Here is a 71,062-nt window from a genome sequence, read left to right on the forward strand (position 1 = left end):
AGAAATACAAATTAAAACCCATATGTGATATCACTACACAGCTATTAGAATGTCTATTTTTTAAAGCAACAATACCAGATGCTGGCAAAAATGGCTGAGCAACATGCGTTCCTGATAGAGATGCAAAATAAAACAGCCATTTTTGAAAACAGGTTGGCAATTTCTTATAAAGCACACACTTGCCTTATGATCTAGCAATCCCATTCCTTGGTATTTACTTCAGAGAAATAAAAAACTGTATTCATACAAATATCTCCATGCAAATGTTTATATCATGTTTACTCACAATCTCCCAAAACAGGAAACAATTTAAATGGCCTCCAAAAAAGTGAATGGATAAACAAACTGGTACACGTGCATATGGGACTTGCCTGGTGGCTCAGTGGTAAGGAATTTGCCTGCCAATGCAGGAGATGTGGGTTTGATCCCTGGGTCAGGCATGGAGAAGGAAATAACAACCCACTCCAGTATTCTTCCCTGGAAAATCCCATGAACAGAGGACCCTGGTGGGCTCTATATACTCCATTGGATCGCACAGAGTCAGACAACAACATGTGCATATGCACATAATGTAATATTACTCATCAATACAAAGTTATGGACTAGTACTAATACATGCAATTTCAAATGTATTTTGCTAAGTGCAAAAATTCAGACTCAAAAGGCTACATACATATTGTATGATTCCATTAACATGACACTCTGGAAAGGGAAAAACTTTAGGGAAAGAAAACATATCAGAGTGGTTGCCAGGGACTGGGTGTGAGAGGCAGAGGTTATGGTTATACAACTGTAACCATTTGTCAAAATTCATAGAAAGAACCATACACTAAAAAGAGCAAATTGTATTTTATGTAAAGTACATTCAAAAATAAAAACAATCCAAAGAAAGACAAGAATCCAATTCTGCACTCTATGATGGCCTCATAATCAACACAGTGATAAAGCACAAAGTTTATTCCTTCAAAGTGATCTAATGAATACAACCCATAGGAGACTCAAGTATGGGATGCGGTTTTACCAAAACCATAGCAAGCCAACTAGGAATTGAAATTCTACTCAAACTTGGGTGGGACCAGGGCCAGTAATGTATTCTTCGGCAATTTAACTGCTTGCGATTAACTCTTTTCTAGTGGCCTGTAATACCAGTTCTCATTTTGCATGTCCAATCAGCACCTGCTGTCAGCAGCAAACTGACTTTGGGGACAGTGCTCAGTCAAGCTTGGCTCCCCAGAGTTCACTTTTCTGAACAGTGTTTTCCCCGAATTCTACATTTTCCCTGTGCCCACGCTCAGTCTCTTCTCTGAGCTCTGAAACTGAGGAGCAGCTTCTCTTCCACCAGGTCTTATGTGACTTCCTTTGCCTTTCTGATTCATGACATCTTTCACCATGGCTGTGCAAGCAGGAGGAGCCCATTGTGACCTGGCAGGGTGGGAAAGTGGGAGTTCTCAGACCTCCTGTGGGATTTCCTCCTCCTACTCTCCCCTCCCATGTGCCCATTGCTAGAACTCCTATGGCACCATGAACACAATAGATTTCCATCCTGTCCCATCCTGTCCATTTAACACCGCTCCCATCTTTTACAATGTGTGCTTCCCCACCTTCTATTAAAGGAATAGTCCAAATTCTCTATTCACCAGCTCAGATACCTCAGCCTCAAGTCAAGATGTTGAAACATTCGAAGAGGAAGAAAGCAAAAGAAAAGGAAACAAACTATTCTTTTCCCAAGACGGCAGCCTTAGAGAGGAACTGTTCAATAACAACTATGTGGGTTTATCTACAACAACCACCACCTCCTTCCTCCCAATGTCAGTTGCATACCACTCCAGCAGGACCATCTTCTCCCTTAAATAAAGTCATGTCTGAAGTAAAATAAAGTGCTTTGTTTTAAAAGGTTATATTTATCTTAACCATTTAGATAAATTGGCTGAAAGCCATTTCAGTTCAGTATACTTAGCACAGATTATCATGTAAATACTGAAACTTAGGGATCAATTGCTCAAGTCTATTAAAAGTCCAAACATTGTCTGATCTACTTGCCCAAAATTCATGCATACACTCATGGTCTTTGAAGAAAAATGTCAGAAACTTTTTTTTTTGTACTATTAGCCAATGGAAGCTTTATGTCTTATTCAGATGTACATATTTGGGCAGGGGGTGGAGGGTCACATTTCATGAAGAAAATCATTTCTGAATTCTTGTCCTCTGACCATCGATTAAAAACAAAAGAATTCACTCACATAAATCACAGAGCTCAAAGATTCCAACTGCCTTTAAAGAACCCTTTCAAAGAAGAAATTCTAACAAACTTCTAACAAAATTTCTTTTTAACTTGAAGCTCATTTCCTCCTTAGCCACTTTTGCAGGGAAAGTCAATAAAAGCAAAAAATTTAAAGCTCTATTGGTATTACTATTATCCCTTCCTATATTTAAAACTTCAGATATTGACTTAAATCCCCTTGTTTCATAATCTCTGTACTTTGCACCATTTTTGCAAGAGTTTGCTCCATGAAAGTTAAAGCTTTATCATCTCTGCTGTCACCACTTTCTACTTCTAAAAGCCTGGTCACTATCAAACCCTGCCTGAAAATTCAGCTTAACTGTTCATTTGTTAGGGTCTCAAGGTGGTCCTCAAGACATCCTTCATTTCATACAGGAATTGGGGCATCCAACTGAGATACTTGTTCAGGCCTCTGCCTGAACATCAAGCTTTCCTCCCCTTCAGGGTTCCAACTCTCTTTTTGCTGTTAATAGAAATAAAATCAACCAAAACAAACAAACAAAAATAGAGGGCAGCAATGTAATTTACTATCCTGTTCCCAGAACAGGAGAGCATTCGAATTATTTGGTAAACAGCACTAATGGTTACCACAGTACAGGAGCTGATGCAGCCTAAATTGCCCTGGCTTTTCCCTGGCCTCTATGTTCCATGTGTGGGCACAGTTTACAGTGGCATTGTCCATGCAGGCAGGGTTCCCCGATCAGGAAAGTAGCTGGCTAGTTTCTCCACCACTGCCCTTCTAGTCTCAAACTCACATCACCTTCTGGACAACTTGTATAATGTGCTTTCCTTTAAGGAAATGTTGATAAACAATGAGCTCTGTGGGTCTTGACTGGGGTTTGGGACCTTTCAGGAGCACAGTCAGTGCCCTGGTGTCCCTGCCCAATACTTCATCCTCCAGCTTTCTGGTGTCCTGGACAGCCTATCTCCCCTTGGTGACTCTTCCCATCACCCACTCGGGAGTTTGGTGACCTCCTTCAATCTATAGATTCTGGTCACCCTCTCATTTCTTTACTGTGGACTCTCATCCACCTGTTCCTTTATCTCCTCCCAGAACTTCTGTTAATTTGCACATTAAATCTCCTAAATCTCTCCTCCAACTCTGTCCTTCTTTTCTCTCATGATTTCCATCACTCTCTATTTTTGTGTGTTTTGAGTTGATGTTCCAGGCCACAAATTTGGATCTCAACAGGGACTGTTCTCTCCCCGTGATGTAGTTGGGAAATCAACTCACAGAGCTTCAGACTTCTTTTTAATTTACTCTTGAGTCGCCTCAAATGCTCTAGTTATTTTCTATTTGAGTTGTCCCGTGTCCTTCCAGCAGGTTGCTGACTGGGATGCATCCTTATGGATCTTCCTCTCTGGCTGCTAGGCTCCTGGGATGGTAGTTATTTTATTGTTGTTGTCCCCTCTTTGAGGCTGAGTTCTGGATTTTAGAGAGCATAAAGTTGAATCAGTCCTCCGGGTGAAGGCAGGTGAAAAAGACTCAGTCCCCAGGTCAAGAATTTGGAAGCAGACAGATTTCCAGTGCCCTGCAAGCAGCCACTGAAGTCTGCCTTTGGCTCGAATCACCAGCTTCTCCCAGGATGGAGAGTGTCCTCCGCCTCAGACCATGGTTCTTGCATGCTGGTCTACAAGCATTTCTACAGCCCATGGAGAAGAAAGTCCCATACCAATTCTCTCCACTGGAGCTTCCACAGAGTCCAAAGCTTCATTTGCACCCAATAGCTGGAGGTCTCAGTGTCTGTTTGCCTCAAGAGAAGCAGAGAGACATATGATCCAGTAATCCCACTGCTGGGCATATACTGAGAGAAAAGCATAATCTGAAAAGATACATGCACCTCAATGTTCAGTGCAGTGATGTTTGTAATATCCAAGACATGGAAGCAACCTAAATGTTCATAGACAGAGGAATGGATAAAGAAGGTATGGTACATATATACAATGGAATACTGCTCAGCCATTAAAAAGAATGAAAAAGAAAAAAAATGAAATAATGCCATTTACAACAACACGGATGGACCTAGAGCTTATTTTGCTAAGTAAAGTAAGTCAGACAGAGAAAGATAGATATCATATAATATCACTTATATGTGGAATATTAAGAATAATACAAATGAACTTATTTACAAAACAGAAACAGACTCACAGATTTAGAAAACAAACTGATGGTCACTGAAGGGGAAAAGGGGCCGGGGAGGGATAAATTAGGTATTTGGGATTAACATACACACACTACTACACATAAAAGAGATAATCAACAAGGACCAGTAACCGTACAGCAAGGGTAACTCTAAAAACAGTCTGTAATTATCTACATGAGAAAAGAAACTGAAAAAGAATGGATATATCAATATGCATATGTATAACTGAATCACTTTGCTATACACCTGAAATTAACACAATGTTATAAATCAACTATGTGTGTGTATTAGTTGTGTCCAACTCTTTGCAACCCCATGGAATGTAGCCTGTCAGGCTCCTCTGTCCATGAAATTCTCCAGGCAAGAATACTGAAGTGGGTTGCCATTCCCTTCTCTGGGGGATTTCCCAACCCAGGGATTGAACTCAGGTCTCCCACATTGTAAGTGGATTCTTTACTGACTGAGCCACCAGGGAAGCCCATAAATCAACTATACTCCAATATAAAATAAAAATTAAATTTAAAAAAGAGAAGTAGAGAGATTGGAATTAGGACCTATATGTCCAAAGGCTCTCTCTCCACTCCCAGGACTTTGTAACTCCACTAATATTAGGGAATATATTATTTTAAGCTGCAAATTGGCATTACATTAAAAAACTCTGCCCAATTTTCTGCTAGGTTTATTGCAAGCACTACAGAAATTCATGATAAAGAAGCCCCTGATTTTACAAACTACAAGATTTGTAACATTTTTGGTTTTCTTCACAGTCTTATCACAAGACCTGTCAGTGATCAGATTTACACCAGCCCCAAACCCTGGTGCTGAAGAATTAATTTCTCCTGAATAATCAGTTGGTCAGTTTCCATGAATAATAACAGTGTGCTTAACATGTAGCTTGTTATTTTCTTTCTTACAAGGCAAGATCACCATTTATTGGGGAAAGTAACATTTTTCAAGGACACATCTTTCAAGCCAAAGTGATTTTCATTTCCTTTTTCATCATATTGTATTTGGTCAGCATCCCTAAGTCAGATTTCACACACTAAAAGAACCCAGCAAATAGCAATCAGTTCTACAGTGTTGTTATTCTATAGTGAGGCATTACAAAATGCATTCTCACATAAACTGTGATTCTCAGGTCACATCAACCAAGGTGTCAAAAGAGAGTCCAAATGTCAGTTGTATATTAGTGTGACTCTGATCATGCTCCTGTACAATTCTGAGAAAATCTTGGCCTCTTCAGCTTCTCAAAAATACTTCTGGTGAGTCCCTGACTGTGCCTCATGTGATCTCTTAGAACTAGCCTTCTTGGCTCCTGAGGCATTTTATATTTCTTTCTCCTGTATTTAGATCTCCTATCACTAAAACTATGCTACCACAGCTAACTGGAAACATGACTGCTAATACCTCTGGCCTCCCATTAGGTCACTGATGCTCGGGGCCATTGCTAAAGGTCCTGTGACCATCAAACTGAAGATGGAACGCCCATCACTGCTAACAAAGCCAGAGTTATGTCCATCACTTGAAAAAATCACGGGCTCAATGTAGCTGATACCTTCCATCCTCAGTAGTTCAGCTTTAAGAGCTCTTCTACTGCTTCACTTTTTTTTTTTGGTGATATCTTTTTTTTTTTTTTTGCATTTATTATGTTTTTATTGGAGGCTTTTATTAGGGGCTTCCCTGGTGGCTCAGATGGTAAAGAATCTGCCTGTAAAGCAGGAGACCCACATTCAATCTCTGGGTAGGGAAGATCCCCTGGAGAATGAAATGGCAACCCACTCCAGTATTCTTGCCTGGAGAATCCAATGGACAGAGAAGCCTGGCAGATTATAGTCCATGGGTTTACAAAGAGCTGGACATGACTGAGGGACTAATATTTTCACTTTTTACTTTCTTATTGGAGTATAATTGCTTTACAATGTTGTATTAGTTTCTGATGTACAACAACGTGAATCAGTTATAAGGGTGCATATATCCCCTCCCTCCTAACATCAACCTACCCCTGTAGGTCATCACAGAGCACCAAGCTGAGCTCCCTGTGCTATATAGCAGCTTTCCACTAGCTATCTATTTTACACACTGCAGTGTATATATGTCAATGCTACTCTCTCAATTTGTTCCACCCTCTCCTTCCGTCTGTGTGTCCACATGTCCATTCTCTATGTCTGCGTCTCTATTCCTGATCTGCAAATAGGTTCATCAGTACCATTTTTCTAAATTCCATACTATATCTTATATCTAGAATTCTGGCATGATGCTAGGGTTTCTAGAACCAGGAAACAATCTGAATGACTAATACCACACTAACAATCAGTCCTGTCCCATGGTGGCCTCAGTCCTTGGACAACATCTGCCTGATCTCTCTACTCCAAATCTAAGTTTTTCCTATCAGGCTTTGCATCTCTCATGAAAAACAGACTAATGGTGACCTTTCTCCCATGTTTTCTGGACATGCATCAATTCTAGCTGTGAAAAATACCTTAGGCTCATTCCAGTACATCTGGATCCCACTCATTCTAACTACAGTGGCTACTAAGGAAGTGTAAATACTTCATTTGTCATGTAACAACTTTTTCCTCCAGCATTCCCTTAATTTTTCAATGCATTTTTAATATTGAGATAATTTTCAATTCACAAAACAGTTACAAAGGTAATCTAGAGTTCCCATACATCCAGTTTCCCCTAAGGTTAACACATCACATCACCTTGAATTTGTCACAACTATAAGAAGCCAATTTCTGCATGTTACTATTAACTAAACTACCAACTTTATTCTGATTTCACTAGCTTTCCCACTACCTTCCTTTTTCTCTCCCAGGAGCCAATCCAGAATACCACATTGCGTTTTGTCAGCATATCTTTTTAATCTCCTTTTGTCTGTTAACAACCCTCAGTCTTCACTTGTACCCTGAATTTTTAAATAGTTGAAATATTTTCATGTCAGTTCGACAAGAAGAGTCTGAGCCCAGCTCTGTCTAGATACAAAAGGGTATGGAAAATATTTCTTCTTGTTAATTCTGAAAAGGCAGGTTTGTCATTAAAGAGAGGAGCGAGAAAGCTCTAGAGTGTTGCTTTATAATATAACAATCCCAGATTCTATTTCTGACGTTGGACTTTCCTCTACTCCTTCAAAATAGGCAACCTTTTCATGGAGGCCGAGAACAAAAATCTCCACACTTTTTACCCACATCGTCTACTCTGTCAACTAGCTTGCAACTGTGAGCCACGGTTACCCCAGCTATTACTGTTCTACAGCCCACACTGAGGATGCAGGGTGTGGCACTCGCGGCTAGCTGCATACCCACACCACTCACAATTTTCTCTTCCAAAAGAAGGCCAGTTTTGTTTAGCACAGTAATGTGTCTGGCTAAAAAATGTCAAGCTACAGGCTTCCTTTCAGCTCTGCATGGCCAGGTAACATCATGCTGGGCAATGGGATGGAGGCAGAGGTCTACAAGGGCTTCTGAGAAAGTTATTATTTTTCTGATTTGAAAACTAGGGAGTGGGGAAACGAGCAGCTGGCATATGCCTTGTGCATTCTATTCTTCCCTCTTCTTCCTGCATAGAATGTAAGCTCAAGACCTGGAGGAGAAGCAGTCAACCTGCAAGCATGGCAACATCAAGGACAGTGAGTGTGAAGCAGAAGGAGCTCCCATAGCCACTCCACCCAACCTGTCTCCAGACTTTTTATTACATGTGATAATGAAATAAAAATAAAATCTTTTAGTTAGGTCAATATTTGTTAGGTTTAAGTGATAGATAATCAAATGTCATCATACTGATAAACAAAGTTACACTTGCAACATGCACTGACCCAGTACTGCAGTACAGTAATGGTCAGTAACAGCTGTAAATCTTCTCTGAGAAATGAAGAGGATGAGAAAAATGCCAGGAGAGTGGAGACAGACAATATTCCCCATTTCAAAAAGGACACACAGACCTCCAAACTCAGTCAATTCCCAGCAGAACTCTAAATGTGATTGTAACTCAACAAATTCACACTTCTGAAGGACTTTGCTTACTGCCTTTCAGATGAAAGTTCACTTAACTTTGGCAAGTTATCAAGTTCCAATGAATGATCAAACCAAGGTCCATCATAGCTTAGAAATACGTCTCTGTCCTGATATAAGAGCCATTCTTGGAGTACTCCGTTGATGTCAGGAGAACAAGCCATCAGGTGTGCTGCTCTGCAGGGCAAGGCAGAGTTTTTAAGTCTGTGGCTGGTAATGGCAAAGCAAGCAGAGGATACACCCACAACCCAGTCCTAACACAGTTGATACAGCCCTTATTGTTTGTAGACACTGGTTAAGCTCTTCACATAGATTATCTCCTTTGATGCTCACAATGCCCCCTCTGAGCTGCATTCTATTTATTATCCCCATTTTACAGATAAGGGCTTCCCTGGTAGCTCAGCTGGTCAAGAATCCACCTGCAATGCAGGAGACTCCCGTTTGATTCGTGGGTCGGGAAGATCCCCTGGAGAAGGAATAGGCTATCCACTCCAGTATTCTGGCCTGGAGAATTCCATGGACTGTATAGTCCATAGGATCACAAAGAGTCGGATATGACTGAGCAACTTTCACTTTCACTACAAATAAGGAAACTGAACACAGATTAAATAACTTGCCCAAGAAGACTGGCAAATTCAGAAAACTCTAGCAATCCATGCTTAGACTAGTTCCCTCTGTGCAGTACTGGGATACTGCTACAAGCCCCACCTCCATGAAAACTGCCTTTTTCTCATGCTTGGTCACTGGTACTCTGAACTTCACAGAATCAATATTCCCTCCACATCTCATGTAACATATGTAGATAACAAATGGCAGTCAAAGCTCTGCTGCTGCTGCTGCTGCTAAGTCACTTCAGTCGTGTCCGACTCTGTGCAACCCCATAGATGGCAGCCCACCAGGCTCCTCCGTCCCTGGGATTCTCCAGGCAAGAACACTGGAGTGGGTTGCCAGTTCCTTCTCCAATGCATGAAGGTGAAAAGTGAAAGTGAAGTCGCTCAGTCCTGTCCGACTCTGAGCGACCCCATGGACTGCAGCCTACCGGGCTCCTCCGCCCATGGGATTTTCCAGGCAAGAGTACTGGAGTGGGGTGCCATTGCCTTCTCTGAGTCAAAGCTCTAGCCCTCATTATTTCAACATTAAGATTAATCTTTCCTTTCATTCTTTGAATAGGGTAGGTGTCAGCATCACTTGTTCATTGTAACAAAACTTACTGCTGCTTTTCCTCATGTTTATCTATTAGACTGATTTCTTGGTTTTGCACCCCAGATTCCAGCTCCATCAGTTAGGTGCTCCATCAGTTAGAAGTGCATATGGCTGCAGGTTATAGAAAAGCTATATAGGGAAAGCTTAATCAAGTAGGGGTTTATTTTTCTCATATAATAAGTCTGGTGGTAGGTGGTTGCTGGTGACAGTCCAGTGATACCACTGTGATTTTCTTGGCTCCCCTCTCATGGTTTTCCTAGCTTTCGGCACCTCATCCACTGCCAAGGCAGGCATTACAGAAGAAGAGGCAACATCAGCCAAATTTGTCCCCTTTTCTCAAAAAAAGCAAAAGCTTCCCCAGAAACTTCCCAGTAACTTATGTTTACATCTTCAGTTCAGTTGCTCAGTCATGTCCAACTCTTTGGAATCCCATGGACTGTAGCACTCCAGGCCTCCCTGTCCATCACCAACTCCCAGAGCTTGCTCCAACTCCTGTCCATATTTACATCTTAATTGCAAAGAAATATGTCACGTGGCCATTCTAGCTGGGGAGTAGGGGGTGGAAATGTGCATATTTAGATTTTGCAGCCTCTAGGGTAGAGGCAAGCAGGAGAGAATGAGGCTGGGAATGGAAGACGAGTTAGCCAACCCAGTGTCTGCCATAAGATCACATGCTTATTTGTTCTTAAAGGATAAAGAGAAAATAATGTGATTATCTCTTTATGAAGTAGCTACTGAACTGACCTTGAGCATTAATACTTCCACCTGTGCAGGCTTATTGGTGATGTTTGGACTATGAAAATGAATCCGGACACTCAAACCCCAAGTACAAAAGAAATTCCAACACAAATGTTTAATATCAAGCTCTGAAGTGTAGAGCTTAGAAATTGAAGTGTAGAGTAAGAGCTTAGAAATTGCCATTCCAAGCCTTAAAACAAGAAAGACATTGAGGCAACAGAAAAGCAATGACTTTTCTTAGACCTAGAGAACTGACATTACCAGGCAAATGGCTTGTCCCAAATGTGGAGAGACAGGTGAATACAGATAATCACAACAAAGCTCAGGTTACCTGAGGCAGAAGCCACTGGAGCCAATTATTGGTAGGAATACTTAAATGCTAGCTTTGATGAATTGCTTGAGGCTGAGTGGGACTAGCTTGAGAGTTGAAAACTCCTGGGGGAATCAATCTTGGGCTAAGTCCTATATTTTCATGGCTTTTGCCTCTGGGAACCAGCCTGCCCTCCCCCCACCCCCCCAACCCCCTCCAACCCCCCCCCATCCTGCCCCCACTCCAGGTTCTCAGAGTGAAGTTCAGAGAAAAATTCCCTCCATTTTCCTGCTGGAGGTTGTAAAACACAATCATTTTAAAATACACACAGTGTTCTCTGTAACAAATGCCTGCTCTCTAAAGGAAATTACCTTACTCAAGCGCTTCCGAACCTGGGGGAGGGGCTATTAGCCATTGCCAGTCCCCTCTAACCTTTCTGTATCACCTAAAGGGAGGGAAAACAAAACAAAACAAAACAAAACCAAGACGGGCTTTTGAAGATCATAGCCCAGGGACTCAGGCCCACTAAAAATTTGGGAGTTAATCATAAGATGACAGAATGCATCCCCTCCCTAACACATTACCACCACATCAATAGGGCTCCAGTATAATAGTTGATTAGAACTAAAAGAGCTGAGAAACAAACTATGTAAGGAGGAGTTCTTAGGGAAACTCAAAGATAACAAAGGAATCAACCAAGTTTACTAGAAGAAACTGAAACAGCTGCTGCTGCTGCTAAGTCACTTCAGTGGTGTCCAACTCTGTGCGACCCCATAGACGGCAGCCCACCAGGCTCCCCTGTCCCTGGGATTCTCCAGGCAAGAATACTGGAGTGGGTTGCCAGTTCCTTCTCCAATGCATGAAGGTGAAAAATGAAAGTGAAGTCGCTCAGTCCTGTCGGACTCTGAGCGACCCCATGGACTGCAGCCTACAGGGCTCCTCCGTCCATGGGATTTTCCAGGCAAGAGTACTGGAGTGGGGGTGCCATCGCCTTCTCCGGAAACAGCTGCAGCAAACATTAAACACAGCTCAGCCCCTAGTCAGATTAACATAAGACCTCAGGTTCACATGGAACATTCACCAAGAATGGCCCATAACACATACCATAACGAATCTGAAATAGTAGAAATCACACTGGGTCTTCTCTCAGACCACGGTGAAGTTAATGAAGGAGGAAATGAAGTTTCTAACAATGTTTGTAACAAGTTTCTAACAAGGTTTCTAACAAGTTTCTAACAATGAAGTTAGAAATCAATGACAGAAAAATAACTGGGAAATCCCCAAATATTTGGAGATTAAACAACACACTTCTAAATAACACATGGGTAAAAGAAGTTTCAAGAGAAACTTTTAAATATTTTGAACTAATGAAAAAAATACAACTTATCAGAATGTATGGGATATAGCAAAAGCAGTGGTTAAAGGGAGATTCATATATTAGCAATGAACAATTGAAATTTGAAATTAAAAACACAGTATCACATCAGCATGAAAAAAAATGAGATACTAAGGCATAAATCTTACAAAATATGTACAGTATCTATGAGGAACACTACAAAACCTTGATGAAAGAAATCAAAGAAGATCTAAATGCAGAGACATTCCACATTCATGGATAGGAAGATTCATTACTGATAAATTGTCACTTCTTCCCAACTTGTTCTATAGATTCAAGTGTGATCTCAATCAAAATACAGCCAAGTTATTTTGTGGATATTGACAAACTGATTCTAAAGTTTATATGGAAAGGCAAAAGACTCAGAATAGCAAACTATATTGAAGGACAAAGTTGGAGGACTGACTTTAAAACTTACTTTAAATCAACAGTAAAAACTAAGACAACATTGTAAAGCAACTATACACCAATAAAAAAATAATTTTAAAAAAGCAACAGTAATCAAGACAGTGGTATTAATGAAAGAATAAATACAACAGTGAACTGAACAGAGACCAGAATTAGACGGATACAAATATAGTCAAATGATCTTTTACAAAGGAGCAAAGGCAATCAATGAAAAACAAGTCTTTTTTAAAAAAATGGTGCTAAAATCATTAGACATCCATATGCAACAAATAAGTCTAGCCACAGACCTTATATCTTTCAGAAAAAGTAACACAAATGGATCACAGACCTAAATGCAAAACACAAAACTATAAACTTCTAGAAGGTGACAAAGGAGAAGATCTAGGTGAACTTAGGTTCATTGATGACTTTTGGGGTACAATGCCAAAAGCATAATCCATAAAAGAAAGAATTGATTAAGTTGGAGTTTTCAGTGAAAAACCTCTACTCTGTGAAAGACAAGTGAAAGAAAAGACAAGCCATAACTGGGGAAAATATTTGGAAAACATGATCTGATAAAGAGCTGGTATCTAAAATATGCAAAGGACTATTAATATTCACCAATAAGAAAACAACCCAATTTAAAAATGAGCAAAAGATCTGAGCTCTGGGACAACCCAGAGGGATAGGGTGGGAAGGCAGGTGGGAGGGGGCTTCAGGATAGGGGGGACACATGTATACCTGTGGCTGATTCATGTTGATGTATGGCAAAACCCATCACAATATCGTAAAATAATTATCCTCCAATTAAAATTAATTAATTAAAAAATAAAAATGAGCAAAAGATCTGAATAGAGCCCTTCTCAAAGAAGATATACATATAACAACAAGCGTACAAAAAGATGCTCAACATCGTAAGTCATTGTGAATGCCGCTCAGTCGTGTCTGACTCTTTGTGACCTGAATTCTCCAGGCCAGAATACTGGAGTGGGTAGCCTTTCCGTTCTCCAGGGGATCTTCCCAACCCAGGGATTGAACCCAGGTCTCCCGCATTGCAGGGCAGATTCTTTACCAGCTGAGCCACAGGGGAAGCCCAAAAATACTGGAATGGGTAGCCTATCTCTTCTCCAGGGGATCTTCCTTACCCAGGAATCGAACCAGGGTCTCAGGCATTGCAGGCAGATTCTTTACCAACTGAGCTATCAGGGAAGCCCCTATTAGGGAATTCCAAATTAAAACAAAATAAGATTCCACTGCACAGCCCTTAAAATGGCTAAAATCCAGAACACTGACAGCACTAAAAGTTAGGCTGGGCTGGTGAGGATGTGGAGCAACAGGAATACTCATTCATTGCTGGTGGGAATGCAAAATGGTATAGCCAATTAGGAAGACAGTTTGGTGGTTTCTCCAAAACTAAACATCCTCTTACCATAGGATCCAGCAATCACACTCCTAGGTACTGCAGTTACCCATATGAGTTGAACACATATCCACACAAAAATGCACACATGGATGCTTATAGCAGCTCTACTCCTGTCAAAACTTGGAAGCAATCAAGATGTCTTTCAATAGGCGAATGGATAAATAAGCTGCGATACATACAGACAACAGAATATCATTCAACCCTAACAAGAAATGAGCTATCAAATCATGTAAAGACATGGAGGGATCTTAAATGCTATCGCCAAGTGAAAGAAGCCAATGTGGAAAAGCTCCGAACTGTATGATTCCCACTCTATGACATACTGGAAATGGCAAGTGTATGGAGACAGCAGAAAGTTCAGTGGTTGCCTAGAGTAGGGGGTTGAGCTGATGAATACATAGGTGAAGCACAGGTAATTTTTAGGATGGTGGAACTATTCTCTATGATACTATAACGGGGGATACATGACATCATTCATTTGTCAAAACCCATACACTATACAACCAATGTACACGTGTGTGTTAGTCTCTCAGTTGTGTCTGGCTCTTTGCGACCCCACGGACTGCAGCCCGCCAGGCTTCTCTGTCCATGTGATTCTCCAGGCAAGAATACTGGAGTGGACTGCCTTTCCCTTCTCCAGAGGATCTTCCCAACCCAGGGATCACAGCCTGGTCTCCTGCATCGCAGGCAGATTCTTTACTGTTTGAGCTACAGGGAAGTCCATTTAAACTAATGTATGGACTTCAGGTAATAAGATGAATCAATTTTGGCTCATTGGTGATAACAAATGTACCACAGAAATGCAATATGTGAATAACAGAGGAAACTGGGAGGGAGGTATCAGGGAAGCAATATGGGAACTCTATCTGCTCAATGTTTCTGTAAATCTTAAACTGTTCTAAAACATAAGGACTATGATTTAATTTTTTTCCTAATGTCTAGTTCAAAGAAGATGTCAAAGTGAAGTGAATGAAGATGAATGTGTCAAAGAATGTGTCATGAAAAAAGTGAGGCTTTAGTTGGGTCCAAGAGAGTACACATGATTTCAAGAATTAGAAAGGGCAAAGGGTATCTCAGTTGGGATTGAGGCAGGAAAAACATTCAAAGGGCTCAAATTTCAAAGCAGCAGGAAATAACACAGAATAAATCAATGCAAAGACAACAGGTAACAATTTAATGGAAGCTAGGGGCCAAGGCAAGCCTAGAGGTGCTGAAGCATCATTCTCATATTGGGTAAATATAAGTACGGTAGCAGATTTGACCCAAGCTACATCCTCAACATGGATTCACTCATTTCATAAATATTTAGTAGGTACGTGCTATGTTCCAAATGCTGTGGTAGGCACTGGGAACCAGCAGTAAATAAAAAAAAAAAAAATCTGTTCTCACTGAGCGTACATTTTAGTGATAGAAGACAGAACTTACCTGATGTTTTCAAGAGACAGCAAAGAAGCCAGTATGGCTGGAATGGAGATAAAGGAGATAAAAGGTGAGAGACAGAGGAGATAAGTGAGGCCAGTGACTGAAGGGCACTGAGGCCAGAATGAACAAGGACTTTGGCCTTACACTGAGGCATTTAGGGTGCAATTGGAAGGTTTTGAATAACAGAGTGACTTGATTGACACCTGAATAGGGTCAATGTCTGTGCTGAGAACAAACAGAGGCTAAGAGTGACTGCAGGGAGACCAGGGAAATTGTTAAAATAATCCGGGTAAAAGAGGAAAAGGATTTGAACCATGGTTTTAGCAGCACAAGAGGTGAGGTGTGGACTCGGAAAAGATTTGCTGATGGATTCAATGCGTGAGAGAAAGAGAGGGTCAGAATGACTGTTTTAGGTCTGAGCAATCACCTGGAAGAAGGGGTTGCTAGTGACAGGGAGAAAGAATATGGGAGTAACAAGTTCATGAGTGGGACTGAGCCCGTGTCTGAATTCAGCTGAGCTGTCTTGAATGTGGGCATTTCAAGGACCTAGAGATAAGAGCAAGGCTGAGACTGAGAGTTAACTGGGAAAGACCAAGTCATAGTACATAGAGGTAGTGAGGATAGGCATGAATTCATTCATCCAAGATTTCCTAAAATCAACCACTCTGAATGTGCCAGGGACGTAAAGATACCTAAGACATCTCTCCTGCCCATAAGGCACTCACAGTCCAACAAAGAGAACAGAAATGTAAACAAGTGATGATAGTACATTAAGCATCCTAGGTGAGGTATTCAACATCAGCTGAGTCCCTTCTATATGCTGAATTGTGCAGTGAGAAACAGGAAGCATGTACAAAGTCTTTAAGAGCACAAAAGTGGTTCTTGCAAAGGTTTGTAAAGACACACACAAGGATTTTCACCACAGAGTGACATAAAAGAGTTGGCAGTATCCTAGACGCCCATCACTAGGGAAATTGCAGTAATGTGGATATAGCTCAAAAATGTAGCATTGAGTGAAAACAGTGGGAAAGAGATTTACAGTCCAGGACCATCTTCATAAGTGTAAAAGGCATACACGAAACCCCATGTCTTAAATGATCAAGAATCCATACCAAACATATTGCAGTTTGTATCTAGAAGAAGAATGGGAGTGGGTATTGAGAAAGACAAGGACAAATAATTTAATCAAAGTAAAACAATATAAATAAGAAAAGGGCCTTGCAGGGACTGATGATGACAACGTGCTGAGAATAGTGGAGCAGAGTAAACTCTCTGCACCTGAGATACAAATAACGAGCTAATGGGAATCCAGCCGATAACCCTAATGAGAAGATTTCTGGGGACCAAGAAGCACTGGGACATATGAAGGCATGAAAGTGCATCAGAGCTTCATGGAACAGCACCAGGTTTAGTGTTGGTTGCAGTGGTTATGAAGAGCTGATAATATTTGAATGCCTGGAGTAAACTGAACAACATCCTACACGTGGAAGTTATAATCATCCATATCAATCTGTCCCCCTTTATTATATTGGGGTTAAGGCTGATGCTCTGCTCTGCTTCCATCCAGTCAACAGTGATAGTCTCTTTTAGCTGCACTGGAATCTTCGCATCTTGTGACGACTCCAGAAACCCGAGTTCAACAAATCACTCCTGTTTATGTGGCCTCAAGGAATGTGGCCTTGATCTGAGGCTTTCATGCTGGAGCTCAACCAGAGGCAAGGCGGCTGCTCTGGCCAGGAGTGGGCTGGGAAGGGAACTGGAGGCCCAAGGATGCCTCGCATTCTGGGGCATCTGCCTGGGGCAGTTCAACCGCCTCCATCAACTCAGTGCTGCCAGTTAACTCTCACTGGTCACATTCCAGGTGGAGTCGTTTCCCAGCTGTGACCACCCTCCCCCACCCCACACTGGGTCCTGCACCACTATCATAGGTGTACCCATCCTTCAGAGTCCTTATCACAGCTGCCACTCCAGATTTTCTTTTCTGATAATTTATGATCATCTAGGTTCCTCTAGGTTCCAAGTTCAGCGAAGGTGGTCTTTTCTTTACTTTTCACTTTTTTTTTTCTTTCACCAATGTTTCACTAGCACTCAGCAAGCCGTCTGGCACATAGTTGTTGTTTAGTCACTAAGCCGTGTCTGACTCTTTGAGACCCCATGGACTGCAGCCTGCCAGGCTCCCCTATCTGTGGGATTTCCCAGGCAAGAATACTGGAGCAGGTTGCCATTTCCTTCTCCACTGGCATACGGTAGAGGCTCAATAAACTTCTCAGCGGAATACAAGCCTTCGAAAGGAAACCGAGGTCGAGGTGAATACAAGCATGGTGCAGAAGCAAAATTGTGAAAAATTTAGGGTTTGTTTTACTGTGAGGGGTAAGCGGGGAGAGCTGCAAAGAGGTGCACTGGCCCCTGTAGACAAGTCACCTCCAGTGCAAGGCGGGCATGCGGTAGGCGTGAAACAGTAGGGAAATTAACTGTAGAGAAATCAACGAGTGTTGAGCGCATTTTTTAAAACCTGTGTCAAAACGGTATGAAATAGAATAGAGGGAAGGGGAGCACGTGCGTCAGGGTTGGGTCTGAGCAAAGACATTTCCAGAGGTCCTGACACAATCCACTGCCCCTCCTAGCACACGGGGCGGCCCAAAATCTCCTGGGGAGGGGAGAGCATTACTCTCACTTTCTAAGGGTCACACAAGCCCGGTCACCGCTGTTGCCACTGTTACCAGTTTAAAGTCTTCGTCAATCTATTGTTTCACCTCTATTCTTGTCTCCCACTCCACCTCCAGCTCCATTAGGCTCTGCCCCACTTAAAAACACAAAACAAAAACCACCTCCGACCCAAGCCAGTCCAGATCTGGAGAAATGAACACTCTTGTTCGCTACGGGAGGCCCTTTCACACGCCCTTGGCTTGACCCCCAGCCCTCACTAACGGAACGGGCGCTCAGGACCCTGCCAGGCCACGCCAAAAGGCGCGACCTCGGCCAGCGGTGCGACCTGTCGCCGGCCTTCCCGCCGGCCGCCGAGCCCGCGCACGCCGAGCCCGCGCACCTCACGTTGCGCTCGGCCCCCCTGGCCCATCCAGAGCAGCGCGCACGCGCGCGCTCCTGGGCCCGCCAGGGGAAAGAGGGCGGGGCCGAGGGGCCGAACCCGCGGGGGGAGGGGCGGCGTCGGTCACATGACGCGGTTTCACTGTTTACACGCGGAGCGGCCGGATCCTTCGGCCTCAGTCAGGCGCTCGGCTCCGTTTCGGTTTCACTTCCGGTGAGGGGCTGCTTCGGAGCGGGCGGCGAGCCGAAGGCGAGCGCAGGCGGCAGCGGTGACTGCGTCGCCGCTGCCGGGGGGCGTGCGGTAGCGCGGCGGCGGCGGCTGGGCCTTGAGCGCCTGCAGCCCACCTCTCGAGGGCGGGCTTCCGAAGCGAGCAGGGCGGACGAGAAGATGGAGGATCTGGTGGTGGAAGTGCGGGGCTCCAATGGCGCTTTCTACAAGGTACTTGACTCCAGGGCAGGCCCCATCTTCGCCCTGCTTTCCCTCCCTTTTCTTCTTAGCCTCGGCCGGAGGCAGGCCTGGAACCTTCTTCGCGAGCGCCGCGCCCGGGGCCCGGGGCGCACTCGGCGGGATGTTCTTGGGGAGGGAGGGAAGGACCGGACTTCGGGCCTTTGGGAAACCCCTCGAGCCCCATTGCCTCTCCAGTGTGAGGCCCCAGCGTCTGTCGGAATGAGAAGCGAGCAAGGAAAAGAGGGTGCCCTTTTGGGAGCCGAGCCCCAGCAGGGAGCGCTGGGGGTGGGCGAGGGCCGACGGCAGGTAAGAGATCCGGGCGGGAAGCACCAGTATCCGCGCGAAGTGACGGTGAAGGCTTATTTCTGTTTTCTTAAATATCCTCTTCCAGTGGGATCCGGGCCTGACGTGTGGGTAGTTGCCGAGGAGCGGGGGGCGCTTCCGTCAAGCCGCCTTCTGCCTTGCAAGGAGGGTTTGCGTTCTCCTTTGCCTTCTCTTTTCCGGTCCAGCATTGGGACTTCGGAGAGCTCCACTGTTCTGGGCAAGCGGTGTGAAGAAAGAGTAGTAAGAAGCTGTAGTTGGTACCAAATCACAATGGCAACTGATTATTAGTGACTTCTCTTTGTGGATTTCAAAAGAGATTTTAGATTCAAAAGTTTCAGAAGGACCCTTACATATCCGAGTAATGGATTGAAGAATTTGCTAATCTTGAATGTTTGCGGCCCCCTCCCCCCCCGCCCCGTTATAAATATTCTGGAATACAGATGCTTCAGCGTCTAAAAACATTGGCAACTCTGCTACTTAAGAAAAAAAAATTAACCCTCCAAAGGCCTGGATATATGCCATGAAACTTTAGGAAATGTACTAAGCATGTATCATTCCTATGGAATTTTTTTTTAAGCGAGTGGAAATGATTGTTTTGTGCTTCAAACGCTTGATTTATCTTCTCTGAACGTGTAATGTTGCAGCTAACTACATTGTTGCGGTTTTAAATAGGCATGCATGGCTTTGGTTTTGCTACGGGCTTTTTAAAAGTTACAACATTTCAAATCTCACTAATATATTACACTTTCAAAAAGAGGATTAATAATATTTTCATATGTCAGGTAATGCCTCTGTTGGTTCATACTTGTTGTAGATCTAGCAATCTAAGTCCTCGTATCCTCTTGAATGTCTCTCTGTAACTTCGGTGGGTGATGTCCCACCTTACTACAGTATTTTGGCAACAGAAGGTGCATATGGAAGAAAGTGGAAATTAAATATTGCCATTGTCCAAGCGCCATTCTTAAATCTACATAGAAAAACATAAACGTTTCAAACTAGGAATAGGCAAGTAAACACTGACTTGACTATATATGTGTTTACCTATTTCATGGAGAAATTTGGAGAGCATTATATTTCATAAGTGAGTAAAGTATGTAAACTCTTCCATGCTTTTAGCAAAATGATAAAATCTTTTGCTGTAAAAGGAGGAAAAATTTAACCCAGGATTTTTGTTCCTAAATCTCACCAATATAGAATTCATCCAGTTAACTGCAGTTTCTGATTGCATTTATTTCAGTGATCCATAATTATTGCTGGTTAGTTTGTGTAGAACCCTTCTGTTTCCTGCTGCTGCTGCTAAGTCGCTTCTGTCGTGTCTGACTCTGTGCGACCCCATAGACGGCAGCTCACCAGGCTCCACAGTCCCTGGGATTCCTAGGTTGGTAGTTTTGCTCACCAGATTTGGAACGCTAAATATAATAAATATGAATAGGGGCTAAAGGTGGAGCGATAGTCTAATAGATCTGTGATATTAGATCAGATATCACTCTTACTGTCTTTCAGTGGAGTTTGCTTGCTATAGAGGGCAAGCACATCCTAGTCTTGAAGGATTTATTGTTCTCTTCCAGCAGCCTATGATTTGCTTTGTAATTTTACTTGCAAACTGATTGGAATATAAGAAACTCCCTCTATCTCTCCTCTTTATCACCCCCTTTTTTGTTTTTTAACAGAAGTTGCTTAATATGAAGGCGAATAGAAAGAATGTGTTGTCTGTTAGTTCCTTGAGGGGAAATGTTAAATGGTGAACAAACACATGCAGAAAAATTGCTGAGATGCTTATTTAATTAAGGTTTTGTTTTTAAGAAAACCTCAAATGGTCTGTGTTGATAGAAAAATAGTTTCTAGAATGAAAAAGGTTTAAATTCTTATCGGACTCAATACTGATTTGAGTTATAAAAGTAAAGCAAAAGTAAATCAAGTTAGTTGTCCAGTGGGATGGACAGAAAAGATGGGAAATAAAGACAAAAAATGAACTATTATGGAGAAATGTTAACATTTACGAAAAATTAGAAACCTAGGTTCACCGGATTGAAAAGGCTTAAGGAACTAAACAACTCGAACAACTTCAGTATAATTGCATTCAGACTTTGATTTGCCTACCAGAACCACCATACTGGAAGGTGCAGTTCTCTGTCTTCAGAGTACATGGTGCACATTTGCAGTATAAACTGGATAGAATGTATGCTGGTAACAGGTAGGTTTATTCCTCTAAAAAATTAACTTAAACTTCAGATTCAGAATTAACAGAACCATGAAATCTAAACCGAAGATCATAACAGCTCATTTCTGTTTTTCCCTCTGGTCTTTATTCTTAAAAACTTGAAAGTTAAATTTAGTAACTGTCAGAGCCACTATTTTTATGCTTAGGTATTTCTTTGACTTTGGAAAAGTCATGAGTACACCATATAGAGCCTAGGTTACTTAAGACATGAGAACACTTGAATTATACCTCACAAAATTTTTTACAAAACATCTCCTAAACAAAGAATGTTGAAAAAGGTCTTTATCATCAGGGCATCTGCCTAAAAATGTATGATCAAGAGGAAATTTTTTAAATGAACATTTTCTTCATATTTTCTCTGACGTCTTCTGTACTTCAAGGAAGTACAACTTAGGTCAACTGCATTTTTTTTTCTTCCCAGTCTAAACACCCTTTTTAGTGTTTTGGAAGCAGCATTATTACCCTTCTGAATTGAGCATTTTCCAACTTCATATTCAAGCACTCTGAAAATCTCCACAGATTATTAATTAAATGTAAAATTCAATATTATAATAGTTGGATTTCTGATTCCTGACCGCTATGAGAATGTGGTTCCTGACATAACTACGAGCATAACTGTTAACAGATACTGAGAGCTTTCTAGGTGTCGGGCACTGTTCTAGGTGCTTTACCTCTTTTAAATTTGTTTCATCACCGCCCACAACCATGAGGTACTATTGTTACTCCCATTTTAGGTAATAGATAAGAACATAGATGTACAAAGAGATGAGGTAGGTGACTTATTACTAAGTGTCAGAGCCAGTAAGGGTCAGATTGGGGCTTTGAGATGAGGTACTCTGACTTCCTGAAGGCAATGAAATTTAACTTAAAGAAGTGAATTGGATTTCCTGGTAGCTCAGACAGTAAATAATCAACCTGCAATGCAAGAGACTCAGGTTCAATCCCTGGGTCGGGAAGATCCCCTGGAGAAGGGCATGGGAAACCACTCCAGTATTCTTGCCTGGAGAATTACACGGACAGAGGAGCCTAGAACGCTACAGTCCATGGGGGTCCCAAAGAGTCAGACGTGACTGAGCAACTAACACTTTCACTTTCAAATTTTCGTTGTACTTTTTTTTATTGTAATTGTTACTATAACACTGTCTTAACATTATTCTGGGCTTCACAGGTGGCACTAGTGGTAAAGAACCTGAATGCCAACGCAGGAGGCATAAGATATGCAGGTTCAGCATTATTCTATAAGTTCATACAATGATATCATGAAAATACTCTGTTTTATATGTAGGCTTCCTTTTTAGTAACTCCGCACACAGTAATTCTTCATGTGAATGCCTGTTAATGAAAGATAAAGTTTGAAATCTTTGATTTTCCTATAATATTTGCTTTTGTTATGTTAGGGGCAGGTAAGAACTGATGCATTCAAAAGAATACACAGGCACAGGAAAATTAATAATTCATTTCATACTATTCTTTCTGTACCTGTGTGTTGTCTTTGGATCAAGGTGAACCAGAAAGAATGCATTTTTCTCAGAATTTGTGGTAAATGCCCAAATGAAGTCAAGTATTCCTAGTCATGCACTGCGGTTGGAAGAATTGTTGATGAGTTTCATTGTACTTTGCCCTCTCCGTTGTTCATTCTCATATGTTGTTAGCGCCCACATTCAAAGGGTGGCAAAGCAATAACTCACTTTGTATGTGAAGCCTTGGCTTTGAATCATATTTTATCAGATTTCATATGTCCTTGTCATCTTATCTCCTACAGATTTTCTTGAGGAGGGATATTTTGCGATGCTTCTAAGTTTTCTCTAATGAGAATAATCATTGCACTACATGAGCTGTCTTCAGTGTTAATGTAATAGCTGTTCATTGTTGGTCAGTGGCTTACACTGAAATTTCTCTACACAGTTACCCCTCTCATGTTTGTGAGAAGAGTTTGCCAAGGTGTGAGGTGTAGTGGGAGAGTAAAAGTTCACCGAAGTGGGGATGGACTTTCTTTTGGTTTCATCAGTCTGGGTGATGTGATGTTGGAATTAGATAACTCTAGTCATGACACACTTGGGCTAGTATCATGTTATGATTGCCTCTTTGGCCCAGTTGCCAGTAAGGTGGGTGGGATCCCATAATGATTTTTTTTTTATTTTGTGTTTATTCCCCCCGATGATAAGTCCGTGTGTGTCTTTTTTTGTTTTTGTTTTTGGAGTATAGTTGCTTTGGGTGTCTTGTCTTTAACTGCACTTTTAGCAGTTTCTCAAACCCCAAAGGTTTTTGTCACTTTTTTTTCTTCTGAGTCTAAACGACCTGTTAGTACTTAGTATCTTTGAGGAAATACCCTTTTCTTTTTCTGTCCTAAGTTTTAATATCTTTTTTAAAAGTATGATTTTTTGAGATGTAACTTTTTCAAGTGCAAGAGTGTTTATGGCTTTGCATCTTTTATAAAATATGCCCCTGTCTGCTTTACCTGTAACTTACTTAGTGCCAACTATGTGTTAGGCCTCATGCTAGGCACTAGACATGTGTGATTTCTTTATTCACGACAGCAGACAGCAAGTCCAGTTCTTTATCCATTCCTTACTTATGCAGACAAGGCATACAAGGCCCAGAGACCACTTCTTGGAGAGTCCCACAGCTATTATGTCATAAAATCAAGATTTTGAATTTAGCTCTCATTCACAGCAAAACTTGTTTTTGTTTTGTTTTTCCTCAAAGGCTCTTTTCTTTATTGTTGTTGTTTGCGTTTTTTATCCGTTTTGGCCATAGACGAATGTGGGATCTTAGTTCTCCATCCAGGGCCTGAATGTGGGCCCCCTGCTGTAGAAGCGTGGAGTCTTAACCCCTGGACCTCCAGGAAAGTCCCCACAGCAGAACACTTAACCACCAAGTTTACTGACTCTTGTAAGAGCCCTAGTTCTCATCCAGTTCCATGCAAGTCTCTTCCTGTATTCATTCAAACCCTTTCAGTTGCCTTCTTTGGTAACCAACCCCACAGAAATTCCCTCAACCTATCTTCTCATCAACTTTGATGTGTGGATAGGTAGAAAGTGCAACCAACCTTCGTTTTCCACGTTGGTGGGTGGGGTGATAGTGCTCTGGGGGTAGCCAGGGAAGGAAAGGACATGATTATTGGGATAAGGAAGGAGCAGGGCCCAAAAGGAGAGTTATTGGAGAAGGTATGATGAGAAACAGAAAATTGGGACCTTTGTTGGCATTTTAGCAAAAGGCCCCTGAAGTCACAGGAGACCTTTGTGCTTAGCGAGTGTGTGAACCAGAGGTAATCTATGAATTTCTTTTATTCCACTAAAAATGACTGGTTTTGAAACAATCATGCAAATATCCATATATAGATAAGCCTCATTAACTCGAAAGCAGTGGCCCTGGTAGGCTCTGATGATTGCTTAAACCATTTTTGACACTGTATATCCGGAATTGTTTTTAAAGTCTTTGAGAGCTGTTTTTGTTTTTTTAAATAGTCACAACCATTGCAGATCTTCCTCCTTTGAAGGAATGTTTAATTTTAGGAAATAGGCAAATGCGGTGATTAAACTGTACAAAAACTTTTTTGCAAATAGAAAAACAAATTAAAATGTAGTGGTGAAATAATGAGACGAACTTTTAGAGTGCTTTCAACGTGGATTTGAAATCATTCCCCCGGATTTCTAAGTGTCGAAATCAGTGCTGTGCACAGATCTGTCCATCTGTGGTGATGCAATGTGCTCTGCCTGTGCTATCCTCTGCAGTAGGTACTAAGCCTTGTGTGGCTTTTGAGCACTTGAAATGTGGCAAGTATAACTCAGAGACTGATTTTTAATTGTATTTACTTGTACTTTATTAAATAGAAATATTTATATATGACCAGCAGCTTCTGTGGTGAACAGTAGCACAGTTTAGACAAGGGCAGTAGTAGTGGAAAGATACCTTATTTAGTGAGAACAAATCTTCACCCAGCTGTAACAAGGTTCTCTTAGCTGACTAAAGGACTTAACATTTTCAGCATTTAATATACAGTGCATGCATGCTCAGTCACTTCAATTATGTCTGACTCTGCAACACTATGGACTGTAGCCCACCAGGCTCCTCTGTCCATGGAATTCTCCAAGCAAGAACACTGAAGTGGGTTGCCATGCCCTCCTCCAGGGGATCCAACCCAGGAATGGAACTTGCGTCTCCTGCATTGGCAGGCAGGTTCTGTACCACTAGAGCCACCTGGAAAGCCCCATAATATGAAGTAAGGAACTAATATTTGTTACTGCCGGTACATGCAAACATAAAACTTTAGACAAGGATGAAGACAGAGGCCATGACATTTTTTGGTAAATAAGGGATTAGCTCCTAATAGAAGTCCCACCCTCAAAAAGCAAATTGTTAATTTGGTATTAGCCATCACTGTCAAGATGGGAGAAATTGAGGGCAGGGGGGCCCTGTTCTCCCTTTCTTTGTAATTTGTGGAAAACTAATTACTAAAACTAAAAAGCTAATTTTACTTTAGAAAACTAAATGTCCAGTTCCTCCAACTTTACTCAAAATCAAGCCTTTCTGTTTCTATAGTAATAGTGAGGCAAACCCCTTAGAGCAGTACGGGCATGCGCCCTTAGGAAATCTCGAGTATGTTCTAGGATATCATGGTCAGTATTTAACTAGAGTTCTCAACACTCTGTTGAAAATGTGTGTGATTTAAATATAGCTGAGGGAAAATAAGCGATATCAAAATGATAGGAAGAAAATGTGAATTCCCCCCACTTGAGATGAACAACTATAAAAATACAGACATATGTTTAATTTAGAAATAATTATTTAGGCATCTTGGATATAGCAGAACACCTAGATTCCATTACAGTCCACCTTGATCTTACAAGGAACTTTGTTTTAGCATAGCTTTGCTTTATTCTTTACAGCATAATTACAGGAATTTGGTGTCTCTGTTTAGGTTCAATGTACAGTCAACCCTTGAACACTGGGGCTAGGGTACCAAAAGCAGTTGATAAATGACTCACCCAAAGGCAGGAAGGTGAAACAGCTTGGACAGAATCAAGACTCAAACCCAAGTTCCTTTGATTCCACATATTGTGACCTCTAATTGAACACAAACTCCGCCCCCCCCTTTAGATAATTTAAATGTCTATGAAGTGAAAATATTGGTACTACACTTACTGGAAAAAAGTCCATGTGTAAGTGGATCCTCGCAGTTCAAACCTGTGTTGTTCAAGGGTCAACTGTAAATGGTTTCCAGAGCCCTGCCTTACTTGCCATTGTTTTTCTTAGGAGCAGCTATTTAATAGAAAAGGAAATGGCATCCCACTCCTGTATTCTTGCCTGGAGAATCCCATGGACAAAGGAGCCTGGTGGGCTACAGCCCATGGGGTCGCATAGAGTTGGACATGACTGAAGTGACTTCGCACAGCTATTTAATACTTGACTGATATGTTTTAATTTGATATTTTGGGAAGTTTTAGTTTTTAAACAATGCTTTAATTTCTGGCCTTTGACGATGTATTTGTTTATCAAGATATTTGCATTGAATCATTTGTTTAACTCATCTATTGGGCACCTACTGTATACCAGAAATTGTGCCAATTACTGAGGATACATAGAGAAGTTAAAGAAGGGTCTTACTCCAAGCTAGCTATCTTCCCAATATCTGAAGTCAGGGGGATTTACTACTATATTTTCTTCTAAGAGTTGTATAGTTATAGCTCTAACCTTTAAGTCTTTGATATTTTTTAGTTGATTTTTGTATATGGTATAAGGTTAGGCCAAAATTTATTCTTTTGCAAGGGGATAATCCAGTTCTCCCAGCACCATTTGTTGAAAGCACTGTTCTTTTCCCCCCATTGAATTGTCTTGACTTCCTTTCCACGGAGGATTTATTTCTACCACAGCCCTAGCTGTTTCTCCAGGTCTGAGCCTTTGTTCCCACTGCCCATTTAGGCCTGCTGCATAAGAACCTCAACCTCTTCTATTTGTCTTCCCTGATCAGCATCCCCACCCAGCCCCATCCCCTCAAACCACACAAATACCTTTCCTCCTGTAGGCTAGGATAAGAACCCTTTAGGCAGTGATCTATGATAATAACTATTCAGTGAACCCTTAATAGGTACTTTGAAGTTCAACCGTAAATAAAAGACACCCTCAGGAAGCTTACCTTTGGTATGAAAATGGGCAAAATACTCTAGTAGGGTAGTTTATAGTGGGGGATACTCATAAGATGCTCTAAGAAGTTTGAAGGTGAAATTGAACTTAGTCTTCTGGGTTTTCCCATAGGAGGTGACATCTGAACTGAAATAAAACCCATAGGAGATAGCTCAGTGAAAAGAGGGGAAGGACAGCAGGCAGGCAGGAAGAGAGGCCCAGGTAGTTTAGCATTGCTGGGTTACAGCCTCCAAAAATGCTCACCTTGGGTCACCACAGGCCTTCTACAGCCGGAGGAGTTTGACCATAATCCTGTAGACAGGGAGAAACCACAAAAGCACAGAGACATGCCCAGAACACACTGGAGTAAGAAGCTGGAATCTCTAAAACCATTTTAAAATGAATTAAGATATAAAGCCCCTTGGGTTTCTTTATCCTTTATCCTACTCCTCTAATTGTCAAAACAAAAAACAAAGCCTCCTTTCCTGCACCTATTAAAAACTTAATTTTATAGAATTAAAGACAGCACGCTGATTAAAGAATTCTTGATAGTTAGCTATTTTGTTATGTCATTTTATAGAATTAAGGACAGCATGCTGATTAAAGATTTCTTGATAATTAGCTATTAACTTTTGTTATGTCTTTTTGCAGATTATTAGCAATTGCGTCATCAGATTTAAAAGATTTAAACTTCTGTACTTTATATTACTATTTTTTCCACCAAGTGCCTGTGAGATTGAGAATTTAATTAAACTCTAGTAATTGAGCTTTTTAGTGGTATTAGCAGCATATTGTTAAAGAGAACTTAGTGTACTTGTGTTCACATAGATTTGAGATTATACTTAGTTATTTACTATTGTATTCTCCTAAAATTGTATTAAGGAGAAAAAGATAGGTTACAACAGATCTGTACTGACTGGTATATAGCTCTGTAACAAGTTTCTAATACTTTTAATCTAAAGTATACCTTCAGCTTTGCATTGTAATTTTCAGTTTACTTATCTGTCTTTCTCCTATTAGATGCTGAACTCTAGAGCAATTCTTTTTGCTCTATTTTAAATAATCAGTATTCCTAGGGCCTACCACGCTGTAGGTATGTAAATACAGATGTGATTCATGAATGAGTGAGCCTCGCAAACTAACAAACTTAAAGCTTCATTCTGTTGTTAAACATAAAATATTTGTATCACTGTAAAATGTAACTAAAAACAAAAACGATATTTAAGCTTAGAAATTAATTTAACTGTGTTTTTTTAATAGGCATTTGTAAAAGATGTTCATGAAGATTCAATAACAGTGGCATTTGAAAACAAGTAAGTGTCTTGATATAATTTTAATATTTAGGTTCTTTAACATTTTGTGCTAATTTTTCCTTTTACTCCTCATTTAAAAAAATTCAAGTCTAGTTTGAGTGTTTTTCAGGAATGGATCTTCATGTTAACTGACCAGGAAGTTTGTGAACAACTCAATATTAAACCAGTGGAATGACTGTTCCTGCTAATGACCTTGGAGATCCCTTTTGTATAATCTTGACCCTTACATCTTAGTTCCTTTAAATGTGAACAAAGAAACCAGATTGTTCTGTGCTAGTAACTGAGAGTTTGAATAGAAATATTTGTAAATATTAAAAGATGAAAGTGAATGGATTCATGGGAATCCATTGGGAAAGTTGATGTGAATTTTGTAATGTTAAATCTAAAACTGATAGTTTTAGTCCTTTGGTATATTTTATTGGAAATAATTATGTTTGCCTATTAACATTTTTTATCTATTTCATATATTTAAAATCATCGAGAGCTGTAACTGATCTTTTCTGTTTACTGTTAAATGAGTACATAAAAATACTTAGAGGCCTAGGCACATTAGCTGTATGTACAAAGGCATCAATAGTAGAGGTAGACGTTAACATTTTATTGGGGAGACAGGTCTTTTGACTAAATGTTTTGAATGCTGTTAATGAGAGGTATTTTCATAGTAGCCATTCAAGATTCTAAAGTACATATAAACTCCTTTGCCAAACCCATAGATGTGATCATGATCTTAGGATTTTACTGAATTCTCAAGGATGGTCAGCAGTTATAATGTTTGTTTTTTATTTACCAAGAGAAATTAATTGTTGTTGTTCAGTTGCTTAGTCATGTCCAACTCTTTGTGAACCCATGGACTAGGAGCATGCTAGGTTTCCCTGTCTTTCACTGTCTCCCAGAGTTTGCTCAGACTCATATCCATTGAGTCGATGATGCCATCCAGCCATCTCATCCTCCGTTGCCCTCTTCTCCTCCTGCCCTCAATCTTTCCCAGCATCAAGGTCTTTTCCAATGAGTTGGCTCTTCGCATCAGGTGGCCAAAGTATTGGAGCTTCAGCTTCAGCATCAGTCCTTCCATTGAATATTCAGGACTGATTTCCTTTAGGATTGACTGGTTTGATCTCCTTGCTGCCCGAGGGACTCTCAAGAGTCTTCTCCAGCACCACAGTTCAAAAGCATCAGTTCTTTGGCGTTTAGAGAAATTAGTAGTGTATCAAAAACAGATTACAAATCTATAGAGAAAATAAATAAATTAGTGGTCGCTTGGGGCTCGTGGGAGTGGAAAGCCATAGCCAGAGTGTGGGATTTCTTTTTGAAGTGATGATAATGTTCTAAAATTGACTGGTAATGGTGGTGGTTTAGTTGCTAAGTTGTGTCCGACTCTTTGCAACCCCATGGACTGTAGCCTGCCAGGCTCCTTTGTCCATGGGATTTTCCAGGCAAGAATACTGGAGTGTGTTAACCATGCCCTTCTCCAGGAGATCATCCCCACCCAGGAATTGAACCTGGGTCTCTGTCACTATAGGTGTATTCTTTACCAACTGAGCTACCAGGGAAGTTCCTGGTAATGGTGTCACATATCTATGAATCTACTTAAAGACATTGACTTGTATGTACACTTCAGTGGATGGCTTATAGGGTTATGTGAATTATATCTCAATAAATCTGTTAAAATACAGTATCTGACCAAGACATGGTGTAAATAGAATGTTAGCAGGATCTTTTAGCTACCAACAGGACAAAGTACAGTTTACCCTTGACCAAGGGTCATGAGTTTGAACTGTAAAGGACCAGTTGTATGTGGATTTTTTTTCAACAGTAAATACTACAGTAGTACACGAATCAGAGTCATTTGAATCCATGATACAAACCACAAATCTCTGGATATGGAAAGTTGACTATAAATTATCCATGGATTTTTAACTGCACAAAGAGTGAGTGAGTGGCCCTAACCTCCGGGTTATTCAAGGGTCAACTGTAGTCTTGGATACCTAAAATTTAAGGGGACAGATAAAAGGATTTAGAGTGTCCAATCATATTTTCAGTTCTAGACAAATGGTCTTGGTCCAAAATACAAGTTTGGGTAATAGAATACCTTTCTTTGAATACATAGAGCCAAAAGTTTCAGAATCTGCTTCATTACATGATTATCCATGCATTATAGACTGGATAACAGCATCATGCCTCTAATAGAGGAATCTTTAATAACTTGGAGAGGAATTTTTTTCTTGTACTTATACTCTTTATCTGCTTGCTTCCATCATGAGGTAAACACTATTTTCCATAAAGGGAGAGTTTTCTTCATTTGCTACTCTTTTAAGGTATTAAGCAAATACTTATTTCCTCTATGCATTTAAGAATGTGTCTGGTTTCTAGTTTTTACAGTGGTCAGTTCTCGTATGTTTTCAATCAGATTTCTACTATAAACTTAAAATTATTTTGTCTTTGGACCTTCTAGTTCTCTCCTGTACCATAGTTGTGTACAAGTTTCTCTTCTTACTGTCATGCTGGGAATTTGAAATAAATCAACTTTTTCCTTGTGTTTGTGTACTATGTATGCGATTCAACACTGGGTTTGAGCATGTTACCAGGATTTGATAGGTCCCTACCAAAGTAGTGTCTTTGCACTCCCTTGCATTTCCTTTTTGTTTTCTGATTTTTCTAAAGCAAGCATACAAAAACAAACCTGATGTTTTATAAAACTTCAGCTTATATCCTTTCTTTCCTTTCAATTACAAACTCCTATAATACCACATTATTTTAGATGTCTTCTTTTTGTCTTCCATGTGTCACATTGAAAAAAAAAAAGAATTTGAATTTTTATCTCTGTATCCTTAAAATAATTCTTCCTTCTTTGGAATGAAGAAAATTATGTATTACTACATGCTTTACAAATAAAATTTAGCAATGAATCTGTGATATATATGTTTGTAACATTGATCACTAATTTCAGTAAGTATATTAAAAAAAGTTTTTCTGCAGTAAAGACACTTTTTTGTTGTTGTTTTTGGCCACACTGCACGGCTTATGGGATCTTAGTTCCTCAACCAGAGATCAAACCTAGGGTCCCAGCAGTGAGAGAGATGAGTGCTAACCACTGCACCACCAGGGAATTCCCTGAAGATAATTTTTTTTAAGTTGCAGAGTTTTCAAGGGTTTATAATAATGCAGAAAATAGGTGCAGTGTAACATAGGCCCGAATCAGATTTCCACAGATTCTGACTTTACCTTGCTATCTTATATAATAGAATATAAAAAAAAAAAATCCCCCAAAACAAATAGCAAATTTCTTGATAGGATTTTACTAAGAAAGCCCTTTAACAGAAAACCCAGAAATGACTGCTCTAGCAGTTGAATCTGCCAGCGTTTTGCAGAGTTTATCTTTTAATATTTCATATCATCATGATATAAAATAATAATTTGGTGTTTTCAAAATTGTTCCATATAACTTTAAATGAAAAAACATAGGCAACTTACTGAACTCCTGTAGGCTGTCTCCATTGGGTTTCTGTGGTTTAGGAGACCCCACCCGTCCAGTGCATGCTGGTACGTCATACTGATCAGCAGCCAGCTACCCGTGGCAAGAGTTGACCACCTCGCGGGATCTAAAATTTAAAGGGGGAAAAGTGAGTTGTGAATTGCTAATGTGCTGACCACCCCATTTTGCTTGGAAATTAGAGGGCATTAAGACCAGTTTCTGTGGTTGTTGGAATGGGGTTAAAATTCCTTTGCAAGTAGAAGTATGGTGATGACATTACTAACACATACTGATACTAACGTATTAAAGCACCAAAGGAAATTGCTGTCGTGGCCTGAATTTTAGAATCCTTAGAAGTTGAAATTATTGGAAGAAAGACTTGTTAAGTTGTAATGTTGATCTATTGTGTTTAGAGAAATACTCCGAATAGAACTACAAGGCTGCTGTGTTGCATGCAGACTTTGTTGAAATGTCTCTGTATTACCATTATGCCCCCACTCAGTGAAACACTGACAGTTTTAAAGCATTTGCTTCTTTAAACTAGAAAAACAAAGGGTTATACTTAACCAAAGGTTGATGGCAGCATAGTCATCCCTTCCATTAAACCAGAAAATGTATTAAATAATTGTGTTTGCTTATTTGCAGCTGGCAGCCAGACAGGCAGATTCCATTCCATGATGTGAGATTCCCACCACCTGTGGGTTATAATAAAGATATAAATGAAAGCGACGAAGTAGAGGTAAGTCTCCCCACCATCAAGTTATTAAGCACTGAAGAACTGGGAACATTTAACTTGTTTGCGCCTTTTGTATCCCTCGTCTTTAATGCTTTTCAGTCTACCTTGAGAATTATAGCTCTTATGCAAATAGGCTTTTGACTGCACCATCCTAGTAATGATTTGACATAATACATTATTGATGCTTAAATGTGGCTGCCTGAACAGCATTCAAGGCACAGCTTGGAAAGTCACCACTGATTTCCCTTGTCCACTAGGATTTCTTTTCCCCATTTCCTCAATTTCTGAATCGTGTTTGAATAATATATTGTTAGTTTACAACCATGTCCCCATTTTAAGCAAAATGAGTTAGGAAAAGAACCATGCCTTTCAATAGAGCAGCATCCTAGGATTTCTTTAAGTAGCGATAGAGCCTTCTGGGATATTTTTAAAAACTCATCTACGAGTTTTAGTATATACACCTATAGGTAAAATATCTTTTCACAGGAGATTCTGTGAACCAACTGCTTATGTGCCAGTAATGTCTTTGACCAAAAGGTGCTATGGAGATGTAACACATTGACAGAAAGATTGTGTTTGTGATTTCTGTAGCCACTGGAAATTTTTGTGAGGCTTGAGGCACTTGGAGTCGGCTTTATGTTGTAGCTGGTCTGTGTAGTATCCTCTTCTTCACCCCCCTGCACATACTCCATTTTAAGGCACTTCTCTTCTCCACAATGTCTTGTTAATGGTAGCAGTTTCATTTGCAGTATGATGGAAGCAGCTAAGAATCCATTTGTGCAGGTCAGGTGAGGTGTACTAGGTCCTTGAATTCTTATTTTCTGTGCTGGGTACAGATGGTGCAGTGAAACAGAAGAGGCCCCAGCCTTTAACAGGTTCCTGTTCTAGTGAGGAGAGTTAATATTAGGGCCATTGTGAATAGGCCGAGAAAGAAAACCAAGGATGGAAGGTGATGTATGGGCAAGAGTGTCATTTTAGGGAGTGCTCAAGGAAGGTCTCAATGTCCAGCCTGTGTTCTTTTCTCAAGTGCTATTTATTTACCCAAGATGTACTCAGTACTTGAACTAGGTGAAAGGAACTGGGTTTGGTTTTGTCAGGACTCAAGTAGAGAGTACAAACACTGTACTTGAGGACCATTAGTTGTTCACTTCCCCAGGAGACTACATGCGTCCTGAGGTCAAGGACCAGGACTTTTGGTCTGTCTGTATCAGAAGGCCTCATAGTAGTGTTTGGGTTGATAAAAGGGACTGTTTTTTCTTTATAGTTCTCAACTGAGTCACATGACCCCACTAACAGTGATACATAACTGAGGTTATCACTAGCTAGAGCAGAGATGAAAGGAATTGATGGTTACAAGAAAATGTAGGTTCAATCAAGTTATATTTAGTCACTATATTGTATAACCATTAACTTAGGTCTTTTGGTCTGCCTACACCAGGAATGCTCATAGTAGTAGTGGCTAGAGGGGACTTTTTGTGCACTTGAGTCACATGACCAATGGGAACCAATGAAAAGCTGTTGTCAGGATGACAAAACAGTTAACAAATAACTGACATTATTTCTCTGACTAGAGCAGAGGTGAAAGGAAGTAATGGGGGCAAGAGGGAAAGGTAGGTTGAGTTAACTTGTGTTTCATCACTGTGTTTTGTCACTATGAACTTCAGTAGTAAAAGGAGGACCAGAGTTGGAGCCCTGAGTTGTTTGTCTTCTGTCCTTTCCTCCCCATCCCCTTGTCCTCCCTGTCTTCTTTCTACTTCTGAGTATTTCTGTCACTCACCATGTGTCTCTTTCCCTATTAACCTTGATTTGCTAGTGTCTTCACAAAAGGTTCCATGCTGCACATCATAAGTGAACTTTGAAGTGGTCACCAGAGAGATCAGTTTAGAAGAACTGATCCACAGTATGTGAGAGGAGAAAGGTGGTATCCAGAGGATTGCCAGCATAGAGTTGTCCCTTTTAGTGGAGAAGGGGACAGGAGACCAGAGAGTGACCCAGTTGCTGTCCGTTTAGTCCCAGGAGACATGAACACCAGGTGGTATCCTTAGTGGGCTGAATAGTCAGTGGCCTTACCCATTTAGTGACCATGAGCCAGGCAGTAGGCCAGGGTCACTAACTTCCAGCTTGTTACTTGCTTATTAAAGTAAAACAAAAACACGTTCATCTTTGCATGTTTAGATACATTTTCATAGCTCACAAAGTACCCAAAGAAAGCATGCCCAGCTTCATAAGTGGTCAGCTTTTCTCGAGCTTTCATATTCAGAATACTGATGATTACTGAGGCAGCACAAAGACAGCACAGAGAAATAGGGAAGCATATTTTACAGTACTCTTCCTGGTAACCAGGTAGTTTCTGAATGTCTCTGTGTAGAAGCAGGGGTGCAGTCTGGTTAAAAGTCTACAACTTAACAGATTTGCAAGATACCTAAGGTCATTTTAAGAAATTTTCCTTGATGTCTGATAATTTACAGATTTCTGAATGATTTTAATCATGAAATATTCTATGTTGTAATTTTTGTGTAGGTGTATTCCAGAGCAAATGAAAAAGAGCCTTGCTGTTGGTGGTTAGCTAAAGTGAGGATGATAAAGGGTGAGGTAGGAAAATGCCTATTTCAATTGTTTTTCTTACACTCTTCCCCTTTTCTAAATTCAGGTATATACATTTCTGTTTGGATTTCTATTTGAAAGTAATAGCTAGCTTGATTACTTTATTTAAATGTTTATATGTTCAGTATGTTTTGTGTGTTTCAGTTAGTTGATCAAATAGCTTTTTTTCCCTCTAAAGAATTTTAAAAGAACTGAATAGGTACAGCTTCTTGTTCTTAATTTAAACACTATGATCAGGAATGACTTTGATTTCTCTCTCACAGTTTTACGTGATAGAATATGCAGCTTGTGATGCTACATACAATGAAATTGTCACAATTGAACGTTTGCGATCAGTTAATCCCAACAAACCTGCCACAAAAGAGACTTTTCATAAAATCAAACTGGATGTTCCAGAAGACTTAAGACAAATGTGAGTTGATTTGCAAGAAAGGCTGAGAACTTAGAGGAGCTGTGCAATTAATTTAAAAGAATAATACATTTTCAAATAATAGGAATCAATTTTTAACCTCAGTGAACTTTGACATAAATGGCTTGCAAAAGCAGTGAAAAAAAAAATTTAGCTTTTTCTGGTTATGTAATCAAGCCAAGGCAGGAGGAGAGGGGAACGACAGAGGATGAGGTGGTTGGATGGCGTCACTGACTCAACGGACATGAGTTTGAGCAAACTCGGGGAGTTGGTGATGGATAGGGAGGCCTGGTGTGCTGCAGTCCATGGGGTCACATAGAGTCAGACACAGCTGAGCGACTGAACTGAACTGAATCAAGCCAACATTCCAGTTGTTTAAACTTACTTGGCCACATAGATAGCTAATGTACATTTTTTTTCTAACATAAACATTCATCATAGAATTTTAAGATTTTTGAAACTGATTAATACAGTTCTGTCATAAGTTACAAACCAATTTCTAGGCAATTTCCCTACCAATACAGAAGACACAGGAGATGTGAGTTGGATCTCTGGGTCAGGAAGATCCTCTGGAGGAGGAAATGGGAACTCACTACAGTATTCTTGCCTGGAAAATCCCATGAACAGAGAAGCCTGGTGGGCTATAGTCCTCGGGTCACAAAGAGTCAGACATGACTGACCATGCATGCATCATGTATAACTGAAATCAGGAAGCCTGCAGAGGAGAGTGGTGGTCAGTCTCTCAGTTGTGTCCAAACTCTTTGCAACCCCATGGACTGTAGCCCACCAGGCTCCTCTATCCATGGGATTTTCTAAGCAAGAATACTGGAGTGGGTTGCCATTTCTTCCTCCAGGGGGTCTTTCCAACCCAGGGATCAAACTCTGGTCTCCTGAATCTCTTGCATTGCAGGCATATTCTTGACTGCTGAGCCACCAGAGAGATAAGTTCCCCTAAAGATGTCATCTTTGATAATCTAGGACCACCAGTAATTTCCTAAGAGCATAACTGGTTTTTTCCTTTCTCTATAATCTCAAATGCTTGATTGGCCTGAGAAGCCCAGCAAAGAAACTGAATTTACAGATGGATATAGCATATTTTGCATAAATCAAGTTTAATATGAATCTACAATTCTACTAAGTGCAAATGTCTCTGCATATATTTATACCAGTAGTTGGTAATCATTCATCTTAATTTCACAATGGTTATTCTTTTTATTTCTAGGTGTGCCAAGGAATCTGCACATAAAGACTTTAAAAAGGCAGTTGGTGCCTTTTCTGTAACTTACGATCCAGAAAATTATCAGCTCGTGGTTTTGGTGAGTGTTTCTGAGTTGTCTATTTTGGTGTGCTTCATTTAGGGCATTTGCTTTGATCATAACTTTTTTTTTTTTAATATCCTTCAGTCCATCAGTGAGGTCACCTCAAAGCGAGCACACATGCTGATTGACATGCACTTTCGGAGTCTGCGCACTAAGCTGTCTCTGATACTGAGAAATGAAGAAGCCAGTAAGCAGCTGGAGGTATGTGGCTTTCCCTAGCGATGCTTGTAAGGCTATCTAGAAATGATAACTGTGTGGTTACAAAACATGACTTTGGGCAGCTTGTCCTTTGTTTATTGTTCTTAGCAATTCCTTGTATTCTATATTTTAAAAAGTTAAATTGTACAATGCATAATCATACTAAAATTTTTATGCCTGAGGTTTCAGAATTTTATGTATGTTAAGGAACTTCTGGCCAACTCACTTTTTGCTAGAAGTTCATCAAAGCTGCTAATAAAGTGAAGCAATGCTTCTCCCATGTAACATGTTATCATTAAAGTACTAGAGAGTATTTAAATATCTAATCATATTCCTTTCATTATGTATGTTTATCTCTGTTTAAAAGGGTATAGAACTTCTTCATTCTAATTGGTTGTCACTCTTTAAAACTCCTGTCTTCAGATTCCTGCCAGAGGCTCTTTCCCTAACTTACTATTTCGTCTCTTAAGGTGCATTTTATCTACTTTTATTAATCTTCCAATAATTTTCATTACCATACATTTATTTTCATTGATAACTGTTTAGTACTTCCATCCATTACCATAGAAACTAAATGGATTTTAGTTTAATGTGCCAACTCCAGTATGTAATTGTCAGATTCCAGACTTCCTCATCATTATTCATTTCATTAGAGGGAAAACACCGTGCAGTTGGAATAGTAAATAAAAAAAGGAGTTCCAGACTGCATTTGAAGAGAAAAGGTGACCACTACTAAAGGCTGTATTCTTGTAAAAGTCTGTAAAACTTGCCACCTTCCAACTTAATTGAGATTGCTGAACACCTAGCAGGAGAGGAGACATTCATATCTCCTTTTGCTCCTTTATTTTCTTTTTGGCCATGGAGGTCTATTTAATTACTTTTTACTCTCATTCTTTCTTGATGTCCCTGTGTGCACAAGTTTGTGGTTTCTTTAGTGATTCTCTCATAGCTTTTAGGCCAGAACAGCCTCCTTACTTTCATTGTGAGTAATATGGAAATATACTCATTTACCTCTTCTTAAACATCTGATTCTTCTTAAATGATCTGTTGTCATAACTTTGGCTTATCATTTATCAGTGAATTATCAGTGAAAAGAATGAACCAGGTGAATCAACCAGGAGTTAAAAAACATGACCTCTTAAAAAGTCCTAGGAATATTTGATTCACTTTTTTACTCTAATCTAGAAAAAGGATTTTATATTTTTAAAATTGTTTATAGTAGTTAACACTCATTCATTCAGATTATCAGGTATGTTTGAATAATGAGAAACTAGTGTGCATGCCTATCTTTCCTCACTACTAATATTAAAGAGATCCACATATTCAGATAAGAAATTTCCATTTTTCAACATGAGCCACTAATATGTTTGGTTTTCATTAATGGCATGCTAGAACTAAACGTTAAATTTTGATAATACTGATGATACTATCTAAAGAGAGTGATTATCCACAAGTTTTGGGGTGTCAGTATAATCTAGTTAAGTCATCACTGAATATAAAGAATTCATCATACTTGTGGATCCAGATCACAAGGTCTTACAGACTCTGATCTTGTTTTAGGTTGCAGACACATATGTAAGATAAGTTGTAGATCTCTGACTTTGTAATTATTCAGTTTAATGTACCAACAATTTTTATGATTCCTTTACTCAGGTTTGGGGGTGGTGGTGGGAGGGTGTCCCTTTAATGTTCATCAGAGAGGTATCTAAACCCACAGTATCTAGTGATGTTACATAAATGGCACCATTTCTAGAAAAATATACACACCAATATCCTTTAATAAAATGAAATGAATACAGTGTTCTGTGAAGATGGTATTTAAAATTTTTTTTTACTTAATATTGAGTCTGTCAGACCCAGTGAGCTGGTTTTTATTTGGGAACAGTTGATCTGCTTCTTAATTATTACATTGATGTCACTGGTTAACTAAGGCAGCCTTGCAAATAGGTTTTCAAAGGTTACCTTGGAAAATTGTCAACAAGCCCTTTCCTATTAACAAAAATATATCAAATGACATAGACCTTTAGTAACCTAAAAAGTACTTAAGCTGTGCAAAATATTTTCTTAAACCTGTTAGTTTCCAATAGAAACTGATACATAGGGTCAAGATAATTTACATGGCTGACCTAAATACATTTGTCTTAATAGTTGATAAAGCATACTAATCAGATGTGCATTTCTCTTCAGAGTTCAAGGCAGCTTGCCTCAAGGTTTCATGAACAGTTTATCGTACGAGAAGATCTAATGGGTCTAGCTATTGGTACTCATGGTGCTAATATTCAGCAAGCTAGAAAGGTACCTGGGGTCACTGCTATTGATCTAGATGAAGATACCTGCACATTTCATATTTATGGGGAGGTAAATATTTTACTAAATAGTTTTTTCTAAAATAAAAACAATATTTCAGATGGCTCATCTTTTGCTGATTTAAACCTTTTCCCCATTTTGATTAGGATCAGGATGCAGTGAAAAAGGCTCGAAGCTTTCTTGAATTTGCTGAAGATGTCATACAAGTTCCAAGGAACTTAGTAGGTGAGTCACAAATTGCTTTTGACACGCACTACAAAAACAAGTTAGGTAAATAACTTATTTATGCTCATAGAATTCCATTTTCACTCATTGTGGAGTCATTTAGCTGAAGCTTAGTCTTGGAAATAGAGTCTATTGCTGCAGTATACAAAAAAATATTTGGTTAAATACACTCAAAGATTACATTTTCAGAAGGCATACAAAAGATACTGCTTTGCTAGTTCAAACCTACTGGTTCCTGGAAGGATAAGTTTTGCACAGCCTTTTCGCTGTATATATTTATATGTTAAATAATGTTTTTTCAAAATGAATGACATTTGGGGCCTTTTTATAATTTAGAGTAGATTGGTATTTGATCTCTCTAATGGGGCTATAAAATAACAGTTACCTCAGCGTTGAAGATCTGAATATAGGTTATTTAAATCTAATAAATTCCAAAGCTAGAAGTAATTCTGAATGTCTCTTGGGCTTTCTACAACATCAGCTGTAATTCTTCATTTTGACTTGAGTTGTTTCATGACCATCACAATCATGTGTAAATAACATAGGAGCTCTCCACCAGTGCTCTTCAATAGTGCAGTTATCTTTAGTAAAATCTATCAGCAAAGTGCAGTTTTATCAGAATACTGCATATGTTTTAAATTTATCAATAAAACTGGGACATACTACATTTAAAAAATATTTTTGCTGCTGCTAAGTCACTTCAGTCATGTCCGACTCTGTGTGACCCCATAGACGGCAGCCACCAGGCTCCCCCGTCCCTGGGATTCTCCAGGCAGGAACACTGGAGTGGGTTGCCATTTCCTCCTCCAGTGCATGAAAGTGAAAAGTGAAAGTCAAGTCACTCAGTCATGTCCAACTCTTCGCTACCTCATGGACTGCAGCCTACCAGGCTCCTCCATCCATGGGATTTTCCAGGCAAAGTACTGGAGTGGGGTGCCATTGCCTTCTCCAAAAAAATATTTTTAACTTTGGCTAATTACAAAAAGTAATGCATGCCCTTTGGAAGGTTTAAAGGAGAAAATAAGGGCTCTGTACATTTTCTTCACATACTTTCACTTCTACTTAGCTTGCTCTTTTTGTCAGCATAGAATTGTAAACATTTTCCTATGCCATTATAAAAACACTTAGAATAGTATTTTTCACCCAAAGAAAATCAGTTTGAGGATCAAGTGTAAATACTAGTGAAATAATGCAGAATTATTTTCTCAACTATATACTACGTACAGTCAACTAAAGAGCATGATGATGTAATGTCACTGCCAGTTGTGTGTATGGGAAATATATGATTAGCACTCTCCTGATTACTTCAGGAGAAGTGGGCTTATGAATGGTATTTTTTCCTCTTATTTACAGATTGTCAAGCAGTTACATACATTTTATAGTTAGAATGAAAGTGAAAGTGTTAGTCACTCAGTCGTGTCCTACTGTTTGTGACCCCATGGACTGTAGCCCGCCAGGCTCCTCTGTCCATGGTATTTTCCAGGCAAGAATACTGGAGTGGATTACCATTTCCTTCTCCAGGGGATCTTCCCAACCCAGGGATTGAACCCGGGTTTCCTGCATTGCAGGCAGTCTTTACTGTCTGAGCCACCAGGGAAGCCTTGGGGTCACAGAGTCAGAAGCGACTGAGTGACTAACACAACAATAACAATGGAACTGAAATTAATTATATTTTGCTCCTTTTATTCAGTAAAGTGTTTTCTAAAAACCTATCACTCAAGGTGCTAAAAAATCAGATTTCAAACAAGATATCTCTTATTTCCCACAAACTTTTCTAATAATTTGCTTGTTCTTCACCCACTTTGACACTGAATTTAATTGTTCAATCAGTCGTAGTTAAACACAGGATATATATATTTATATAAATACATAAAATCGTATATATCCTATCTATCTATATATAGGATTGTTAAGATACTAGTAGATACATGTGCCAAAATCTCCTTTTTCTTTTTGCTAAGTCATTTAAAAGACCTTTATTAAAATCAGCATCAGTTCATGAAAATGTGCTACAGATTTAAAGAAAAAAAAATGGGAAGACTCCATGTAACTTCTCTCCTCCTTCTTTCCCTTTTCATTTGAGGGGAAGAACAACAGAAATAATTGCAGAAACACCTAGGTCAGGAGTCCTGATTTAGTGTGTCAGTTCTTTTCCCTGACCACTGACCAGGCAGAAGAGGTTGTGGGGGTAAGTGAGACTGGCACACACAGCAGAAATACCAAGGCTATTCTGATTTGAAGAACCACAAGGTCTTGCTTTGAGAAGGCTTTCCCTGCATTTTTATCTAGGATTGGCTCAGCAAATTTTCATTCCTGTTTTTTTCCTTTATTGTTGTTCAGTTGCTAAATCATGTTTAACTCTTTGTGACCCCATGGACTGCAGCACGCCAGGTTTCCCCGTCCTTCCACAATGGACGTGAGTTTGAGCAAGCTCTGGGAGATGGTAAGGGAAGGCTGGCAAGCTGCAGTTCATGGGCTCGGAAAGAGTCAGATATGACTGAACAACTAAACAACATGTCCACTGAGTCAGTGATGCCATCCAACCATCTCATCCTTTGTCGCCCCCTTCTCCTCTTGCCCTTGATCTTTCCCAGAATCAGGATATCTTCCAGTGAGTGGGTTCTTTGCATCAGGTGGCCAAAGTATTGGAACTTCAGCATCAGTCCTTCCAATGAATATTCAGGGTTGATTTCCTTTAGGATTTCATTTAGAAATTCTTTAAGATCCCCATCCCTACCTTAGATGAAGTGGAGGGGCAAACCCATTTATGGGCATGGCCAGCTCAGCTTGCTTTAAGTACCTGGGAGTGCCCTTGCAATTGGATGTAATTCGTATGTAGATTTCTACAATCAGTTGTTTTTAGTATTTGGAATGTCTTGTTTTGCTGGCTCTGAAAGCAGTCATTTCCCAGCTAAGTATATGATTAAATTTTTTAAAGCGAGAGAGATTTGAGTGCCTCTCCATTGCTGGTGTTTGAAGTCTTCCGAGTTTTAACAGATGATACGATAAAACTTAATCTGGAACTGGTTTTAAACTTTTTCATTGTGGTTTTAAGCTAAAGTGTGATTTCTTAATCTTTTATTCTGTAACTAATCACCTTCTAGCATACTAGTTTAATTTGTGAGTCACGCACAAGAGTAGTAGTCCACTAACACATGGGTCTGAAGAATGTGTACTTCTAGATGAATGTATACCTGCTTATAGGCTTCCCTGGTGGCTCAGATGGTAAAGAATATGCCTGCAATGCAGGACATCAGGGTTCGATCCCTGGGTTGGGAAGATCCCCTGGAGGAGGGATGGCTACCCCCTCCAGTACTCTTGCCTGGAGAATCCCATGGACAGAGGAGCCTGGCGGGCTACAGTCCATGGGGTCCCAAAGAGTCGGACACAACTGAGCGACTAAGCAGCAGCAGCAGCAGCATAGCTGCTTATGCCGCTTTTAGAGTGTCTTATAAATGTGCCGTATAAAATTTTAAAAATATTTGCCATGGGCAAAGAAGCAGGTGTAAATCAGATACAGATAGGATTGAAATTGTGAAATAAGCAATTGTATTTTCTATTATTTATCCTTTTTGTTAATCCTTTTTATAGAGCTTTGCAGAAAGAAGGATACACACCACTCTACTTGAACATTTAAAGTGTGCCCTTGTATGCCAAATAAGAGCATATTTTGAACTGCCTTAAAAATGCAAAATTATCCTGACAGTTCACAAGTTATTACTCAATTCATACCAGACCAAAGGAGTTTGAACTGTGATGACTTCATAGAATGAAAAGCCAGTTTCACTGTTGTTTGTTTGTTTGTTTGTTTTTGAAAAAAGTCTCTGTTTTGGTTTTGAGATAGAATTCAAATTATATGAAATTTTATACATATATAAAATGTTATAGTTTACAGTAGGGTGTGCTTACTGGTTTGAGGTGTGTGATTTTAAAACCAAACATGAATTATTCATTTTTTAACTTAGGCAAAGTAATAGGAAAAAATGGAAAACTGATTCAAGAGATTGTGGACAAGTCAGGAGTTGTGAGGGTGAGAATTGAGGCTGAAAATGAGAAAAATGTTCCACAAGAAGAGGTATGTTTCTAGTGCATGTTTCTGGTTTGTCTAATAAAGTCTTTTATTTGACACAGTAACTTAGAGGCCTCTAATATGCACATAATGTGAATGTAAAACCTCTGTCAGGCATGCCAGCTAATTGGAGTTATAGGTGACGGCCTCTTTCTAGTCTCTGATGCTGTGATTGTGTATTAGTCCCTTTAACTCCTTAAGTCTTATTTCTAGATCTTTAGCATGGGCCATCACAAATGTAAAAACAAAATCTGAAGCACACTTCAAATCACTTAAGTTACTGGTAGAGACAAAATTGGGACACTAATTAGGTTTTTGGCTTTCATCTTTTGGCTTTTTTAGTTTGTATGTTTGTGTTTGTGTGCCTTACAGTTTTTGAAGTATTTGGGATGGAGGCGGTGAGGGCGTGCTCTTCTATACAATGATACTGTTTAAAATAAAATCCTTCCAAATTGCCATAATTTTCATATGTTGTCTAGTCTTTGCTTTTGTGAAAGGTTCTTTTAACTGCAATCTGTGTGCATTTTTATTGCACAATTTTTGCATTCTCTAAGTTTGTTTACCAAAACTGTCTATAATAGTTTCTGTTCTTAAAAAAGATGATCGTTGATACAATAATGGTGCTAAGTAAAATCTTAAAAATGGATCCTTTTTTTCCTCTTTTATGTTTTGTGTTTTTCACCAAGGAAATGATGCCACCAAATTCCCTACCTTCCAGTAACTCAAGGGTTGGACCTATTCCCTCAGAAGAAAAAAAACATACAGATATAAAGGAAAACAGCACTCACTTTTCACAACCTAACAGCACAAAAGTCCAGAGGGTAAGAAATAATTGTCACTTGGAATTATACTCTAAGTAATTTCTTTGCCCCATATGTCACAGTTGTTGTTTCGGGTATGTTGTCTGGTTAGGCTTATAGACTATTCATGCTATATCTGTTTCAGATCTGATTGCCAGCTTACAAGATGTTACAGACCAATGGGATAATTACTTTTCAGTTTATTCACAGTGACAAATCTTATGCTGTAAACATAAAATATGGGGTTGCATTTAGTGGTCGCATTTTTCTTTTGAGGGTGGACTTTTATTTTTTCATGCTCTAGCTCTTGAAATTTTGCAGGTTATAATATATCCAAATGTACCTTCTGTTAGATGCATAAATTGTTACTTAAAGCCATATTTTTAAACTGACTTTCAATATTTGAACTAACCGAATTGTTTAGAAACGGATTTAGAAGTCCTGCAGTGAAAGTCCTGCGTTCAGGCTTCTGTGTATCATTTGTTATAGTTAATGACATCACTTGCATTCCTTATACTGCTTTAGGTGTTAGTGGTTTCATCCATTGTAGCAGGGGAATCCCAGAAACCTGAACTCAAGGCTTGGCAGGTAGGAAACCATTCCTTGAAAAATACATTTTAATTTTATATTTTAATGTTTATTCCCCTTGTTAAGAAAGACTTCAAATGATCATCAGAATTGGGGCATGGTGGAGGTGTGTCTGTGGTTTTTTTTGCTCCATTGCCCTGGGGAGAAAGCTGATACTCCTTCCTGTTGCTTACAAGGCCTTTTTTTCATAGCCACCTGACCAATATCATCTCTTACCACTCCTCTTCCTTGCACTGGAGAGAGGCTTGAGCCATACTTACACTTAGAGTTGTCCAAACACTGCTGTCTACTGCTTGTTGCTCCTAGAGATATGCATATGCTTCCTCTGCCAAAAGCCCTCTGTTTTCTCCAGCTTGCCACCTTGCTGTGGGCTTACTCCATGTGCCTCTTTCCTTGTGTACTTGCCGTCGGGTCCCTCCCCCTGATGAGCTCAAGAGCCTTTCTCCCCTTTGATGATCTAATGTGGTCATCCCTGTCTGTAGCACTTAGCACATAGATGTTTACTTGTTTTATCCTCACATTGTTAGTTTCTTGAGGGCATGCCCCCTCATCTGGCCTGTAAGAACTGTTGATGGGAAAAAATGTTATGAGTAACAAGAGATTAAAAGCGAAAATACCATTTTCCTCTGTGCGGGGGAGTCCAGTTCTCATCCCAGATCAGGGAATCACTTTTTCCTGGTATCTACATTTTGAAGGTCACTGTTCTGCTCTTGCCTTTCTTTGTCTTAACTATTCTGGTCCCCTAGCGCTGTGCTTAATAGAGTGGCACTTGGGTACATCATCAGTTTGGAAATGTTGAAAGATAATTTTGCTTTTCACTATTTGCTTCAAAGTTGATCAGCTAAATCTGTGGCATTAAAGCTTATTTTGATAGTATGTGATCCAAGGAGAAGGGCATAGCATTTCATCATAGGGCATTTTGGAAAATAATACGGTTAACTGCTTTGTAAGAAAGTCAGTTGGGGGGAAAAAACTCAACAGTCAAAAATGTTTTTGACAAAAAGAGATCTGGGTCATAAACCTGATTAATTCCATAGTTCATTCAGTCAAAAAAAGAAGCCCATGCGTTTTCAGTGGCACCTGATTCTTCAGGTGGTCCTAGTTACTAGGAAGCAATGCCTTGCCTACCAGACGGATGCCAGTTTGCAAGCAATATATCCTAATTATTCAGTCTTGTACCCTCTCAACAGCCATGTTCATGTGGAAGGAAAAAGAAAAAAACCTATTCCAACCCCACATAGGTTTAAGATGCTATATACTGAGTGCAAGCAAACAAAAGCAGCCTAGCAGTACCAACACCTATTGAACAAATGCTCTTTTTAAAAGAGTGATACTTGCTAAGTTTCTTGGCTTCCTTTACCTAGAAAATTCTAATATATCTACATCAAAACTACTGTGTACTTTTCTTTAGTCACTTGTGACTATCAGTAACCATGAGAATTTCATCAGTAGTGAAATACTGAATTATTCTCAGCTTTGAAGGTCATAATTGCCAGCTGTTAGTTTACAGAAATGGCCTGCTGCTGCTGCTGCTAAGTCGCTTCGGTCGTGTGTGACTCTGTGTGACCCCACAGACGGCAGCCCACCAGGCTCCCCTGTCCCTGGGATTCTCCAGGCAAGAACACTGGAGTGGGTTGCCATTTCCTTCTCCAATGCATGAAAGTGAAAAGTGAAAGTGAAGTTGCTCAGTCGTGTCTGACCCTCAGCGACCCCATGGCCTGCAGCCTACCAGGCTCCTCCGTCCATGGGATTTTCCAGGCAAGAGTACTGGAGTGCAAGAGTACTGGAGTACTGGTGCCATTGCCTTCTCCGACAGAACTGGCCTAGGCTTCCCTATACCTTGCCACAAGAAACAATTTTTTTTCCCCTCATTTCTACTGATGAGCTAGAAGTATACATTTTGAGCTAGAAGTATATACATTTGAGCTAGAAGTATATACATTTTTAGTATACTTGTTTTTCAAAAAATCTATCCTTAAAGTTGTATCGTAGGGAGATCAAACTTTCCTAATGATTCAGTCCTTTACAGTATTCAGAGTACATTATATTGAAATATATTGAAATGTTAAATTTTATGTTCATGAATATGCCCAGTTTCCCCCCCTCACAGAATAATTACTAAGTGCACATTAATTTAGCCTAACTCTTTTTGTTTGTCTCTTATTTGTACTCTGTTGACTTGGTTAGCAAAGTTGATTTATTTTTATTTTTGTGCCCTAGTATCTAATTTTAATTTGGAATTTTGTCTAGATAAAACCTGTAGTAATTTAATAAGAATATTTTAAACTCATTTTGTTTATGTGTCTCATTTTAAAACTTGTTTAATTTTGAGTTACATAATTTATAAGCTTGCCAACATTTAATAGTGTTTAAATCGTAGTAACCCTGATGCATTTAATGGTTGCTATGTTGATCTGTCCTTATACACAGGAGATGTGTAAAATATACTAACTACTCTTGTTTTTATGTATTTCATATTTTCAACAAACTTTTCTGTACCTACCATTTGTCAGATCCTGTGCTAGGGATTTAGTCATTATTTGCATATTTCAGATTGTAATTCATCATTAATTTTATAAGATTATTGTTGTCATTTCTATTTCAGGGTATGGTACCATTTGTTTTTGTGGGAACAAAAGACAGCATCGCTAATGCCACTGTTCTTTTGGATTATCATCTGAACTATTTAAAGGTGAGAACAGGAAGAACTTTAACTTTGAATCTTTTTGCACTAAAATAGAAATACTCCATAGTAAATCTTAACACAATTAAGATTTCTTCTAGCCTGTACATGATAATGAAAGACCTATAAAAGATAATAGGAAAAAAACTCATTTTGTTTAGTTTATTGTATTCTTTCTGAAAACACAAGTCAGTTTTCCATCATTTTAAGAATCAGTATCCCCATTCTGAAGAAATTTCCCTATTTCCCATTATTCTTCTGTTAAACCCTCATATCCACTTTAGACAATCCTGTCTAAAATCCTTTTCATCCCATTGATCCTTTCTAGCCCTTGAGAGTTTTTTCCAGGCCAAATTTTATGTCTGTAACACTTGCTTTGTTGTCCCCTTTATGTCATTTATCAGGAATAGCCCAGGGTTTCATGAAGTCCTCTGTTTAAATGTGTACCCTTCATAATTTTCTCTATACTCCATTTTACAAACTAGAAGCAATTTATGTCTCCTTGTATAAATGCTCATTTTAGTTGGCATTTGTACCACTGTGCCTACTCCAGCTTAGAATCTGGAAAGCAGGAACCAGGAGGCTGCAGGGCATAGCAGTAAAAGCAGTGGATTGGCAGTCCAGCACTTGATTGTAGTCTTCTGCCATGACCAGCTCTGTGTCTGTAGGCAAATCACCTCCCTAGACTAGGTGTTTTTTAAAATTTATTTTGGCCAACTGTTCTGTAATTCAACAAAATAGAATTTTACCAATGTCACTTTTATAATTCCATCTTTGTATCCACATGTATCAAAAACATACTGTAACGGGTACTAAATATTATTTTTAAAGTAATCCAACTTTCTGTTGTATTTATGAGGCTATCCTGTTAAGAATTTTTCTGCTGACTTCTTAAATAAAATGAAGCAATTTATAGTTACATGTAAATAAGGAAGAAAAACATAATAGCCAGGCACTTCTTACCCTTCTTATGGTGGTCAGTTAATAATTGAAAATGGAGAGGTTTCATCCAGCAAGGTTTGTGTGGGTAGGATACCCCATTGATTTGCTTATTCACTTTTGTTTTAAAGTGTGTCTTACGTGTAATCTGTTGTATGTGTTTTTCTTCCTATTCTTAGCTTAAATAATGTTGAAGACCTGGAAATTTAAGGTTGCAGTGTGTCAGTCCCTTGTTCTTTTAACCAGTGTTCTTTAGATCTTTTGATTTATTCTGCACAATTGAATATCTTTTTGGATTATTAGCAGCTGTCCTGTTGCCATGCTTCCCATCACCAGATCTTCCCTTGAGTGGGCTTGGCGTCTCTCACCAAGTGATGACTGCTTTGCCCCCATGGGATAACCTGGACTCTACCATTCTGTTTTGCGAGATCCACCCATTCCATGAGCTATAACTGTACTTTCGGAGTAAGCCACTCACTCAGTGGCAGTCTCTCCTTTAATTAAAGTCCTTTGTAAAACAATGTCTGGTTCAGAGCACAGATGGCACTCATCTAGATCCTTACCTGCCCTTTTCCTGAAACTGCTGTACTAAGATTTTAAGAACTTAGCTTTACAGGGGCTTCCCCAGTGACTGTTCATGTGGACAGTCCCTATGATTGCCTCTGCTTGACTGAGACACCCAACCACTACTCTAGTTGTGGATCCAGTTCCCTGCAGCTAGTAAATCGATGTTTATGAATAAATTGGAAGGAGAAGGGTTAGAACTGAGACATCATCTGGTTTTGACAGAACCTAGCATATTGGAAGCATTGTGTGTGAGGGTCTGTTAGTGGACCCCAGGTATATATTTTGATCAGTTAACTTTATACTGTTTGTCATACTTGTTTTAGCAGAGTTGTAGTCTTTAAGAGGTTTTCAAGGCATGATATCCAACTTTTTGGGTTAACTATTAGATAGTTCCTGTTCTTTGAAAGTAGAAGATGGCCCACATTCAGTGTTTTATTAATTAAGATTATTTACAATGTGTGATTTTTAAGCTTAGCTGGTTAAGTCTTAAATGTAATTTATCTGTATTCATACATTTTAGAGTTGTTTTATTCAATAACCTATTATCAAGAAGTCTCCAAACTACCATATTTGTGCCTTAGCAGATCTATTGGATAATATTGCCAAATTAAATAACTTTAAATTCTGTCAGTATAATTTTAATGCTGAGTATTTTTGTTATATCTCTTAATTCTAGACATCAATAATACTTTACCTATAGTAATTTTCTTTTTAAGGAGACCATTCAATTTCCTGATAATTCTGTGTAACAGTGTTTACTATAAACTTAGAGCTGAAATTGAAATATTTCCAGTATACTTTTTATCTGATGAAAAGGAGAAAGGTTTTATTAAGTAAAATGTCAAATTATTTTTACTGTTATCTTGTATATTTTAAATAGGAAGTAGACCAGTTGCGTTTGGAGAGATTACAAATTGATGAGCAGTTGCGACAGATTGGAGCTAGTTCTAGACCACCACCAAATCGTACAGATAAGGAAAAAGGCTATGTGACTGATGATGGTCAAGGACTGGGTCGAGGTAGTAGACCTTACAGAAATAGGGGGCACGGCAGACGCGGTCCTGGATATACTTCAGGTACAAACTAAGCATTTTATTCAGTAACTTTATCTGTTCCTAGACTTAATAGCTGCTAATCTCTAATATTCATTAGAACTCCATTATAACAATTTCTCACTACATGGTTTCCAATTCACAGTGGGTCAAATTGTGTTGCAAGACACATAGAGTGAAAAACCTGATAATAACCCATAGAGTTCACAGGGCAGGTGTGAGTTCTGTCCACAGTCTGACTGGGGATAAATCTGCTTAAGCCCTTGTACGCTAATGCCTTTCCTAAGGCCTTTCCTGATTTTATTACTATATAGCCAAGACTTTTTTTCATTTGTGTACTGTGGCTCATGTTTTGTCAGGCATGTGCTGGTCATACTTGCTGGATGGACTGTGTAAATCAGGGGTCTGCATCCTGTGGCTTATAAGGTGATTTTAAGTGGCATGGCCAAAGTCAGCCCTAGGCAAAGTCAAGAAGTAGGCAAAGCTTCTCTTTGCCTCCCCAGCTCTTTGCTCAGTGCTTCTTTCTTCTCTCCCAGTACCTTTCACTGAATGCTGTCCCACTGCCCATGCCTACTGTCTTGCTCAACTGTGTATCTACTATGTAACTGGCTAATGATGGTATAAGGTGTAATCCATCTCACAAATATTTGCGTTTCAAAAAGGAACTCAGTAAGATGGAAAAGCCTTCAAGATCCACAGGAATGAAGCTATAATGGTGAAGCTATAATTGCTCATTAGCTCCAACAGAGGAAGAGAGAGGTAGTAGAGTTGATGTTCTGGAGTGGGGGAGCTACCTACTCCTAAGGCCAACCTTGAACCTGAGCCCTCATCCCTTTCCCAACAGTCTGTTCTTGATGCTGTGGAAGGTCCCCTCTCACCAGGGAGTTCTTTTCCCATCTCCCATCCCCTGTGTCATTAACCCACCCACTCAGGCATAATAAGTTCACTACAGTAAATTCTTTCTAATGATAAGTTATTCCTGTGGGAGTGGGAGGGAAGGTTGTGGACCAAGCATCAGACAAGCATATCCCCATTCAGCGAGGTCCAGTCCCTGATCCCACAAGAGACCATTCCCTGAGATAGTAGCCACAATGGCCACCTTTGCCACTCTCTCTAAGATGACCAAAATTTGTGCATTCCCCTTTGTCCCTGGGCCAAACCTTGTTAAAAGGAACTCTCTTTCTAGAAGTTTTGTTTATCAAGGTATTGCATTTAATTGTTGTAGGCAACTTTTCCTCCAGAGAGCACAGATGTTTAAAGGAGCACAGCTGTTTAATGATGTGGCATACTCAGGTTTGAACTTAGATGGCTAATAGAATTCCTTTTTTTTAAATGAGAACCAAAAATGTTTGAAACAAAAATGGCCTCAAATATCATGAAAACCTTCATTTTGAACTTAAGATAATTTGTTTTACAAAATGGAAGGTGATAATATACTCTTTGGTGAGCTTGTAAATTAGGAAGTGTAATGGATTACCCCCAGAAACGTCTCTGGAAGTTTCTGTTAACCTAACATTTTTTTAAGTCGGACAATGGTATATAACTTTTAACTCTCGATAGGAACTAATTCTGAAGCATCAAATGCTTCTGAAACAGAATCTGACCACAGAGATGAACTCAGTGATTGGTCATTAGCTCCAACAGAGGAAGAGAGGGAGAACTTCCTGCGCAGAGGAGACGGGCGGCGGCGTGGCGGCGGAGGAAGAGGACAAGGAGGAAGAGGACGTGGAGGCAGCTTCAAAGGTACGGAGGGTTTTTCATTTAAGAAATAAAGCTGAATTGTAACAACTGTCTGAAGTTCTATGAAAAAGCTAGGTGATTCAGTGACATACTATCAAGCCCCCATTTTGTACTGGTCACCATAAGAAAGGCTCATGTAATTAGCAATATCAGACAGGCTTCCTTACAATTTACAAACATATGAATAACCCCTGATAACTAGTTCAGCTTCTTTGGGTACTCTAAACATCACATCTAATCATTAGTTCAGGTTGACATATCACACAGTTGATGTAGGACTCTGATGGCTTAGGAATGTTTTCTGTAACATGTGCTGCTGTGCACTAAGCCGCTTTAGTCATGTCCAGCTCTTTGCAGCCCTGTGGACTGTAGCCCGCCAGGCTCCTCTGTCCATGGGATTCTCCAGGCAAGAGTACTAGAGTGCGTAGCCATTTCCTTATCCAGGGGATCTTCCTGATGCAGGGATCGAACTCAGGTCTGTTATGTCTCCTGCATTGGCAGGCAGGTTCTTTGCCACCAGTGCCACCTGGATGTTAGATTATTAGACAGTGTGTAACTGAAATTGCTAGGTTGTTGATTATATTTTAGATTCTGTGGTTGGTCTGAATAAATTGAGGATGTGGGAACAAAGAACTCTCCAATAGGCATGTCAGAATCAGTGACCATTGAACCTTTAAAAAATGTCCCTATAGGAAACGACGATCACTCCCGAACAGATAATCGTCCACGTAATCCAAGAGAGGCTAAAGGAAGAACAGCAGATGGATCCCTCCAGGTAAACCTGTGTGCCTCTTTTCATCTAAATTGTGCCAGTTACAGAAGTTTGAGATTTATGTGAATTTGCTATACTATATAGGTATTTGTGAAATACTTTCCTTTCAACATTACATTTGTGGTCAATTTTAGTCCTTTATGACAAGTATACAAAGAAGATTTCTCTAGAGAATGTGCAGTCTCAGTATTTGTAAAGATTTTGACAACCACGTTATGACTTCAGTACCACATAGGTGGTCCTCCCTACCCCCATTCTCCAAGGAAAGAAACATCCAGGAATGTACTGAGAGAGACTTGTATAAGCCCTGTGGAACCCACATCCCTCCTCACCAGAGTTGCAAGGATAGGGTGCTCTCTGACTGGAAAGTAAGAAAAAGAAGGTATCTAGCTCACAATAGACAGGGCTGATGACACTCGGCTAGTACATGCTGAATCAGTCAGCTGCCTATTTAGAGCCAGCCTCTTCCCTGAGAACCCATCTCATGTGGCCAGCACCTGTGCTGAACACATTGTTAACATAATTTTAAAATGAGCCCCCAAGCACGGCCAGGTACCTTGGCTGGGTGCATTGTATCCCACTTAATGTTTCAACTGTACCCTGAGGTAAGAAGTTTTATTATTCTGTTTTATAGGTGAGTAAACTGAAGTTTAGAAAGATTGAGTCACATAGTTAGCATACACTAGAGTGATATTTCGGAGAAGGCAATGGCACCCCACTCCAGTACTCTTGCCTGGAAAATCCCATGGATGGAGGAGCCTGGTAGGCTGGTCCATGGAGTCACTAAGAGTCAGACACAACTGAGCGACTTCACTTTCACTTTTCACTTTCATGCATTGAAGAAGGAAATGGCAACCCACTCCAGTGTTCTTGCCTGGAGAATCCCAGGGACGGGAGCCTGGTGGGCTGCCATCTGTGGGGTCGCACAGAGTCGGACACGACTAAAGTGACTTAGCAGCAGCAGCAGAGTGATATTTGAACCCTGGTACCTCATTCCCAGAACGCATGATCTCTTCGGCTGCTTCTTTAACTCTGAGGACTTAATCCAAGTAGTTGGGGGTCCTTTCATGACTATGGATTGGTTTGGGACCAGTACCTAAAATTAGTGAGACATAAATTTTAAGAGCAGAAGCTTCATGACAGAATATTCCTTAGAATTCATAGCATTTGTAGAAAGAAAGAAATTGAAGTCGCTCAGTCATGCCCGACTCTTTGTGACCCCATGGGTAGTAGCCTGCACCAAGCTCCTCCATCCATGGGATTTTCAAGGCAAGAAGTACTGGAGTGAGTTGCCATTTCCTTCTCCAGGGAATCTTCCCAACCCAGGGATTGAACCCAAGTCTCTCACATTGTAGACAGATGCTTTACCATCTGAGCCACCAGGGAAGTCCTAGCATTTGTAAGTAGGTCTTAACTATTAGCTGGTGCTTAAGGATCATCACAGAAAAGATCTTAGACCTAGAGATTGATGAAATTATGTACACATGTGTTTTACACAAATGTAAGGTGTTTATGTACCAGTTTTATAATTCCCCTTTTGACAACCAAACAGTTAAAACACTCACCCAGGACCAACAACTAAACACACTTTGAAATTCGAGTGGACCATTTTGGGGCTATAGGTAGTCCCATTTGTACTTGAAGCATATCAGTACTTTTATTAATTGTTCTAGGCCTGTGTGTCAACATTATCTTTCTTTTGTACAGCATCCACAATTGCATTAGCAGTGTTTTAAGTGTTCAGTGCTGGCACTTAAAATATTATATAAATCTCAGAATATTGTTTTTTAAATCATACTCATCTCTGTCCTCTTCCTGGGATTCCAGTTCTCCCACACATTAGTGTCTTCAAATTTCCCTGTACTATGCTTATTCTTCAGAGTTTTAAGTTGTATGATCCTCTGACTTGCCTTACTGTAATACAAGCTACTAGAAACCAGTGCTCATTTGAGTATGTATAGTGTGTGTGTGTGTGTGTGTGTGTGTGTGTGTGTGAGTATATACAGTATATGTGTATATTTATATACACACACACATATTGTAAGACAAAGGGAGCCCTGACTGTAGAAAAAGTTAATCATACTTATGATAGAAATGAAGATGTCAACTAAAGGCTAGTTAATAAGTGAGTTAAGTTATTGCTCTGGTAACATCAGAATAGGAAGACAATAATTTGTCTCTCTCCTCCTGGGTTTCATATCTTTGAAGAATAAACCATTTTTTTGAACAGACCTGTATATTTTGCATATATATTTTGCAATCCGTAATGGGAGTTCATTTTAACTATTTGTTTCTCATTGTTTTGTTCTACTTAGAAGAAGACACAGTAGGATTGTGAGTTTTTATCTAACTTTGGATGCAGTGAGATGACCAAGGTGTTCCAGTTACAGAAGAAGAGTGTTTTAGAATCATAAGCCAAATAAAGCTCCTACCTGACCTTAATTTCTCACACTTCTATTCAAATCCCTTTTAACATGTGGAATATACACTTTGGGCTTAAATTTCTTGTCAGGCCAATTACAGATTACAACAGAATATGGTCTTTGTATATAACAACTATAACTTGTTTTAGATCAGAGTTGACTGCAATAATGAAAGGAGTGTCCACACTAAAACATTACAGAATACCTCCAGTGAAGGTAATCGGCTGCGCACGGGTAAAGATCGTAACCAGAGGAAGGAAAAGCCAGACACCGTGGATGGCCAGCAACCACTTGTCAATGGAGTTCCCTAAACTGCATAATTCTGGAGTGATATCCCCTATACCATTTCCATAATTCTTATTCCATATTAGAAAACTTTGTTAGGCCAAAGACAAATAGTAGGCAAGGTGGCACAGGGCATGAAATGAACAATTCCGTTAAGAATTTTGCTTTTTTCACATTGGCCATAAGCAGCAATTTTCAGATTTGCACAAAATGAGGTCTTAAAATTTTTGAAACATTACTTTTAAATAATTAAGTATACTTAGCACTTCAGGACAGGATTTTCATTTGGTTTATTTTTTAAATACCACGCAGTGATATTCTTTGTTAATTTGGACCGTTTACCCTGCATTGGGTGATAACTCACTGGTATATTTCAGTTTTTCTGAATAATAGCATTTATGGTAATCATGTTAGACTTCTATTTTCAATCTCATATAGAAGTCCATAAAATACTATGGCATTTCATGTCCTGTGTCACTTTATGTTTTGGTCCACTTTTCCAGTATTTTAGTGGACCCTGAGGTGTGTGTGATGTGACGTTTGTCATTTTCATTAGCAAAAAAAAAAAAAAAAAAAAGTTGTATGATCTGTGCCTTTTTTATATCTTGGCAGGTAGGAATATTATATTTGGATGCAGAGTTCAGGGAAGATAAGTTGGAAACACTAAATGTTAAAAGATGTAGCAAACCCTGTCAAACATTAGTACTTTATAGAAGAATGCATGCTTTCCATATTTTTTTTCTTACATAAACATCAGGTTAGGCAGTATAAAGAATAAGACTTTTGTTTTTGTTCTGTTGCACTGAAGTTTGACAAATAGTGTTATTGGAGGGATGTGTAATTTTTCTGTATAGACCGGAAAAGTAGTAACGGTCTTTTCATTTGCAAGAGGCTCAAATGTTTTCAGCTAGGAATAAATCTTCCTGGTCGAAAGTTAGTAGGATACGCCTGCTCTTTGGCCTGATGACCAGTTTTAACTTAGAGCTGTCTTTTATTTTGTCCTCCCCGAGTTTTGTGAAGTTTCTCATTTTCATTTCAAGCTTATTTGGGGGAGGTAGAAAGGTCATTTCCATGTGTGCATAATAATCCTGTGAAGTACAGGTACTTTGTCTGAGAAACATTGGAAGCAGGTTAAATGTTTTGTAAACTTTGAAATATTAGGTCTAATGTATAAGCAGAATTGGAAAGCAGACTAGGATTGGTTAACACATGAAACTTTTTTCTTTAGTTTTTTTTCCTTTTTTTTTTGACATATTGGGTTTCAGTTTTGAGGGTTTTTTTTTTTTTTTACGAGATTTACTGAGGAAAATATGTGAAGGACCTTCACTCTAAGATGTTATATTTTTCTTAAAAAATAACTCCAAGTAGGGGTACCACTGAATCTGTACAGTGCCGTACAAACCGAAGTTCTGCCTCTGATGTCTGTTGTGAGTTTGTTTCTTTGAATTTTCATATTACGGTTACTTTTCCTTGCATACAAATAAGCATATAAAAATGGCAACAAACTGCACATGATTTCAAGAATATTAAAAAGTCTTTTAAAAGTATTGCCAAACATTAATGTTGATTTCTAGTTATTTATTCTGGGAATGTATAGTATTTGAAAACAGAAATTGGTACCTTGCACACATCATCTGTAAGCTGTTCGGTTTAAAATACTGTAGATAATTAACCAAGGTAGAATGACCTTGTAATGTAACTGCTCTTGGGCAATATTCTCTGTACATATTAGCGACAACAGATTGGATTTTATGTTGACATTTGTTTGGTTATAGTGCAATATATTTTGTATGCAAGCAGTTTCAATAAAGTTTGATCTTCCTCTGCTACACTGATGTTGATGCAATCCTTACAAATGGTTGCTTTTAAAATTTTAAGATAGGAAAAGTCTATAGAAAAGTGTTCTGTTACAAAATGTATCTGTTACCATTGGAAATTTCACATGTCATAGGAAGTTAGCCGATATCTACCAACTTGCAAGAACTTGATCTTGTTTAATAAGGTGAAAAATACCAACAAAATGGTACAAAAGCACATTGTGCCATTACAATATGCACTAAGTCTCTTTTTTACAACAGCTGAATCCAGCAAGGCGCTAACTTGCTTAAATGTGAATTACTAACTTCTAAAACTGTAATTTGAGTCACATGTTTTCATGTGGAGTTGGAGTTGATTCATATTACAATATTTGTGTGCTAAACATGTATGTTTTTCAGTTCAAAGTCATGATGTTTTTAAAATCTTATTAAAATTTCAAAAATCTGAAGATTGTTTATCTAGATGTAAATTTTTATTAAAAAGTTGCACTTATGAAAAAGCAAAAATTTAGTCTGACAGATGTTTGTTCCTGGTCTTAAATTTCTAAATGTAACAAAACTTAGAGATGGGGGGAGGCATTAATCATGCAAAGCATATATTATGCCTTGCAAATAACCTTTGATGTGCTTCTAAAAGGCAGAAATGTAGATAATTGAAAGTAATTCTATATATTCCCAGTTAGAGGATTTGAACACATTAATTACATAGGATGCTACTAAACCATGTTAAAGACATGCTCCTGTCAGTGAACACATAAACATACTTGCCATTTGGAAACTATTAAATATGTCTTATGAATCTTTAAAAAAAAATGTTGATGTCAGTAATAGAGAACATGACAGTCTGTAGGTAGAATATGTCTGAATTGATTACTGTGATAACTTGATGGAAACTCTGGCACAACCTAGAAGAGTAGATAGAAATAGATGACGGTGTCAAAGTGCTTCCCCGTGTTAGAATCCAAAACGATCTAGTAATAAGCAGGACAGTCTCTCTATATATAATTTTTTTTTTTTTTTCTGGAGAAAAACCCATCTTTATTTTCTGGCTTTCTAGTTTTCATTCTGGTACTTTTTTTGAATTTCTGTTACCTGTTCAGCCTAGTTCTAGACTCGTGCACAATCCATTAGAGTTGGTAAGTAGCAGCCATCCTCAAGTAACTTTGTTGGGTTTTCGTGGTTTCACGTTTCAGTGCTTGCTACATGTGAATACCCTATTGGTGGCAGCAGGCTTGAGACTCAAGCCTGTCTTGTCTCAATTGGCTCACTTGGAGGCATTTCTCTCATCTGACTATGAACTTCCGGTTCCTGGTGGTTAGGAGTATAGTACCTTTTAGAGTCGATATACTGATTAGATCATTTTTTACCATTTTGCTTCATGGCCATAAATAGTGTCTTTGTGTCATGACACTTTGAGCCTCTGATAAGCAGTTATTCTAAAATAGCCGTTACAAAATACTAGTCTTGATTGCTCAGAAGGCTTAATGGGTACCAGTACTTAAATTTTGACCATCTTTCCCTCTGTTTATCTGAGGCTGTTTGAAGGTTTTTTTTCGGGGGAGAAGGTTGCTATTTAAAATTTTTATTTCCATTTCTCTCAGAACTTTGCATGAAGAAATATGTTTTATGCTAATGAGTTTCATGTTAATGAGAGATGCATTAAAAGTCTTTACAAGTTGCACTTGCTAAGTGATTCAAGAGTAAGCTTCAAACTAAGTGCCTAAAGGTTTTCCCACCAATTTCTAATACCGTACACTTAATTACAGGGGTAATCAAAATTAGAAGGAAAATTGTCAACAGAAAATGGTTACATGGAATCCTGAGAACTAGAGTATATCATTCAGTATCAAAGAGAACATAGATGGCTTATGGTAAGAGAAGAAAAGAATTCCAGTATTATTTTCGGTAAATAGTAAGGCATCTTTGTCAGATTTCTCTGGAGATCAAAGCCTGTAAGATATTGCATCAAAGAATACTAGTGCTCAAGGAATAAATACCATTAAAAGTTGCAAGTGCAGCCTGGATATTACATGATAAAAAGGAACCTAAAGAGTTAGGCTGTGAAGAAGGAGGAATCAGGAGGTAGATTCTACACTTGACCTGGGTGCACAGTAGCTCTCTGGTTCCTGAAACAATCATTTCACCTCTTCATGTTCCAGTTTCTTCATTGGGTTAAATAAGCGGTTGCTAAGGTGTCACAGGGGCTTCCCTGGTGGCTCAGTGGCAAAGAACCCGTCTGCCAATGCAAGAGATGCAGGTTTGATCCCTGGGTTGGGAAGATCCCCTGGAGGAGGGCATGGCAGCCCAGTCCAGTATTCTTGCCTGGAGAATCCCATGGACAGAGGAACCTGGCAAGCCGCAGTCCATGGGGCGCAAAAGAGTCAGATGTGACTTAATGACTAAACAACAGCAACATGTTTTACATGGAGAAAGCTAGTCATTGTTATTGAGCCACCCACCTGATTTCATCTGGTTCTTATTAAATATTCAGTGAACATTCACTGTATATCAGGCACTTCACAGGCGGCTTGGGGATAGAGAGATACTGTTTCAGATTTTTAAGACGTTCAGTGTCAAGTGGGCGAACTCGGTAAGTCAGTGGGCAGTTCCAACACATGGTACGGTCAGTGCTCAGATGCACAGGGTGAGGTGTGTGTACACAGAAACAACCCAAATCAGGGTGGTGTGGAGTCAGTAAAGGGCTTCTCAGTGAAATGAAATTTACCGAAATCTGAGGACAGGTTGGAAAGTTCAGCCAGGAGAAAAGGGGCCCAGGCCATTGATCTGGGCATGAAAAAGTCAATTGGGGGAGCTTCCTGAAGTTTCATTGTGGCTGGAACAGAGAATTTGAAGCAGAGAGTGAGAGGTGAGACAAGCAATAGGGCCAAGGTAGGCCTACGGTGCCGTGTTAGAGGTTTGACTTGAAGGAGCCTCTGCCTCTGAAGGGTTTTAAACGAGGTCAGATTTATGCTTGAGGTGTGGAGGGACAGGATTGCCCACGATTTCAGGCGCCTCTGTCAAGTTGCCTGGTAACCAACGAGCAGGAGGGACTGGGCCCACATCCAACTTTGCGGAGGCTCTGCTGCCCATGGTCCAAATCTGGCTTCCCACAAGGTCACAGGTGGTAGCAGCCTGTGTTCCAGACAGCTCCCCTGACAGCCGGCATTTAAGCCCTGGTTTGAACTTCAGCCTGCAAGGCCACCAGCATCAGTGTTGTCCTGCAAAACAGTAACTCCCACTGCAAAACAGTAACTCCCAGGGAAAACCTTTCCCTGGAGCCCAGCCCCAAGGATGCAGGATACAGGGTCCCAGCCTTTGTCTGTGGCTCTGCTGGGAGCCTGGGTATCCCTGAGCCTCTTCTTCCTGAGCCTTGCTGGTAAGTTTCCCTCATTAAAACCTTTTCCTTTAGCATGCTGGTATGCCGTTTACCTTTGTCCACTGAGGCACATGTCATGTCCCACAGGAGGCAAGCTCCTCTTCTTCCAGCTCTGGCTTTTGGGAAACCACAAAAGGGCTCAACTAAGCCATACCAGGGCTGCGTGACACCCCTCATAGGTAGGGCTGGTGGTGGGAGATCTAGCTGAGCTGAAATCACTGGTGACGTGTGGTTTCAGGGCTTGTCTGGGCCCACACCAGTTGCTACAAAGACCATGGAAAGCCCTCCATGGAGGGCAAACTGAGACCAATTCCTTGGCACTCCCTACAAGTCAGCCAGCCCTGTGAGCCCTAAGGAAAAAGAAGTTGAGAGAAAAGAGCCCTTGGTCTAAAGTGCTCTTGGAGCAGTAGATACAACCTGTCCTCGGATTTGAGACCTGTTGTACAGTGTACCACCCAGGAGCTTGCGGAGAGGGTCTGGGGTTGAGGTCCAGAGAGAGGCTTCATCACACAGGGAATTGAACTCCCTGTAGTAGTCACAGAAGTCCACTGAGGCTTGAACTACTTACACATGATGAAGAAGCTACACCCAGGAGGTAAGTGGCAATGGATGGCCAGCATTGGAGCTTTACCACCAGATTCCGTTTTACCAAGTGAATTGGCTGGTTCAGCCAAGCACGTGTGCCTGCCCTGGGCTTATAATCAGATGCTCGCAGGGAAGTCAGATTCACATACCACAAAGAGGAGACTTCCCTACTGAGGTTGCAGGTGCTTCAAGGCACTTGGGCTTTATAGATGGATTGTATGAAAACCCTGGGCCTCAGGGTTAACTCTTGAGCAAAGGACCTTAATTCAGAGAAGGCTGTAGAAGCGGATGGGATCTTATACAAGGAGGAAAGTGAAAGTGAAGTCGCTCAGTCATGTCCAACCCTCAGTGACTCCATGGACTGCAGCCTACTAGGCTCTTCCGTCCATGGGATTTTCCAGGCAAGAGTACTGGAGTGGGTTGCCATGGAGGATGTCCCTCTTAATTTTGCTCCTCCTACCAGGAGTAAGGGGCGGGATGATCCCTTGGTGCTGATTTAGGCCCCACCCAAAAGAGTAAGAGGAAATAAGGGGGCTGTAAATTGTCCCATGTCTCAGCAAAAGTGAGAAGGCCCAGACCAACACTTCAGGCTTGCTGCAGTGCTCTTAGGGCTCTAGTCCTCAAAGGGATCCCTAAGGAAGGAGGTGGATGGGGAAAACCAAGAGTGGGGATCAACAACCCAAATCACCCTAAAGAAGATGTAGAGAGAAGATAAGGGTGTAGGAAACAAAAAAGACTGATAATTGAGCAGGCATTAAGGTGAGCCCTGCGGAGAGCTGACACAAGGAGGTGGTGGATGTTGGAGGCCAGTAGTATTTCCCACTGCCTAACCAGGAAGTCTTCACAGCCTGTTGTGTACTTGGAGAAGGGTTCAGAGGAGGAAGCTGAGTACTTAGCCACATATTCATGCTGCTAGAATGAGACTCCCCAGAACCACAGGCCTTTGTGTGATCCAGGAGACTTGATTTTTCTGGCCTGACTGCTAGAGGGCCGTTCAGTCCAGATTTGAGTCCCTTCCAAAGCAAACTTGGCCCTGAGCCTTCCTCTGCCCTCTTCAGAGGGTTGGCTGACTTTTGCCCTTGTCCATACAGCCTGGAACATAGGTGCAGGGAGGATTATGCAGACCTACCGGGCACTGGTGCCCCTGTAATTGAAATTCTTGAACCTGATGGGTCCACAGTAAGTTTCCCTGACAGGATTTGGGACTGGTTTCACTTAGACCCAAGACACTTGGCACCATTGCTGCAGAGGCCTTTGACCCCTTTGAAGGGACCATGCTTGGTGTCCCTACAACTGACTGCAGGACTAGTACAGACATGCTGGGTTCCCTCAGTCCATCAGAGTACACTCATCTGCTGGGTGGCTATGGGCACCGCCATCCCTCCTGGTGACTTCAGGGCCTCTTGAATTTCCAAAGCCTGCCAGGATTGCGCCATTGAAACAAGTATCAAATACCAGTTGGTGACAAAGAAGACCGAGAAGGCTTATTCCATTGCCAGGAGGGAGTGGTAGTGCGTACTATCTGCCAGCTCCCAGCCTGGGTAGGCAGTCAGTTAAATCCAGTGTCTGATTACAGATCATTGTGGCTTTAATAGTGGTCACCCAGTCACTCAAAGCACCTGATATACCAGCAGGTGACTCAAATGACTGCCTCCATCACTGGCGCTCAGTGTGTGGTCGGCAGCTGCACTGTCCAGGCCCTCAGCCATCAGCCACATGTGGCTGCTGACCACTCAAAGGCTGCTCTGAACTGAGATGTGCAATTCTCAGTGTAGAATGCACAACAGATTTTGAAGACTTAGTTTGAAAAAAGAATGAAAAATACCTGTTTTTTATATTTAAATGTTGGAATGTTACTATTTTGGATCTATTTTGGGTTAACTGAACCATGTTACTAAAATGCATTAGACCTGTCTCTTTTTACTTTTTATTTTAATATATAGTGACTACTAGAAAATGTAAAATTACATGTGGGGCTCACATTATATGACTCTTGGACAGAATTGCCCTGGACATTGCTCATGTTCCCTGCTCTTGATTTCTCCAGGAATTAAAAAATTGTTTTCACTTGGCAGAGCATGAACCTCACCTTAAAGACTATCCTCCCTCAGGCATATTGAACTTCCCCAGAAATACTTAATAACTGCAATAATCCATTGTTTATTAATAGATTATGAAGATCAATAATCCATCGGGAAAGCCCATTGTCTTTCACTGATGGCAGCTTTGACAGCAGCCCCCAGAGAAAAGTTTTCTCCCTAATGCAAGCTCTCTAAGCGCAGCTGTCCATGGGTGGCAGGGCCTTGAATGAGGATAGAGGTCAGAGCGAGACCGCTGAAGTACATATGAGATATTCCAGAACCTCATAAGGAAAGCAGCAAGGAACCTCCCTGGTGGGCCAGTGATTAAGACTCCGCACTTCCAATGCAAGGGGCCCAGGTTTGATCCCTCAGTTCAGTTCAGTTCAGTCACTCAGTCGTGTCCGACTCTTGGCGACCCCATGAATTGCAGCACGCCAGGCCTCCCTGTCCATCACCAACTCCCAGAGTTCACTCAGACTCATGTCCATCGAGTCGGTGATGCCATCCAGCCATCTCATCCTCTGTCGTCCCCTTTTCCTAGTCAGGCACTAAGATTCCACATGCCTCGGGGAGCTGCTATTCAGGAATATATAAGTCACCAGTTGTTGTGTAGTCACTAAACCGTGTCTGACTCTTTTGCAACCCCATGAACTGTAACCTGCCATTGGGATTTCCTAGGTAAGAATAATGGAGTGAGTTGCCATTCCCTTCTCCAGGGGATCTTCCCAACCCAGCTAGTGAACCCAGGTCTCCTGCAACTCCTGCATAGGCAGGTGATTCTGTACCACTGAGTCACCTGGGAAGCAGCTAAATTCGACCATGGGCCACAACAGTAAGAAGCCACAGAAGCAATACCTGCCTCTCCCCACCCCCAACTCATTCTGATCCCATGGAGTTTTCATTATCTGTGACAAGCCTCACATCTGATGTCTCTGACAACAAGACTCTGCCAATATTGGGAGTGGGTCGTCTCACTGCTACTGAGTGGTGCAGGCACTTTGAATGACAATTATTGGCCCTGGCGAATGGGAAAAATGTGACTCTCAGATCCAACATTCCCGTCCTACAGTGGGTTGTTACCGAACTGAATTCCATCACATGGGTGGATCCCTGATGGTCCAGTCGGGAAAACAGAAATCACATCCCAGTGATTTTAACAGAGACTTTAATGTAGAGATTGGTTAGTCCAATCTTAAAGGACTGAAAATGCAAAACTGGAGCATTAAGATGTCACAGAGTTGAGTTCTGCAAGTAACATTGACCATCTGAGGCCTGGACGAACAATCGGAGGAGGCCAGGATGATGAGCAGCCAAAAGCTCAAAAGCAAGACCCGCAGAGGTAAAAACCCAGACCTCAAGGAAAGGAGCACTATTGGTCAGTAGTGATACCCCAGTAACATGCGGGAAATTAGACCACTGAGGACAGGGTGCCAGCCAACACTCTGGTGCTGGTGTGTCTGAGGAGACATGATGATGCTGGTTCTGAGAGGGGTGGGAGTCAGAGCGTGAAACCTGGAAATTGGATTCAGCAGCTGCTACTAGACCCAACTATTCCTGCCAGAATGAAGAACCACAGTCTTCCAGTCTCCCTCTAGAGCCTCTTATCAGCAGAATCTAACAGGCAACACTGGCACAGGAGAAATGGGGTGTGCAGAATGCCAGCCCCAGCCTCACAAAGCAAAGTGTAGAAGGATTGTTTGGAACTGAGATAAATAATTGACAAAGTGCAGCAAGCTGGAAAAATTTCAAAACGGAAATGGCACATCCAAATGGTCAACCCAATTGCAAGAATAGGTGACTACCCACATAGTAGGTACTGAGATGGCCCTGTTGCCTGCCTTGCCTTAGCTACTGGCTTAATGCGGGCCTCAAGTTTGAGACTTGGTACCAAACACAGAAGCCTGTTTCACTGATGGGTTAACAATTTTCAGTGGGATACTGCTAAGCCATTTGTTATATGATGATAAATGCTGACAACCCCTGGCATTGACTAATCTGCACAATGGGTGGAAGTGCAGTGCTTGGGTAATAAAGCATTGAAATATCCCTTTACATAGACTCATGGGCTGCTGCCTCATTCTTTAGTCAGGAGTCAGGTCATTGAGTCACCCAAAACTATTAAAAGTTATACCCTGTAGAAACAAATACAACTCACTCACAAGCCCAGTTAATAAGTCACATATATATTTGTCTCCTAGAAAAGACCACACCTGGGAAAAAACAAAGCATCTGCAATGAGAAAATCAACTGGGCCTCTGAGCCCTCTTATCCATAGTGCTTACTGGATCTATATCCCACTGTGCTCGGTTATTGACTGGAAGTAGTCTACAAGAAATATGACCTTGGAACAGACTCAGTGGAGGATCGTAAAGACAGTGCCTGGGACTGTAAGGCTCTAGACAACAGATTGAAGTGGCATACTTGTGTGGCTGCCACACTGCACAGTAATCATTTCCCTCCTTTTTTGGACCCACACTGACCATGGCGAGTAGCTGGAAAGATTTTACCGCATGAATCACAGAAATGTGGATGAACACAAATGTGGAATGGCTTCTTGTGTCCTTTCCCACTGGGCAGACAACTCTGATGTTGGGTTAGCCACTCACTTCCTCTGAAAGTTGGGGGATACTTCTGTTAAAGCAAAGTCACCTTTGTCCTGAAGCCCTCTTCCTTAATCTGAAGAGATTGCTTTGGGTAAAAGAATTGTTAACCCTGGGTCTCTGTGCAGTTTTTCATTCCAGGATGTAAAATTAGGTCTGGTTAATTCTTGCCTGGAGAATTCCACAGACAGAGGAGCCTGGTGGGCTATGGTCCATAGGGTCACAAAGAGTCAGACACGACTGAAGCAACTTAGCATGCACACACGATGGACCATAGCCCACCAGGCTTCTCTGTCCATGGGATTCTCCAGGCAAGAATACTGAAGTGGGTTGCCATGCCATCCTCCAGGGGATCTTCCCAATTCAGGGATCAGAATCATGTCTCTTATGTCTCATGCATTGGCAGGCGGGTTCTTTCCCACTAGCACCACCTGGGAAGCCCTACAGCCTACAGTCCATGGAGGTGAAACTATATATATATATATATATATATATATATATATATATATACACACACACACACACACACACACACATTTATTTATTTATTTATTTGACTGCACCTGGTCTTAGTTGTGGCATGTGGGGTCTTTGTTGTATCATGCAGGATCTTTCATTGTGGCACATGGACTCTCTAGTTGTGGCACAGCAACTCAGTAGTTGTGGCACACAGCTTTAGTTGCCCCATGGTACGTGGGATCTTAGTTTCCCAACCAGGAACTGAACCCGCATCCCCTGCATTGTATGGCGGATTCTTAAACTCTGGGCAACCAGGGAAGTCCAGTTCATTCTTGAGGGTAGCTCAAGGGCCCCACATGGACAGATTCAAACCTGTGAAGCCAGTAGAGCACTAAAGAGGACATAACCTCTCCGTTTTCCTAATCCAGTTATGGACAGACTGTACCAGTCTGGGGCAGTGACCATAGTACCAACTATCACAAGGCTAGATCTGTCATCCCCTATTTCCTTTGTCTATAAGGGATCTTACCAGCATTCCACTATCAGACAATGTCTCAGGCATCGCTCCTCCCAGGCAGTGGCCTCAGCCACCGTTTTCCTTCACCTTCCACACTCATGCATCCACACCCCATGATGTCCATGCTAAATAGATGCAGAGGGTCACCTTGGAACCAACTCGAAGCAACATTATGTGCTTCTCACCCACTTCCAGGACTAGATTTTCTGGGTGCTGAGACAGCCTCCCTTGCCTCCACTGCCTTCCACTTGGAGACAGGGTGACCCACTTCATGCAGGTAGCACACAGTTCAGTTTAGTTGCTCAGTCATGTCCAACTCTCTGACCTCATGGGCTGCAGCATGACAGGCTTCCCTGTCCATCACCAACTCCCGGAGCTTGCTCAAACTCATGACCATCGAGTCAATAATGCCATCCAACCATCTCATCCTCTGTTGTCCCCTTATCCTCCTGCCTTCAGTCTTGCCCAGCATCAGGGTCTGCAGTAAGTCAGTTCTTCGCATCAGGTGGCCAAAGTAGCATACAACTCTTCAGTAATCTAAGATCCAGTGGGCATAGGCTATATATGCCCGGTCTCTGGTTCCATCAGCAGGCTGGCCTTGGGGGCAATAAAAGATGCAGTGCATCACCATTTTACGTGCATTTCCCTCCATCAAGAGGTGTTTCTAAGGCTCATCTGGGAGATTACCAAAGAGATAGCTGAGAGTTACACTAGCAAAGATACTCTTGACTCCCTACCTCTGATTGTCTTGGATATCTGCATAGCTTTGGGTTATTACTGACTAGGCCGTGTGTATTGTGGTCAGCTTCTGGCTGAATAGCTCACTGCAAGCTTATAGGAGCTAGATACATGACTCTAAACCCCTCCCCATCTCAGCCCTAGGATTTTTTTCTCATGACTTGGCCTGGAGTCCATGACTAGAGGTTTTGGAAAACTCTACAGTTGAACTTTGTACTCTTTGTACAGATGAACTTGTACTCTTATTTAGAACCCTCCTTGTTTTACAACATCTTCTTTGCCATCCTCACCAACCCCAGAAACCCTACTGAAAAATTCAATCAGTTTCTGTCACCAGAGGGAACGCAGGTCTCACTGTGGGATGCTGACAGAATAAGAGACCACGTATGTCATCTTACTAACACTTGGGCTTTTAAGTTATCTCAATGAAACCTATTATTGTGCCCAGTCTCCATGATACAGTAGTGTTTTCTGTAACTCGCCTTCCAAAGATGGGTTACAGGGGGCAGGACTAGAGGCAGGGAGGCTAGGGTGTTGGAATAATGAGCCAGTGCAATGGCAGTGAGAATGAAGAAGGGTGAGATTGCTATGATATTTGGGACATAGAATTAGTGAGACCTGATGCTTATTACTTGTGGGGAAAAGGATAGGGAAGAAACTAATGTTATGATTCACAAACTTGTGCCTTGAGTTATAGTTTTCTTTTAGAGGAAAGGAGATTTATTCATTCAACTGTTTATTAAACATATACTATGAGTCCGGCAGTGAATTTGATGCTGGAGATAAAGAAGAAAAAGACATTGGCACACAGAAAAATTAGCATAAAAGGTAATTACAGGTACAAATAGATAGGTACTTCTTCATATGAAGCAATGAGAAAGGCAGAGCACACTTCGATAGTGTTCCAGCTAAAAAACTTTATAAACTGAATCTAACCATGTGAAAGCATCACACATGCTAAAAAAAAAATGGACGTTTTACAAAATAAATGGCTTGTGCTCTTCATACCTATCAAGGTCATGAAAGACAATACTGAGGAACTGTTTCCGGTCAAATGATACGAGGAAGATACGATAGTTAAATGCAATATGTGATCAGGGATTTGCTTCTTGGACCAGAAAATCTTGTTGTCTTTTGTTATAAGGCACATTACTGGGAAATTTGTCTATAAAGTAGATTACCTGGTGGCTCAGACGGTAAAGCGTCTGCCTGCAATGTGGGAGACCCGGGTACGATCCCTGGGTCAGGAAGACCCCGTGGAGAAGGAAATGGCAACCCACTCCAGTACTATTGCCTGGAAAATCCCATGGACGGATGAGCCCGGTAAGCTACGGTCCATGGCCTCGGTTGCAAAGAATCGGACACAATTGACTGACTTCACTTTCACTTTCAAGTAGATTACATAGTAAGAAAATATTGATTTCCCAGTTTTGAGAATTGTACTATGATTATGTGAGAGAATTTTCTTTAAAAAAAATAGATGAAGCAAAGGGCTCAGATATAAGCTGGAGGAAGTTTTGAGCGGTAGCATTGTGGCTAAGCAGGCTTAGACTTTGGGTTTAGACTCCCTGAGTTCTATTAATAATCTCAGCATAGCTGTGCACTACATATGAGACTTTGGGTAAGTTATTTAAACATTCTATACATTACATTTCCTCATCGGTTTAAAAAAAATATATGATGTTAATAATAGTACCTGGGACTTCCCAGGTGGTGCAGTGGTAAAGAATCTGCCAGCAACGTAGGAAACACAAGAGATGTGTGCTTGATCCCTGGGTCAGGAAGATCCCCTGGAGAAGGAAATAGCAACCCACTCCAGTATTCTTGTGTGGAAAATTCCATGGACCAAGGAGCCTGGTGGATTACAGTACACGGGGTCACAAAGAGTCAGACACGACTGAGCAACTGAGTCCACACACACACACACACACACAATAATAGTGCTTACCTTATAGAAATGGTATGAGAGTGAAATTAGTGAGGATATGTAAAGGCCTTAGACCCATGTCTGGCATGTATGTATAACTAATTTTGGCTGTATTTAAGCTATTCTGCTTCTTCCCTGTAAATACAGAGAGAAATGGGATGTGGTTCCCTTGTTCAAGCTGCCATAGTCCAGTGGAAGAAATTAGAAGGTTAACAGATAATATTAATAAATTCATGTGATGAGTGTCCTGCTAGGGATTTGAATTGAGTGAAACTGAGGCTGGGGCAATGAATTCTGCAGGAGGAAGTCAGAAGTTTCATAGAGGACTTCCCTGGTGGTCCAGTGGCTAAGACGATCCCAATGCAGAGGGCAAGAGTCCCTAAGAGTTTGAATGCCACAACTAAAGATCCTACATGCCACAGCTAAGACCCGACACAGCCAAATAAATAAATAATTTTTTTAAAAGAAGAAGTTTCACAGAGAGATCTGGTTAGAACTGGGTCCCAAGGAGTGAATAGGAGTTTGATACAATACACTTTTGCCAGGACAGGAACATCAGAAGTGTCAAAACACAGGGTTCTGGAAAGGGCATCGAGTACTGTGGTGTAGTGTAGGTGATGCAGTCTGATTGGCAGACTCACCTGCCAGGTGTGCGTGGGCAGAGGGGCAGCTTAAATATCACCTGTAGCCTCAAAAAGGTCACATAATCTCTCTGAATCTCTGTTTTCCCTAAAAGTGGAGATATTAACACTGACCTCAGGTCTGTAGGGAGGATGAGTGAAATGTGCTTAGCAGAATGTCCAGCATATGACACCACCTCAGTAAAGGACAGCTGTTAGCGATGATGCTGGTATTAAATGTTTCTAGGGCTCACCCAACTTCCTGGATCCTGTTTCCTTCCGAGCATGTGTCTCCCTCAAGTGACACGTGGCCCTATAACTTCCTTCGGCCAATAAGGTGGAAAGAGAAAGGCTATATGTCCTTCC

The 71,062-nt window shown here is 40.5% G+C and overlaps 1 protein-coding gene across 10 annotated transcripts; it reads left to right on the plus strand.

The window, feature by feature from the left end:
- The first annotated feature begins 18,498 nt into the window (after window positions 1-18,498).
- Window positions 18,499-58,300, plus strand: FMR1 (FMRP translational regulator 1). Of its 10 annotated transcripts, none has more exons than XM_006080178.3 (17): window positions 18,499-18,798; window positions 28,736-28,788; window positions 32,906-32,999; window positions 35,517-35,588; window positions 35,864-36,012; window positions 37,232-37,325; window positions 37,413-37,529; window positions 39,714-39,884; window positions 39,980-40,058; window positions 44,024-44,133; window positions 44,814-44,948; window positions 45,453-45,515; window positions 48,121-48,207; window positions 50,585-50,780; window positions 52,317-52,499; window positions 53,189-53,271; window positions 55,892-58,300. In XM_006080178.3, the coding sequence occupies exons 1-17, from the start codon at window positions 18,748-18,750 to the stop codon at window positions 56,000-56,002; spliced, it is 1,848 nt and encodes a 615-aa protein (XP_006080240.1). In that variant the 5' UTR covers window positions 18,499-18,747; the 3' UTR covers window positions 56,003-58,300. The 10 variants fall into 10 exon arrangements, with proteins under 10 accessions (XP_006080240.1, XP_006080243.1, XP_006080244.1 ...); XM_006080181.3 differs by having other exon boundaries at window positions 52,353-52,499; XM_006080182.3 differs by having other exon boundaries at window positions 52,392-52,499.
- The last annotated feature ends 12,762 nt before the right edge of the window (window positions 58,301-71,062 follow it).

This window comes from Bubalus bubalis, chromosome X (genome assembly GCF_019923935.1).
Source record: "Bubalus bubalis isolate 160015118507 breed Murrah chromosome X, NDDB_SH_1, whole genome shotgun sequence".
NCBI classification, from domain to species: Eukaryota; Metazoa; Chordata; class Mammalia; order Artiodactyla; family Bovidae; genus Bubalus; species Bubalus bubalis.

Coding starts and splice junctions, on each gene's coding strand:
- FMR1 (XM_006080176.3), top strand. CDS start 18,748: ATGGAGGATCTGGTGGTGGAAGTGCGGGGCTCCAATGGCGCTTTCTAC. Junction 18,799..28,735: donor CCAATGGCGCTTTCTACAAG/GTACTTGACTCC, acceptor TTTTTTTAATAG/GCATTTGTAAAAGATGTTCA. Junction 44,949..45,452: donor ACAGCACAAAAGTCCAGAGG/GTAAGAAATAAT, acceptor ATACTGCTTTAG/GTGTTAGTGGTTTCATCCAT.